A 72,089-nucleotide genomic window follows, 5' to 3' on the forward strand; every position below is an offset into this window, starting at 1 on the left:
TTGTCATCATTATACTGTTTGATGTATTATAATATCTATACTATTTATCTATCTATATAGTTATCTATCTATCATCTATCATCTATCTTAAAATGTATCTAAAAATAAATCTTAAATCTGAAATCGATACAGAATCTATCTATCTATCTATTAATGTGGGTATCTATCAGTGAATCTATCATTAAACATGCTAATAATGTTATAAACATGCTAGTTGGCCATTTAGTCACTTATTAATCATGTTCTAGGAACATGCTAGGCCCACAATGCTAATCGTGTCCACACATGCTAGTCCACTTGATAGAAATGCTAGGAAACATGCTAGTACAGATGCTAAAATGTTCTATTTACATGCTAGTAACTATAAAATGCATGGTACAAGATGCTAGTAACATGCTAATCATGCCCAAACATAGTATTTATGCAAAAACATGCTAATCATGCTACGAACATTACGTTTTTTTGCTAATATTTAGAAACATGCTAGCAACATGATTCTCATGTTATCAACATGCTAGCGACATGCTAGCAACATGCTAATCATGCTAGAAACATACTTATCGACATGCTTCACTCGCTAAACATTTTCACCTGACTAGTCACATTGCTAATCATGCTAGAAACATGCTAGCGACATGCTAGTCACTGGCTAATCATGCAGAAACAGTTAGCAACATGGGAGTAATTAGCAAACATGCTAGAAACAGGCTAGTAACTTACTTTGGTAATCATGCTATGACATGCTAGTCACTTGCTAGTAATGCTGTTGTCATAGCCTAGGCTTTTTATTGGAACAGAAAAAAAAAGGGTCCTTCTCAAAATACTGTTGGAAGACTTTTTTCCACCAAGGCAGCTCAAAAAGGTTGGACACACAAGTTCAGGGCTTTTTGGCCCAAGGCCAACTTAACATCAAGTTTGTCTCACTAACTTTACATTCTATTATTATTATTATTCTTCTGAGACTAAATTTCTGACTGCTACTCCTCCTAGAGCTTTAACTCTACAGACTCCAAACTCAGCCCAGCTCTTCAGACTGATCTGACTCGAGTTGCTATATCTTTTTAGACTGATTGGACTTACGGTTTTCATAAAAATGAAGATTAAAAATCATAAAAATCCCATAGACTTACATTGAAAAGCCTCTGCTCATCTGAACATTCAGTAAACTCCAACTGTCAAAAATTCAAATCTAAACACACTGAAGCCCATTACACTCAATCAGACATGCCTTCTTTGTACTATTACTAACCCTTTCAAACTTATTCAGACACATCTATCTATCTATCTATCTATCTATCTATCTATCTATCTATCATCTGACTGTTTCTATCTATCTATCTATCTACCTATCTATCTATCTATCTATCTATCTATCTATCTATCTATCTATCTATCTATCTATCTATCTATCATCTGACTGTTTCTATCTATCTATCTATCTATCTATCTATCTATCTATCTATCTATCTATCTATCTATCTATCATCTGACTGCTTCTATCTATCTATCTATCTATCTATCTATCTATCTATCTATCTATCTATCTATCTATCTATCATCTGACTGCTTCTATCTATCTATCTATCTATCTATCTATCTATCTATCTATCTATCTATCTATCTATCTATCTATGTATCATCTATCCAACCAACCAACCAACCAACCAACCAACCAATCTATCTATCAATCTATCTATCTATCTATCTATCTATCTATCATCTGAATATTTCTATCTATCTATCTATCTATCTATCTATCTATCTATCTATCTATCTATCTATCTATCTATCGTCTGGCTATTTCTATCTATCTATCTATCTATCTATCTATCTATCTATCTATCTATCTATCTTAGCAACATGCTAATAATGTTAGAAACATGCTAGTAACTTGTTAATCATGCTAGCGACATGCTAGTCACATGCTAATCATGCTAGAAACATGCTAGTGACATGCTAGTAACTTGCTAATCATGCTAGTCACTTGCTAATCATGCTAGGAACATGCTAATCATGCTAGAAACATGCTAGCGACATGCTAGTCACTTGCTAATCATGCTAGAAACATGCTAGCGACATGCTAGTCACTCGCTAATCATGCTAAAAACATGCTAGTGACATGATAGTCACTTGCTAATCATGCTAGTGACATGTTAGTCACTTGCTAATCATGCTAGAAACATGCTAGTGACATGCTAGTAACTTGCTAATCATGCTATTGACATGCTAGTCAACTTGCTAATCATGCTAGAAACATGCTAGCGACATGCTAGTAACTCGCTAATCATGCTAAAAACATGCTAGTGACATGCTAATCTTGCTAGAAAAAAATACTAGTGACATGCTAGTAACTTGCTAATCATGCTAGTGACATGCTAGTCACTTGCTTATCATGCTAGAAACATGCTAACGACATGCTAGTCACTCGCTAATCATGCTAGAAACATGCTAGTAACTTTGCTAATCATGCTAATGACATGCTAGTCACTTGCTTTATTAAACTTCTTAAACTTTTCAAACTTTTCAAACTTCAGACTTTTCAAACTTTTCAAACTTTCTGTTCAGGCTTTCTCAAGCCAACTTAAAGTTTGTCTTGACGAACTTTTTTATCTAGTTATTATTATTCTTTTTCTGAGACTAAAATTTCTGACTCTAACTCCTCCTAGAGCTTTAACTCTACAGACTTCAAACTCAGCCCAGCTCTTCAGACTGATCTCGCCGGGTGTGCTATATCTTTTCTAACTGATCAGACTTATGGTTTTCATAAAAATGAAGATTAAAAATCATAAAAATCCCATAGACTTTTATTGACGGAATGTTCAGATGAGCCAAGCTCCAACTGTCAAATTCAAAACTAAACAAACTAAACCCCATTAGACTCAATCAAGCTTCGCTTCTATGTACTATTTCTAATCCATTTAAACTCATTCAAACTCATCTATCTAATATTTCTAATCTATCTATCTATCTATCTATCTATCTATCTATCTATCTATCTATCTATCTATCTCCAGACTGTTTCTTTCTATCTATCTATCTATCTATCTATCTATCTATCTATCTATCTATCTATCTCCAGACTGTTTCTTTCTATCTATCTATCTATCTATCTATCTATCTATCTATCTATCTATCTATCTATCTATCCTAGCAACATGCTAATAATGTTAGAAACATGCTAGTCACTCGCTAATCATACTAAAAACATGCTAGCGACTTGCTAGTAACTCGCTAATCATGCTAGAAACATGCTAGCGACATGCTAGTCCTCGCTAATCATGCTAAAAAACATGCTAGCGACATGCTAGTCACTCGCTATCATGCTAGAAACATGCTAGCGACATGCTAGTCACTCGCTAATCATGCTAGAAACATGCTAGCGAAATGCTAGTCACTCGCTAATCATGCTAGAAACATGCTAGCGACATGCTAGTCACTCGCTAATCATGCTAAAAACATGCTAGCGACATGCTAGTCACTCGCTAATCATGCTAGAAACATGCTAACGACATGCTAGTAACTCGCTAATCATGCTAGCAACATGCTAGTCACTTGCTAATCATACTAAAAACATGCTAGCGACATGCTAGTAACTCGCTAATCATGCTAGAAACATGCTAGCGACATGCTAGTAACTCGCTAATCATGCTAGAAACATGCTAGCGACATGCTAGTCCTCGCTAATCATGCTAAAAAACATGCTAGCGACATGCTAGTAACTCGCTAATCATGCTAGAAACATGCTAGCGACATGCTAGTCACTCGCTAATCATGCTAGAAACATGCTAGCGAAATGCTAGTCACTCGCTAATCATGCTAGAAACATGCTAGCGACATGCTAGTCACTCGCTAATCATGCTAGAAACATGCTAACGACATGCTAGTAACTCGCTAATCATGCTAGCAACATGCTAGTCACTTGCTAATCATGCTAGAAACATGCTAGTGACATGCTAGTCACCGGCTAATCATGCTAAAAACATGCTAGCGACATGCTAGTCATTTGCTAATCATGCTAGAAACATGCTAGCGACATGCTAGTCACTCGCTAATCATGCTAAAAACATGCTAGTGAAATGCTAGTGACATGCTAGTCACATGCTAATAATGCTAGAAACATGCTAGTGACATGCTAGTAACTTGCTAATCATGCTACTGACATGCTAGTCACTTGCTAATCATGCTAGAAACATGCTAGCAACATGCTAGTAACTTGCTTATCATGCTAGTGACATGCTAGTCACTTGCTAATCATGCTAGAAAAATGCTAACGACATGCTAGTCACTCGCTAATCATGCTAAAAACATATTAGTGACATGCTAGTCACTCGCTAATCATGCTAAAAACATGCTACAACATGCTAGTCATTTGCTAATCATGCTAGAAACATGCTAGCGACATGCTAGTCACTCGCTAATCATGCTAAAAACATGCTAGTGACATGCTAGTCACTTGCTAATCATGCTAGAAACATGCTAGCGACATGCTACTGACATGCTAGTCACTTGCTAATCATGCTAGAAACATGCTAGCGACATGCTAGTCACTCGCTAATCATGCTAAAACATGCTAGTCACTTGCTAATCATGCTAGAAACATGCTAGCGACATGCTAGTAACTTGCTAATTATGTTAGCAACATGCTAGTAACCAGCTTATCATGCTAGAAACATGCTAGTAACTTTGCTAATCATGCTAATGACATGCTATTCACTTGCTTAATTAAACTTCTTAAACTTTTCAAACTTCAAACTTCAAACTTTTCAAACTTTTTAAACTTTTTCAAACTTTCCAAACTTTTTAAACTTTCTGTTCAGGCTTCCGTGCTGGATGTTTAGGTCCGGGTCGCTAAAGACCCGAATATGTAATTTATTCTGTAATTGTTCTTAAAATATCAAGAGAGTTGTTTTGCTATTCCATCCGTGCTGGATGTTTAGGTCCGGGTCGCTAAAGACCCGAATATGTAAGAATGATTGGTAAAACATTCATGCATTTAAGGGTTAAAAAAAAAAAAAAAAAAAAAAAAAAAAAAAAACGAAATGGAAAACATAAAAATAAAAACTTTTTTCAAGTATTAATAAAAACTAGAATAGTATATTGATACTAAAATAACACTGGTTCACACCAAGGACAATAATTATAACAATAATGAAAAAAAAACCTTTCTGAATTTAAGCATTTACCTTTCTAGCATTTAAAGTTGATGAATGATAACATTGACAGCCAATCAGAATCCATGTGTGGATGCTGTTCATAATTATTTATAACTAGTTATCATATAGTTAGTCATATAGTTATTATTATAGTTAGTCATTCTTGGTGTAAACAGTAAGGATGCATTAAATTGATCAAAGGTCTATAAATTTACAAATAAAATTCAAATAAATGCTGTGCTTTGCCATCACAGGAATGAATTCCATTTTGAATAAATTAAAAACAGAAACCAGTTATTTTTAAATTGTAATAATACGCATTATTGCTGTTATTGCTGCATTTTTTTTTTTTTTATCAAATAAATGTAGCTTTGGTGAACATAAAACAGACCTCAAACTTTCTAACGGTACTGTATATATACATACACATATACTGTATTTTATACATTGTATCTCAAAATGTACCTGTCTTTTTTCCAGGTGTGCCTTTGGTGTATGAGTCATTTAACTGGCGTCATGGTGTGTTTGTGGGTGCAGCCATGAGATCTGAATCCACAGCTGCTGCTGAACATAAAGGTACAAACTTTTATTTCTCCATATGATAAGCAGTACACAATTGTGTACACTATATTTAAGCACTTAGTGATAAACTGAACAAAAAGCTTATACTGATCTTTTTTAACATTTTTATATATATTGCTCATTTTCTTTAGGTAAAGTAATCATGCATGACCCCTTTGCCATGCGTCCTTTCTTCGGCTACAACTTCGGCGACTACCTGGCCCACTGGTTGAGTATGGAGACACGTAAGGGCCCCACACAGCTCCCCAAGATCTTCCACGTTAACTGGTTCCGGAAAGATCAGAAGACGGCTCTTTCCTGTGGCCAGGGTTTGGAGAGAACGCCCGCGTCCTCGAGTGGATCTTCAAACGATGCGGCCGTACCAGTGAAAAGGAAGCTGCCACCAAAAGCATTGTGGGATGGATTCCACAAAAAACGGTGCCATAAACACAGAAGGCCTGGGTGGGAATATCGATATGGGTGCCCTCTTTGACCTGCCCAAACCCTTCTGGCAGAAGGAAACACAGGAGCTTAGGACCTACTTCACCCAACAGGTTGGAGCTGATCTACCTGCACAAGTGGAAGGAGAGCTGAGGGGGCTTGAGGAGAGAGTGAGGGACTGAACAGACGCTACATTACATTGATGTTGAGTAGAGTTGAGGTGGAGGTAACTGTTTTAATGTGACTGTTGCAATGCAGTGGACGCTGCACCTGAGAAACACAAAACCAAAAAGTTCCCTAGATGCCATCAGTGGTATCAGTACCTAGGTGCCTTATTTTATCTTACAGTAGAAGCTAAAAACTCTATTTAATGTTTACAAGCTATGTCCCAAAATTGCCTTTTTAGATTATTTTTTCTTGTTCAAACAAGACCACATTATAAATTCAATATATATGTTTATGTATATATAGTGTTTGTGAGTACACTACATAAAATATGTTGATTTTGAGCAAAGAGATCAGACATGTCGTTAAGGACAGCACCAGTACCATCATGGTTACTTAACGAAAGCTTAATTTTTATTTAAAGATACTGCCTTTTATTACTGGAATATGATTGATATGATTCAGGTTGAGCTAAGGCTGGAGGATCCGGACCAAAGAACACAGACAAGTCTCAGTCCTTGAATGTGTGCAAGTTTTTACATGAGCTGACTGAATAAATACAACTCTAAATCAAACTTTGTTATGTACGTCGCTTGATTTTCTTACAGAACATCAGTTGCAATAAACACTCATTTATAAAAAAAGATTATACTGATAATATATATATATATATATATAGCACGATAGTATATATATATATATTATATATAATTAAAAACACACTGAATTTTATTTTGTTAACCCTAAAAAACTTGACATATATAATAGTAATCTAAAAAATATATATAATAATAAAATAAAAAAAATAAAATTTAATTGTATAATTATATTTAAAATAATAATTCTAAATTAATTATTTTTCAATAGTATAATTAAATAATTATTTAATTATAACATTAAATAATTATAGAAATAATTATTTAATTATAATAAAATTATTATAAATATATAATACAATACAATGATTGAGAGATGTACAATTTTTTTTTTTCAAAAGCCTGTTGTTTATATATTTTTCATTTTAATGTGATTTAAAAAAAAAAATGTAAGTATGGATAATCAAACAAAAATAAATAAATAAAAAAAAAAAACAAAATATATTTTCTTTTTACAGTTTATAAAAATCGTCAAAGATTTCAAAGCATGTGTGCCATAACCCGAATGTGGACATTTTTTAGAGGGATTTTAGGTGGCCTTTTACATATTAAAAAAGTATTAACTATCAATCAGACGACAGAAGGCACATAGTAGATTGTGTAAAGTAGGTTCTTCAGCAAAGTTTTGATCATGTTGATATTGTGGGATGCTTAGAAATTCATGTATTAAATATGATATATGATATGTCATACAGTGAATATCAGCGCTGTGAGCATAGAAATTATGGAAAATATATCTCATACAACGGCATTAAATTAAATTATTATTATTATTTTTTTTTTGCTATTCCTGAATGTATTCTGAAACTATTAAAATCTATATTATAACAGTGACTGCATCTAAAGGTCTTCACATACTATGACGAAATCTAGTGCTTACCACAAAGAAACTCTTCTGCTTATTTTAGCTAGTGCTGCAACCCCCCCGGACATACTCCATGTTGCAATAGAAAGCTAAATTTACCTCATACTAAAACAAGAGCAAATCTCCTCCTGCACATCCAGCAATAATGGGTCCTCCACCCTGTTCTGAAATACAAAATGATACAAGATTTTTAATTTAAATGTGAGTTTTACGGTATTTCACATGATTAGACCAGTAATTGATTGTTAGCGACATACACAAATACTTAAGGTCTGAATGAGTGAAGAGATTTCCTGAGTTATACATTACTGATTCTTGCGAAGTGGGACAAAACAGGGTGCAAAAACTGAAAAAAAATAAAATAATAATAATAATAATAAAAAAATACAACTATCAAAAATAAACTAAATAAACTAATCTTATATGTAATAAGCTACTGAGCTATGGTTTGACGCAACCTCCTAACTATTTTTCCTTGGACAGTGTAACATAACAGTGTAACAGTGGACATATTAACTTTATCTTTTAAACAGCAAGATGTTTTTAACATTTCAAAACACATTCTCACATTAGCATACACTTTTACATGTGACCAACAGTTCCACAATAAATATAAAATATCATAATTAAATTTTATCAAAATATTCATCTGATGGGGGTGACACATCTGTCACTGGTGAAGAAAACCCTTTATTTTTGTAGTCATTTTAACTATCAAATAGATTGAATCAGTCAGTTACTGTATTAAAACAAACACAACAAACAGTGAGTATGTTATTGTTTATAAAGCTTTTATTCAAGATTCACATTTAAGTATTTTGATATACTGTATTATTGGAACACAAATGATCTATTTTCTCTAATCTCAGAACAGTATGTCTGCTGTGCATCTGGCATCATTGGGCCATCACCACCATCAGAAAATCTTACGGTCTTGACAAATTTGCCATTTCTTCCACAAAACATATGTTCATGAGTTCATGCAGTAGCCATTTTTTTTCTTTTAATGCTATGGTAATAGAACCATGTAAGGGTTCTTCCATAAAATTTTCAGGAGGCATTTATAGAGTCTTTAAATTATTCATTTTACCACACTCATGTACTGATCACAAAAGGTGCAGAAAGAAAGGGGAAAAAACAAAAAGGGGTGGGGGGTTAATAAATGAAATATCAACACACTACTGAGTTCTGGGCCCCAGATGTCTCTCCAGGGATCCCTTACCAGAACTAACTCAGCCATAGAAATCAAACCCTTTTAATATGAAATTGCATACAAAACAAAAAAATAGAAAAAAAAAAAAAAAAAAAAAAAAATGAACTTTATAATAACACATTCAAATAAACAAAACAATCCAAACCCATATGATACCCAAACTACATTTCCCATAATTCCTAGCAAAGGATATAAAGGACATCAGGAAATGCAGCACTCTTTTAATAACAGGCCTTTGTTCCATGCTGCAGTCATGGATCCCAGTTGAACACAATCAACTAAGTAAGATACACAATCATTCAAACAATTTAATAAAGAAAATGTTAATCCATATCTTTGTCAAGTTGTGGTTTTATTCAATCATTAGCGTGCACTCGAGTAATGAATTGTCGTGTTTGCTCTTTGATCTTTAATGCGTGCATAAAGGACAACATGCACCTCTTTAAAGGGATACTCCACAGCAAAATGAAAATTTTTATCATAAATCACTTACCCCCATGTCGTTCCAAACCCATAAAAACTTTGTTCGTCTTCGGAACACAATTTAAGATATTTTGGATGAAAACCGAAAGGCTTGAGACTGTCCCATAGACTGCCAAGTAACTAACACTATCAAGGTCCAGGAAAGTATGAAAAGCATCATCAGAATAGTCCATCTGCCATCAGTGGTTCAACCATAACATTATGAAGCGACGAGAATACTTTTTGTACATAAAGAAAACAAAAATTAACAACTATAACAAAAAATTACTCTCTCCTATTTCTCTCCAAATCAGCGTATCGCCATTTTGACAAATCTGAGCAGTACGCAGGCGTCGTACGCTCTTCTATGTCAGCCACGTTGTGCTGATGCGCTGTTTGGTTTCAAACCAAAGCGTAAATACCGCCAAGCGGCAACTTCCCGCTCTCTCTTGTGAAGCCAACAAGGAAGTGACTAAAACTGCAATTCATCGACTGGCCGCTTGAGGCTGGCTGCAAAAGGGGGTCAATCCCATAGACTCCCCATATTAAAATGCCCAACTTTACAGCAGAAAAACGTTTACAGCCTGGTTCAAAAAATGATTTTGGTCTATATAGCTAATTTTGCCCTTCATGACAACTGTGAGGGTGGTGAATTTTTTTTATAACTCATCCGTTTAAATTATATAAGCCTTAAAGTTCTGCATAATTAAGGGCGTGACCACTTGAGTGACAGGTGGATTGCCACTGCTGACTCTGCTGTTGAGCTAGGTGGGCGTGGCTTTAGCAACCAACTCTCGCCTTTTTGTCCATTTTGTTGATTATCCGGGAGAGTCGCGCGGTGACGCCCCGCCAAGATGGCGATGGCCCGACTCTGCACACTTTAGAGCTTCAAAAACGCTCTTTTACGACGTTCTACGGGTGACGTCACGGACACCCAACGTCCATGTTTTATTATAGTCTATGGTAAATACACTGTAAAAACATATCTTTGTGGCGCGGCTAGATGCGTACCTGTGTATAACTTTGTGCAATGAAGCAGCGAAAAGATTATTGTGACTGATCAAAAGGGAATTCAGTATGATTAAAGCTTGCACTGATTTGTTTGTTCCTGATTTGTCCCGCGTTGCTTTTACTGTTTCGGCATGAGGGAACTTGGAAAAAACAGCACAAGCTGATTTGTCTTTGTATGAGCTTTTCCAGTGTGCTGTCACTCCCACAGAAATAGGTAACCTTGCTTGTGGAACTTTTGTTGGTGATGAGTTGTTACTGAGGAAATGGATTGATTCCTCACAAAGGTGACTTGGTTGGGGATCCTGTCTTCCCAGGTAGTTGTTACTGTTTTAAGTTTACGACATACAGTGATCGAAATTGCACATGATCAATTAGGTCATCAGAGCGTGCGTAAGACTCTTATATATAAGACTTGATCGCTTGCTGACAATATTTATCTTGCCCGTGTCCTAAAAATGACAATCTCGATTTATATCAAAAAGACCTGCCAGCTAAACAGTAAGCAGACCGAATAACTGTTGAAACCTGAACCTCTGAAAAACAATTCAAGCTGTTTGGTGAACTTTTGAACATTCATTGGTTGATTTATGTAGGGGGTGTCCTTCCAACTTTTTTTTTTCCTCATTTTAAAGTCAGGAAGCAATTCTTCGTTTTTCTGTAAAGTGTTGAACTAGCGTATTCCGGCAGCAAATCCATTATGTATGTGTTACAAGCGCGTTCCTATTGTGAGAGCGTTTAACTAAATTTTATCTGTCTTTGGACATTCCAAAAATCATGCCAAAAGTGAACAAGTTTCCAAACCGAAACTTCTCATTTTTTTTCAGCAGGTTCTGAACAGCTGCACATTAGCATAATCAATCTATTGCGTTTACTCACACACAAAGTCAGGTGGCATTGGAGAGATTTCATCAGTCGCTAAAATCACTTCTTCGAGTGTATTGTGTTTTGTAGGGCAGATAGAGATTGGGAAGAGGGTTTACCCTGGATGAAGTTCCCACTCACAAGTAGTTAGTACAGGAAGAGTACGGGCGGTAAATTTGCGGAGCCTCTGAAAAATTTGGGATCGCATGTTTTGGGGTTTAAGAATCGACTCATTCACCAAGAACGAGAACGTCGCAAAGTTAACCTTGAAAAAACACCAACAAAATATGAAGCAATGTATGACCCTTACAGTTCGAAACGTCGACGTCTTTGAATCAGAGATCAAGTTCCTGGTGACTCCGGCCCAAATAGTATATTTTCAAGTTGAATCGCCAATTTGATGGCCCATTTGTTGTGCAATGTAAGCCGAGTGATGAAAATTATAAAGTTAGAACTTCATCACAGAAAAAAATCAGTTAAATGGTACCATGTAAACTTATTAAAACCATACTATGAAAATGAGATAATCTGTAATGAATCAGACATCTGTGCTTCAGTCTTTCGTCAGTATGAAGAGGAGACCATTAAGGTGCGTTTAGTGGGGAGGAAGAGGAGACCATTTCACCTGATGAGTATGTGGTCTCTGGGATGCTTAAAAATATTCGAATCTGGCAGAACTAACCCTCTGGAGTCTAAGGGTATTTTGGGGCCCTGGAGAAGTTTTGTCATGCCCTGACATTTTGTGCTTTTTTTCAGTTTCTTATAAATATCTAAATGGTTAAAGTCTAATCTCACTGTAATCAGCACAAACTGGGCTATAATAATATGTGAGCAGCATATATGTACATGATTGTGTTTTTGAGAAAAAAAAAAAATGTTATGCGTGGTTAGTGAAAAACTAAAAATGTTAAAATCACTTGAATAAGGCAATAAAACACATACAAAACATTGGTTCCCGGGACTTTTGAGAACTGGAGCTTGTAGCCTAGAATTTTTTTTTTCTAAATGATGTGAAAATCATCTTGTTTACTCACTTACAGAAAACAATATATTGATTTTAATTTTCTAAGACACTTTGTTGGTAAAAGTCATATGCGAGCAGGCGTCAACTATCATGAATTCACACCTGAAGACAAAGGCCTGCATAATGAGCTGCATAATGAGCCATTCAGTCAGCTGTGTCACTGAGAGGGATGAGTTACACAGAAAGAATGTGAGGACAAAATAAATGTATATAATTTTTATGTTTGTAGTTTATTTAGAATATATTTAATTATCCCACAACATAATTTAATATTCACTTGTGAGTGCAGTTAAACAGTTTAGTAGGAACAATCAAAGCTGACTTTCAAACTGAATTTTTGCATCATTACTCCAGTCCACACAATCTTCAGAAATCCTTTAACAATTTCTACAAAAAAACGTTTATTACTATTAAAAAACATCATTATTATTATTATTATTATTATTATTATTATTAATGTTGAAAAGAGCTGAGAATATTTTTTTCAGTTTTTTTAGGGGGATAAATTGAAAGAACAGCATTGATTGATTACATTTGTTACAGTTACATTTATTGTTACATTTATATTATTTACATCAAGCTTTTTGAATGGTATAGTAGTGTATATTGTTATTGAAACTTCGCAATATTTCACTTGATTATACATTTAGTCAGGAATTATAGTTTAGAAAAAAGTCTTTGGAAAAAGTCTAACTAGTAAAATGTTTACACGTTATGTGAGAAAACTAGTACAAGTATATAAATAAATAAAAAAGAGACTTACTCATGTTTTATGATCTCTGCTGAATAAAGTAGTGCTTCATTCTTTTTTCTCGAGGAAATCCAAATCTCAAATCCTCAACCACATCCACATCTTTTGGGGTGAATTATGCCTTATTCCTCTCATCGCGAAGCAAACAGTAAAATAAAAAAAACTTGAAGAACAGTCTCGCTGCATTGTCTTCTGTTGTGCGTCATATTCAAGCCCCGCGCGCTTCAGTCAAACATTATCATCTCAAAAGCGCGTTCAGCGCGGGGGCGTCGTCGCATTAGAAGATAATGAAGGGAGACGTGAAAAACGGACATTGCGTTGTTTTCATATGGATTACTTTATCACAGAATATTTGTTTTCGGCAGCACTTGTTTAGTTTAAAGTAGACACGTCAGGCTTTCTATAGATATATCTCTCATGTCTCTTCGTTGAGTATTCACTGAGTTAGTTCATTTTAATGGCGCGTTTATAACTGAAGATCAGTGCCAGACAAAGGCTACAGACAGCACTCCTTGTTTGTTATCCTTATTTTATAAGTGCACAAAGTTTTGGTTGATATTATGTCTGTGTACAAAAAAAAAAGAACCTTTACAGATTCGATTGAGGTATTGCTCTTATCTGTCTGATCAACACTGAAAGTGTAAGTTACGTGCTTTTCGGGTTATCAGGATGAAAATACCCCAAAGCGGCGTTATCTGGCGGTAATCGACTTCAGAGGGTTAAGGTTATACAGATTCCACCAATAAGATGAGTCCAAAGCTGGTCTATGCCAAGTCAAATTGAATCTGCCCACAGAAGTGCTTTACCGTGCAGTTTGAGAAATTACGAATGCTACCTGGATTTCTCGGTTTGGGTACAAGTTGCATCTCAGGACCAACAACAGGTTGCATCTCCAGGACCAGCGACCATTTGAAGAAGAAACACCGCTGCAATCCTCCGCCGAACCAGAGTAGGGCGCCCGGCCTGGCCATGGATGTGGTAGCATGCCCGGCAGGTGAGGAAGTGTCTGGCGTTGGTTGGCTGAGAGTGCTTCGCATGGTGGTGGGGATGCTTGGTAGAGTGGGTAGTATCCGGCGTAATACATAGGGACAGTCTTGGAAGGAGTCCGTGAGGAGAGCTCATGCTTGTTGCCGATCGGTGTTGGGTCCAGTCTTCTATTACGGAATACCCAGGAGGCTGGAGGATAATCAGAAAGACAGTTTATTCAGGCACAAGCAGAGGAGCGGGTAGTGCTGGGAAAAAGTGATTGGGGGGGTGGAGACTGGCAGTGATGAATGGATCCGTAGTAGAGGTAGTCGAGACGTCAAAGGAGGGAGGTGTACCACACACACGCACGGAAAGGTAAGACCTTGTTGGCGAATGAGGACCGGATGCTGACTGAGTGCGTGTGTATGGTATTTGTACTGCAGAGGTGGTTAATTTTTGATGAGGGTCAGGTGGGAAGTGCTCCAGTACTCAGGTGGCGTCATGTGATTGAATGGAGGTGGAACCTGGAGTGTCTGTAACACTTTGATGGCTCCACTATACCCATTTTGTTGCATCAATGTCACCTCATCTTCAAAATCAGTCAGCAATTTTTCAGGGATGTGGTAACTCTTTGTTTGGCTGAGCATTTTTCTTTAAGCTATGATTTACAACTTTTATCAGTTTGGTGTAGCCTGGCGATTTTGATAACTCTAGATCCCATCAATGAATTCTGTTTTTTTTTTTTTCAAAACTTGTTGAGCTAGCTTTACATCAGAAAAGATGTTTACGATCAACGGGCTGCAAATTTGACTTACCCACGTCGGACTACAATGTCTTGTTTCTTCTGCCTCTTCCTCTCTTAACCAGTCTGATTCTAACCATTAATATAACACTGACTGCTCTTGCACTTCTGATGTGTGTGGTGATACTCATTCTTCAACAAATTAATGGTGCAACCACTGATGTGACGCTTCACAAGATTTTGACACCAGATCAGAAAAGATCGATGAGCACTTCTGTCTTACGCATACTCATACTTGTCTTTTGCCTTTCTGCAACCTTTCTCAAAATGCCTGCATAGAAGCAATGTGGTTCATTTATTGCAATTTTTGTCTCATGGCTAACACATAATCGATTACAATGGTTTTAGTTGATGTCCCTGAATTCCCCTCCACAGTTGTCTCACCAGGAACAATTCGTGGCCATACATCAGCTGGAAAGGCGATAACCCGGTTGACAACTGCGGTACTTCTCTATAACCAAACATAAGGTCCCAGTCGGTTCCCAGACGGAACTGATGCTGAAGAGATTTCCATCTCGTCTCTTGTCAAACTGCCTCTTGTGCTTGACGTGCCTCTCTCTCTTGATGATCTCATAAACCCGTTAAAACAAGCTCTTTTCATCATTAAAAAACATTTCACAGAAAGCTTAAAAGTATTCATTTATAAAACCAATACAAAAGAAAGGCCAGAAAGTGATAGAGGCCACAATAAGCCCAGATAGTGATAAAGGCCACGATAGGCCAGAAGTATTGATAGAGGCCAAGATAGGCCCGCTTTGAGAGATAGGAAGGCATGATCGGCCACAGGAGGAAGCGCCCTGATAGGCCTTGATGGAATATGCTCCAATATAGGCCTTAGTGAGGACAAAGGCCTGATAGGCCTCAATGAGGGGCAGGCCCCGATAGGCCTTGGTGAGGGAAAAGAGGCCTGATGGGCACTAAGTGAGGAAAAGGCCCCTATAGGCCTCATTGGGAATAGCCCAGATAGGCCACAAAGAAAGAATACAAAGGCAGTGGAGAATGAGCCCCAGATGGGCCACAGATGGAGATGCCCAGATGGGCCACATAGTGAGAGAAGCCTGAGAGGCCGTGGGGCCGATGCCTTAGTAGGCACAGGAAAGGCCCGATGGGCCATGAGAGAAAAGGCTACCCAAGTAATGTGGAAGCCTCAATCGCCATGTAAAGTGATGAAGGCCGATGGGCTGCAATTACATTGATAGCCGGTATGTTTCTATAAACTATGTGATGTGAAAGCCCGTGTGTTAATGACCCGCGATGGAGGCCATTGTATGTGAAAGCCATGATAGACTGGACATGAGGAGCATGTGAGAGTAACAACCACCACCAATAGTTTTCTAAGAGTATCATACTGTTCCTTGAATATTATTCACGTGGGAAATAGTTTAGAGTCTGATTATGTACATAGCAGCTTGATGGGGAGGAGACTGCGGAGGACTGCGCGAGAAGTCTCCAGGCCAGGGCCAGCAGACTGAAGGACAGCTTCATCCATCAGGCTGTCAGGAGGCTGGGCTTCGCTCCCGAACTTGCCCCCGTCCCTCTTCTCTGCCTCAGGCACCACTGGACAGCAGTGGTCTGCTCACTACCTCATTCACTCATTCACCATGGAACTGACATCATTCCACCACCTCATCATCACTTTGTGCAGCAGTGGTCTGCTCACTACCTCATTCACTCATTCACCATGGAACTGACATCATTCTACCACCTCATCAGTCAGTTTAATAAAATATGCTGCTCTTGAGCCCTTTGTCACTTTGTCACTTTGTCACTTTTAATCAGACTGAATAAGCTATTTTTTTATGCACTAAAAATCTTTTTATCTGCACTGTTTGTTCACTGGTTTGCACTCTATCTGCCATGTGCCTTGTACGCTGCTTTATTTAACCTTATTTTTTATTTTTTTTTTTTCTATTATGTCTTTTTTTACATTCCCCTTATTGTATAGTTTTGTATCTTATATTTTATATTTTAATCTAGATTTTTAGGCTCTACTGTTAGTGTTATCTGTATGCACCGGGGTCTGAGAGTATGCTTGCCAATTTCGATTCTCTGTATGTATGTACTGTACATGTGGAAGAATTGACAATAAAAGCAGACTGACTTGACTTGACTTGATGGCGGATTACAGGAATTCTAAGCCAGCCGGTTGTGTTAGGAGAGGCCATTAGTTTAGGTTAAATGATAGAGGTAGTATTAGGGTTCTAACAGCAACTTAAGAAAGAGCATATACACAGATACATAAACATTATTTAGGCTAGAGTCCTGCACACACTCGATAGAACTCCATCTAACTGCCAGAACCCACAGAGGAACCTATCCCCCCAAAACAGAAAATGAGCCAGATCAGCATGACCCCTTTATGGGGCCCTAAGCAGAATTTTATTTGGGGGCCCCTCGGTGTCGTTGAATGCAAATTTCACTGGAGGATCCCAGCAAAAAAGCATGTGTTTTACCCCGGAATGTGATTTTACTGTGGACCCCTCTCGAACCGCGATTGGGCTAGTTTTGGCTAATTTGAGTAGCAATTGGGCAGGTTTTGTTGCTAAACCCTGGAAAGCACTCAGAACTCCGCCAATGTTTCACATCCTCTGCCGAGAAAACTCCAACACCTGTATATATAAGCAGCCCTACCAAACAACGCAAAACATTCACCGCGATGCCAGAGCAATGCTAATCATAGTGTACATCTTGAGAGGAATGTCGAACTCGCAATCGTTCGTAGGAGACAAACTTAACTATATGCAAGCAACCCAGGGAAAGTCGAGCAATAAGTCAGGTGACAGTTTGAGCAAAAACAACAGCGGCGACAATGAAGGGCACAAGAGGGGGGTGAGTAGAGGGCTTTTATATTACTTGTGTTGAGTGCTGATTGGCTAGATCTAATTGTAATATGTGACAGGGCATTAAGTCTTCCTAGTAGAACTTGCGCTGGCGGCTCCCATTTCTATCCATTTTTGTAGCATATGAATGATTGAACCCTTTCTCTGTGGACACAGAAGACAATAAATGTCAGAGATGCTTGGATTTATAATAGTTGAGAAAATTAACTGAAAAGGAGAATTGTGTAATATTCTAGTATTATCCCTCATAACATTTACAATTATTTTTTAACCTAATAGTAGTTACAATTGCTGGACATGTTTGTCCCATATCTCAAGACAGTGACATGCACGAATTTTTAAACGGGCAAAAAATGTTGGGTGGCCATGAAGAAGAAGGGAGTTTCTTATTGGGACAGATACAAGCACACGCTCTATTCTTTCTGCCATAAATAACTTTAGTGAATCACACTCAAAAAGATGAATCATTCAGAGAAGGAAACCAGCTAGAGCAAAACGGGTAAGAGATTTTTTTTTGTTTACAGAATCTGAACCCACTGAGCAGTCACGGGGAATAAGACTTGCTAATACTGTGAAAAGTTTTTTCACAACATCTTTGAGCAACCCCTGGCTGAGTATTGGTCTTTTTGCCCTAGCAGTACACTATTATTAGGCAGATTATTAGGAAAGGCGATTTGCATAGATTCATTAAAAAAACCTTACACTCACTTCTTCTGTTGGTGAAGATGGATCACAAATGATTCGTGTGAACATAGACAAATTTAGATAGATAGGGGGCGCATTCCCTTCAAAAACAAACGTAATCCACTGAATCTTCAATGGCTCAGATGTCGGGGGTAAATGATGACTGCTATGTTTATTGTTACATCCAAACAAACAGAAAACACCTCAGTCACTTGGAGCCATTCTTGTCTACCCCTGCTCCGGCGTCGAAACAATGGCGGGCTGATGACAGCTGTCCAGTCTGTGCTGAAACACTACTGTCAATCAAACTATCATGGGAGGGCCTGTTTTTGTGACATCGTTACAGACAAGCATCTGAGATCGGATTGATTTGAGAAAGGGTAAAGATTTTAGTAGATAAAAAAAAAAACACTGGGTGGATTTTTATCATTATAGGGTTGCTGTATACACACACTGCCAACCCACATTTCAGTTAATACAACTTGTAAAAGTGCATGTAGCATCCGATGATCCTTTAAAAAAAGTAGTGGCAATACATTATATAAATATCTGGTGCAATAGATTACCAAATAAATAAAACAAATAAATATTGCAAAAAACTGTGTGAAATTTATTCACTATTGTCCAAAAAAAAAAAAACATTAAAATAAATTCTGTGCATTAGTGTTTTGGGCAACAAACATATAGATATTAGAATCTGCTGTCTATGATGACATCAATAATAATAAAAGGAAGAGAAGCCATTGGAAGAGAGCTGAGCTGGATGATTACAACACGAATCATCAATGAACTGACTTTAGCTGGAAAAAATTACTCTGTCATGGTCTTCTTGCGTTACTGACAAACTGTTTTCCTGTTTGACACTGGTAAAGCTGCATTGACACAAATCTGTATTATATAAAGCACTATATAAAATAAAGAGTAATAATAAAGTAAGAGAAAAAATAACTCACTACTCTTGATACTGAAGACGCTGTTTATTGCATGCAATGTGTTTTTTCTTTCTTTATTAGGGAAGATTTTCTTATGTTTTGAAGCTCTATTGCTCTATAAGCTCTATAGGCTCTAAAGATCACTGAACTTTTAATATCTTTGAAATCTTCATGTAGCCTTAGACATTCTAATGTAAATTAAAACTATTTCTTCTGTAACTTTTGAGAGAGCTCTGTTGAATTTGCATATGTGCTTACTCATGTCAGAAACATGCATAGGCCTACGTTATGTATGTTGTAACAGCTAAAGCTAATTCTGTTTTTAATAGAGTTTCTAAAGGCTTAATTTAGACAATTTTGTTCCCCACCATACAAAAAAAAAAAAAAAAGTGACCAGCAATGTTGAATAGGGGTTGAATAATTATGACATAGCTGTGAAAAAAATCCTAAAAATATTACATTATATATTGAAATTATCCCTTTTAATATGCTACACTTTTATAAAAATCCTGGATCTTCAGTTAAAGCTTGTACTTGTGAACTACTGCAGTCTCTGAGGGGTTGAATAATTTTAATTGCAAACTGTATATCTATATCTATGTATATCTATAGGTTTTGACTACTATGGCAAAATGTATCACACTCACTCACAAAGAGACTCTTTTGGTTGTTTTTTTTTTTCTGTAGTTAATGTGCTGCAAAACCCCCAGACATTAGCTATGATGAGCAACTGAACGAAAGGCCTAAATTATTCATACTAAAAAAGAAGCGCAAAAAAAAAAAAAAAAAAAACTGAAGCTAGCAAACTCCTGCCACACAGTTCAACAATCATGGGTCACCTGTCCTGAGATACAATCAAATAATAGTGAATTTGAATTTAAATGTGAGTGTTGTGGTATTTCACATAGTGGCATATATCTGACATATACAAATACAAATTAGGTCTGAATCTGTGAAGAGATTTCCCGAGTTATACATGCAAGAGATGGTCACAAGATACATTTATGTATTAGTATGTTTATTTTATTGAAACAAAAATCATAAAATGCCATCCTTCCGCTAGTAAAACATTCTTTGACAATGAACAGAATTGCCTTTTGGCACAAAACACTCAAAATAGATATGTGCATCAAAATGATCTCATCCTAGTAGGTCTATGCTGCTATGATGGCATACTGTAAATACATAATCAAGAGTAATAATGCTAAGAGAAAAAAAATACTGCTCTTTATCCGAAGACACTCTTGTTGTTTTTGGATGTACTGTATTTTGATTATTTTTTTTGTGTATTACTGACTATTAGCTTGTTTGATGACTGCACTAATTAGCTAAAAAATGTAAAACTTTGACTATATAAAATTGGAATTAATTTTTTTGTCAGTTTTTATTTATTGTGTAAAAAACTAGCTATATGATTTTTAAATGAGGTGATAACAATTCCTTAAATTACATAAAAAACAGTTGGTTATGTCTTTGAGCACAATATACAGTATGGAAAATTAAGCTCTTGAGGAAAAAAAGGAACATGTATATTTCATGTTGTACAGTGGTTTTGTGTATTTTTGAAAACTGTTATGGAAAATTAAGCTCTTGAGGAAAAAAAGGTTTTTTGGACCTTATTTTATTTTTTATTTTATTTATTTTATTTTATTTTATTTTTTATTATTTATTTTTTTATTTTATTTGATTATTGTTATTAAACATAATAGGACCCCTTTATGATATTTATTTATAAGACTATATTTATATCTAATACCATACAAGTAACCAGCATATAGATTATCAATATATTTAAGAGCACTATGAGAGCATTTCATATTATAGTCAAATTATATTCCTTGTAGCTGCTGGAGTCTAGAGTATTATTTCATTATTTAGACAGTGTTACACCCATTCGTCAGAGATGTGTATGAAGGGATTTGGTGAAAATTTGATGACTGTCCATGGCTGAAACAAGTGTCTCACAGGTCTCTGCACAATAGCAAGATTTTAAAAGTTTAAATGAAGTTTATCCATTTGCTGAACACTGTTGATTTGTCGCTTTCTCTATGTCACTTGAATCTCAGCATACTCTGTCACCTTTGCCATTTTTTCTGTCTTCATTTTTCATATTCAATCTCACAATATAGAAAATCAAAAATTTCTTTCTTCTCACCATTCTTGCTGATCACCTCTTTTCTTGCTTACACCATTCCTTGCTGATCACAATATCATTTTTTAACATAGATAGCCATCAGCATGCCTTATGTTTTTTAATCCTTAGCCTGAGAAAAGAGGTGAAGCATTGTTTGAGGAGATCCTACTGTAAAAATCGCATTCCTTCTGCTGTAAAAGAAGCATTGTTTGAGGAGATCCTACAATAAAATTTGCAATTTTTTTTTTTAAACTTTTTTACAAATCAACTTTTTTTACAAATTACAACAACGTTTTCAGTGTGACTCTATCTCTATCTTTATTTGTTTGTAAATCTATTTGTTCATATACACAGATCCATTCATTAGCCTTTTTTTTTTTTTTAGTGATTAAGTCACTGAACATTCACTGGTCAAACTGATTGGTTTAAAAGCACTGATTCATTCCAGAATTAAACAGCTACGTTTTGAGACGCAGCCATGCAATGGTTAATTCTGCTGTGGCTCTGTTTGGAACAAATTTTGTTGTTGTGGACAAAAACAGCTGGGCATTTAAAATTTAAGTTACTCAATGTTAACATCTTGTTTAACCGTTTATTGAACTATGCACCTGATCTTTTCCTGTGACTGGGCCTGTCCTTGAAAGCCTTTGTTCTGTTTGCAAAAAAAAAGTGAATATAAACATAAAATTCATAAATACAACACTGCACACATGAACTACATTTCTGTTTAGGACCTCGGTGAACAGTCACATGTTATTATATTTTACCTCGTACAGTAAAAAAAACTGAACATAAACAGAACAAAAGCCAAAAGTCCTCCTATACAGCCATATATCACCAGATGAGAGAATCCACTCTGACCTAAAATACAAAAAGATTACTGAAAAGTTGTATTTCAAACAGTATTCATGAATCCATAATATATCTGAACATAAAAATCCAAAAAAAAGTGCTTTTATTTACTATCATCTGTGAGCTGGACATCTTCTGATGACTGATTTCCATGTTTATTTTGTGCAGTGCAGTAGTATTATACTTTCTGAGTTCTGGTTAAATTAATCTTCTTCCCCCAAGCTATAGGCGTCTCCTCTCCACATTTGTACCAGGTGTAGTTCAAGTCATTTGCTGGACTGGCTTTGCTTTTGCAGGTCAAAGTCACATTAGTGCCAACAGATGGAGAAATGCTGATGTGAGTTTCTTTTGGGCACTTAGGGAACTTTAAAAAAAAAACACAAAGCACATACAGGGTTAACAATTGATACCTTTTTTGAATTTTTATCACATCATGGATGACAAGAAAACACAAAAGTACTCAAAATATCTTACACAGGACTCGTAGCATGATGTTGCCTTCCACAGTTGAGTCATTAGGCGTATTTCTTGGATATGTAGCAGTGCAGGTGATGTTCTTTCTGTGATCTTTGTATGAAGCTTTGAAGGTCATGTATGAAAACACTGACTGGGTTTTATCAGGTTTGTCCTGTAACTGTGTTGTAATGCGAGCAGATTCAGGGATGTTAGACCAGGATATTGTAGGAGGTTGTGTGGGGCAGGGGGCTTCTGCAGAGCAGCTCAGATTGACTGTATTTTCCTGCATCACATACTGTAGCTCACTGAGTTTAAGTTCAGGAGGTTGTGGGTGAGTCTACAAGTTAAATGATGACAGACAGCATTAAGGAAAAACTCACAATGCAAATAGTCATGTTAGAAGGTCAGGTTTTCACACTTGGGGTGAGGGTTTTTGCACATTTGCACTTGTAGATTGACTGTTTCACAAGGTAAAAATCACTGCTACCAATATTTGAAATATTTGATCTTTTATCTATATTATTACTATGTGTCGACATGCATAAGAAATGCAACCCATCAAAACTGAAGATATAGTTTTATTATGTTACAGTATTAAAAAAAAAATGCAGTTTGTTGACATGCATAGTATAAAACTGATTTAGTATCATTATATTTTGTAATTAACTCATATTTTCATTTCTTTTTAAAGACTGAAAAAAATCCAATCGTTGTACTTTGGTGTGTAAATAGTCTGTTCAGTTGAGGATGACAATTACCTCTGACAATGTTCTTCACATTCTTGCTTGAATCAGATGAATTAGCTGTATTGGGGTTAAATGTTGGTCTGAACACATCTGCCACTATTTCCAGTCTGAAGTAATAGCGTCTGAATGATTCATCGTGATGTATAAGAAGACAGTATGGTACAGTTCCTCTCATTGAGGATCTCTAGTAATCTTTATGTCATCTTTATCCTCTAATGTATTTTAAACTTTATTCAAAGCTATAATGTGCAAGGTGGTGAATCTGCACCCGATCACATACAATAGAGCCTGTCACGTTTGTCCTCACAAAATTGGACTGTCTGTGGCATCAATAGAGGAGACAAGATCCTATCAGCTGGAACATAAAAGGCACATTGCCAGAGTAATTAATCAGCTGGAACATGAAAACAAATTTAGTGCAAACTTTGAGACATAAAGAAGAAGGATTAATTCCTATTAGTACACATTATAATCAGACAACATCTTTATTCATGATGATGACAACGATCGACCAACCTGAGAGAGCTTGTCCCAAAACAAAGCTGATGACAAATAAAGGAAGTGATCTGGTTTCCTGCCATCGGGGTTCGTAGAGGGGATGACATTGGACTAAACAGTAGACACAAAAGGGTCCAAAACACCATCACAGTACACTCATCACTATACAACACACACAACATCTGTACTGTCATTACAACCCTTACTGCATTGTATATTTGCTGCCTGCTGCTAGTAACTATAAGGATGAGTTGCTACATTTTCACTGTTACACTCACGCAGATTCTGTACATAGTCATCTGATGTATTAAGTTTACTTATTTTATTTATCCACTGTAAAAAATATGCAACTTAACTCATCAGGCTGACCACATTTACTATCGCATCAGTAAAAGTGATTCATCTGTCAAACATATTTAAATTATTTTCATTCACTAAATAAAGTTCTCTTAAAAAACATGCATGAATACAGGTTATATACTAAATTATTTTCACACTGTGCCAAAAACAAAATACATTTATTATGCTCAAAACATTTAGTAAGATAAATGACTGGGCCTGAGTAACTTGATTCATCGGAAAACTCACAGGAACTCACAGTCAGCTGAGAAGCTACTGAAAAACTTTCACCCAAAAAACAACTCAAGCTCCCACTTTCTCTGAAATTACTAACCAATTACCGATTTCAATTTAAAACCTAAATACTATATAAAAAATTAACATTATAAGAGAAAATACAAAAATCAAAAATTAAAAACTTTAAAACAAACAACAACAATAACAAAAAAATAAACAAAATCAATGCTTAATCTTAACGAATCATTTGCTAATATATTCACATATCTAGAAAGATGAAATAATGTGCTTGTTAATGTATTATGTATTAACATTACCTAATAATTAACATTTAATGTAAATTAAAATGCTTACCAATTTCATTAAACTTCTAATTCATATGATCATGCACATCTTGAAAATCTACAAATGATTTTTACAGATGTTATACAATGATTAAAAGCTTGCGTTAATGCACAACACCTTTGCTGCCTGTTGAGGTGTGAGACGGTAAGGTTAGGGACAGGTTTGGGGGTATGGGTAGGTTCAAGGGTTGGGTAAGGGGTCAACAAGTGTACAGGGGTCAGTTTGATTACCATAAGGGAACACAGTTCAATCTGTTTATATTGACAAATGATAAATGAAGTATTTTCTTGAAAAAAAAAAAAAATCCCCCTTCTAATGATTTATGACTCAAGGAATATTATGTTTAACCCTCATCCGTCCCTCCCATACCTTTAACAAAAGTGTCCCTCACGGGTCAAAATGACCTGAAGACCCTCAACGCCACAATTTTCTTTCAGTACTGATTATTTTTAACCTTTTTTTTTTTTTTAAATCTAATTAATTATGTATTGATTTTTTTATATTATATTCTGTATATTTCTAAGAAGCTATGTGCAAATAAGCAAGTTTGGTACAGTATTTCAGCAAAAAAAAAAAATAAAAAATAAATACATAAGAGACAATTCCAGTCCAAAATCATCAAAAACCTTCAGATGGGCTCTGAGTGGGGTCACTGAGTCTTTCTGACGCCATCTGGTGAAAAAAAAAGGTCATAAAATTGCATTTTATGTTTACTGCCACTAGAGGGGCCTATAGAATCCTATGGAGATTCTTAACTGAGCCCTACATGTGAAACCTTAAAATTTTGGGCATATTAAGGCTTCAGATTGGTTGATAACATTCAAATATATATTGAGACATAAAAAATAGCTATATTTTGTGAAAAAACATTACAAATTAAAACTTAATTATAACAGAAACGTATGAATATTCATACAATTTCATAAATATGTAAAATATATGTAATATATATTTAAAAATCTAAAAACGATATAAACTGATTATGGAGGACTAAACCTGCAGATATTAAAAATAAATAAATAAATATATAGATAAATAAATAAATGTAATAAAAGGAAAATAAATAAATAAATGATGTGATAAATGTTCATTTGTAATAAAATTTTATTCTGAATTTATATTTTAAATTACCCTTTTCCTTTATGTATTGTCTGTATTTATTTTCTGTATTTATTTTTTATTCTTTTTAACTTTTATTTACTTATACTTTCATTCATTTTTATGTTATCTATTTATTTTTAAATGTATTTATTCATGCATTTTTTTATATGTATTTATTTATTCCCACATGTATTTATTTCCAGATTTATTTATTCATTCATTATTTATTCATTCAGTTACTTATCCTCGTAGTTACATCAAGCCCGGAACCATCAACATCGTCGATGAGTTTGTAGGTTGATGACGCTACTAGACAATCGGTGGAGGTTTCTAAGGCTAGTCTTCATCCAGCAATAAAACACAAAAAAAACACTCAAAAAAACATTGAAAACAAAATTATAACAAAAAAACAGTCACAAAAAAACTCCACAACATACTAATCATCATCACAATGCTTTTTGGAAACGCGACCCACTGGCATATAGCTGGCTTGGCACTGGACGCTAGATATTCCCAAGTTTAGGGACCATCTCTAAGGTTACATACGACATTGGTATATGCGTTAGATTTTTTATATTTATAAAATAAACTCAAATCATACGTAAATATTACTAAGTATACCTAACCTGATTTGTAGATGAACACTTTACAGTTGGTTTTGTGAATGTAAGCTATTCTCTTAAATGCTATTGAAATTAGAAACGTGTATACTACTGTCGTATTTAACTTTAGAGATGGTCCCTGAATTAGCAAATACCATGCGTTTAACATCAAGCCAACTTTATTCCAGTGGGTCGCGTTTCCAAAAAGCATTTTGAGTAGACTGTAGAGACCTTAGGCACAACTAGTTTACGATAAACTTATGCTCACAATGCTTTTGGGAGTGAAGATTTTCTCTGTGATTACAAAATGAACGCACGCCTAGAAACCTCGACTGAGTGTGTTCATACAACCTACACCAACTTAAACAATTTAATGGTTCCGGGCTTAATGATGTAACTATGAGGATAAGTAACTGAATAAAGTCACTATTAAATAATTCAACATTCCTAACATAATAAATGGGGAATCTGTGAAAATATATTGGATCTCTCCAGTTGATCTGGCACATCACACTCTCAAACTCCGATCTCTATTATTAGTTTAAACCATAGACTTTATAAAAACAGGTTTAAACTGACACCAAAGAGTAGAAGCCCTTCTATATACACACTACTGACACAGACCTCAACACAACTAAACAAATGAGCTCCAAAAGGTGCACCACAAGGACCGCCTCCCTCATTTCCATGTTGCACATGGAAAATTAAAATGAAATAAATGAATAAATAAATAAATAAATCTGGAAATAAATACACGTTGGAATAAATAAATACATATACAAAATAAATAAATGCATGAATAAATACATTTAAAAAGAAATCAATAAATTAAATAAATATACAAACGAATGAATTATAAGTAAATACAACTTAAAAAGAATAAAAATAAATGTAAAATAAATACAGAAAAAAATACGTCAAGGAAAAAAGTAATTTAAAATATAAATTCAGGATTAAATTTTATTACAAATGAACTATTTTTGTTTTTATCACATTTATTTATTTATTTGCCTCTTATTACATTTATTTATCTATCTATCTATCTATCTATCTATCTATATATTTATTTATTTATTTTTAATTTATGCAGGTTTAGTCCTCCATACGGATGAGGGTTAATGATAATGACAATAGCATACTAATATAAGTGTTGAGGTGATTAAAAACATGTTTTGCACCCAAATTACAATGTCTGATATGTCTTTACTAAGCATTGAGCTAAACTTAACCCTTTACACAAACGTTGTTAAAGTAGCTAAAAGTCCAGTGCCAAAAAAATATTAGTAAATGTTTATAAACATTTACAAATTATGAATAATCTCGCTTTAAATTGGGTATGGCAAAAACATGAACAAATGATGAATAAATTATTTGTAAAGATGTGAAAATATGGTGAATTCCAGTCATTTGGGACACTTTTTGCCATCAAAAAGACTGCTCATGAAGGTACGAATGATTAGTAAATGTTTATAAATATTTAGAATTGATGAATACCTTCCCCTTTAGATTGGGTACTGCAAAAACATTAACAATAAAACACAACAAACAAAGACCAAATATATGACCTTTACACAAACAAATAACAAACAAATAACCTAAACAGACTGAAGTTTAATAACATTTGTAAGCATTCAACAGTACATCAACAAATAAGCTTGGAAATATTGTTTGTAGCATTCAAACAAAAAGCATTCACAGTAAGCAAATAAGCTTGCAAATATTGTTTCATTTCTGTTAAAATCATTTGTAGGTTTTTAAAAACACATTGAAAGTTAGAATGATATTTGTAATCATAACTAATGATCAGTTAAGCAGTTATATAATGGTTTATTAACGATTTTATTAATTAGCTTTTAATCACTGTGTAAACCATCTGTGTCAAAATAATTGTGAAGATTTTTTTTTTTTAAGGCATGATCATATGAATTGAAAGTTTAATGACATTTGTAAGCATTTAAATTTACATTTAATAATGATCTGTTAATCATTTGGTAATGTTTAATAAGTTAATTAGTTAACATTAAAAAGCACATTATCTCATATTTCTAGATACGTGAATATATAAAGTAATGACTAGTTAAACATTATATAATGTTTTTTAATTATTTATTAATGAAAGTTATTATAAAGTGTTACCAAAATTTCTTACCTCAGAAAAGTAGTTTAACTTATAAGAAGTAGACGTCCCTAAATTTTTTCTCTTTGTTGCAACAGCCTTCTAACATCTGACCCATGCTTCATGTTGTTGACATTGCACTACACCCCCCAATGTGATGTCATTACAGGAAAGATATTTATAGGAACCATAGACGTCACTATAGAATCTTCCTTTTTCTGTGTTTTAAATCATTTTACAAAGAAAAGGATATGTGCATGATATTACACTGTCTGTTAATTAGATATCATCTCATAACTTGTGTTGAATTTATAAGACATTGTTAACGTTACCATTATAGCTAGCTTGCAACATCTATTACACTGTAACTTACAGACAGTCTCACATAAAAATTTATTAATTAACAAAGCTTTGATTATCACCACAGTCTGAAGTATTGAACACTCACTCTTTCTGTTCTAACTTACAACAATTCAGATCTAACAGCTTGCTCTGCATGAATTCATCCTGTCAGAGCATTTTCCTGTCTGTTTACTGTTAGCTAACAGTCTCAAGCCCCAGGAAGAAGCAGGTAACCGTATTGGCACCTTTTACAACTGATTGTAGTTTAAACATACCTATATATAAACAGTTAAAGAAACATAGCCCTCCTAATATATACAACCAGTTTAAGAAAACCTATAGCCCTCACTAAAATAGGCCTCGCGACACACTAAGTAGTGCAGTTTACTTAACGAAATGCAACAACAGAACATAAGGGGACTGCTAGTTCAGCTATTCAACCCCAAAAATGAAAATACATTCATTATACACACAAAACATATCCTGTGGCTACTACCCATTAGCCCTCATGAACCCGTATGTCAGTTTAATTAATTTCACAAAAGAAAACTGTGAGCAGTGACTGTCAGAATGTGCTGGGCGTAAGTCTTCCCTATAGTTTTCAAATCTTATTCAGTTTCACGAATTTATGAATCTATGATCTATGATGCTAAAAGTAAGAATTAGTGAGGGTTGGGCAGACTTTAATCATTCTCCTTAATGGTGTCCCTTGCCCACTCAATGTACACAAACAGGCACTATGGAAAGCCGTTTTAACATTTAATGCTTAAAACCAAAGAATGATGTGTCTCTTCTCTTCAGTTTTCTATAGCTGTTCTTTCTATCAGACAGAAGAAAAACCAAAGATGGTCTTATTACTGGCAAAAAATGCTTTGCTTGGACATCCACTGGTTTCTGCACCATTTCTTAAAGGGACAGTGCCTTATTTGCCTGCTGACAGTGATGAATCGCTGGGATATAGAACACTAATGCTAATGCATAAACATCAAAAACATGAAAACTGTCAAAAGAAAAAACAAAAAAAAAATAAAAAATTATAAAAAACAAACAAAAAGGTATAGACCTATCCTCTTCCTGCTTTTTACAAGTAAGCAGCGGTGGAAAGAAGACTGAAAAAATAATATACTTAAGTAAAAGTATCATTACATTCCAAAAAACGTGTGAGTGTTCGGTGTGATAGAGTGTGTGAAACATAGAAAAAAATAGCTCACATGACCCCCCCCCCCCAAAAAAAATAAATAAATAAATAAATAAATAAATAAACTACTTAGGTAAGCGTAAAAGAGTAGCTTATTTAAAAGTCCTCATGAGTAGGAGTACGAGCTGCAGATACTATATCCTTTAAAATAAAAGCTGTACCACTGCAAATTAAAACATTTAGAAAGCATTGCACATACTGTAATTCAATTTATAATTGTTAAGAATATTAAGAATATCTATCATCTAACAGTTTTAATTTTGGCTGCAAACTCTTTAAAATGCATTAAAAACATGGAAAAATTATTACAAAGATAAAAAGATAAAAGAGCTATTCTTAGTACAAAAAAACAAGATTTAAAATCAGGTGTAAGAGAAACCTAATATTATCAAACATAATTGATAATATATGTTTCAATTTAAATGTAAATGCACATTGTTCTAGAAGGGAAAACTCATCCTCTACCTTTTTTACACAGCTACATTACTCAAGTGTAATGCTGATCAATATAATTTGTAAGGCAGAAAGAATGCAGGGAAAACCTTTTCAAAGAAGTAAACTACAAACACACACCATACACAACACACACACACACACACACAGAAATAAACGCACGTTTCTTTGCGGTGGTCTCTGTGAATAAGTTGCTTTATCAGCAGCATCTCCAGCTGAATGGAAAAAAAAAATTTGAACTTGAAAAATTTTTTTTGTGCAAGACTGAAGTAAATGGGAGAGGATTTTACCGCAATATGAACATGTCACATGAGGGAGTTATGAACACTGTACACAATACCACCCCAACCTCACACCAAAATTCAGGTCCTGTAGATACACTAGCATATACAGATCATTTCAATGGCAGGAATCTGAAATTTTCCTTATATTAGAGGAAGATGCTGATAACCTGAATGAATTGATGCTTGAATGCACTTCCACAGCAGCCATGATTAACAGCAGCTGATAGATTTAAAAAAAGAAAGAAATTAAAACAACCATGTAACAACCACAAAAGGAGGGAAAATAGCAGAGTAAAACTACAGATACATCACTAAAATGTACTCAAGTAAAGTAAAAGTACACAATTTTTAAACTGCTCAAAAGAGTACAATTTCTGTTGAAAACTACTTAATATCAGTAATGTGAGTAATTGTAATTCCTTACTTCACACCCCTGCAAATAAGTAAGAGTTCTAATTTTCCTAAACAAGTATAATCAAATAGTCACTACTGTAATGAGTACTAGTATCTAATAAATAAGAGCTAGGCCTATTATCTAATGAATAACTACTATTATATTTATAAAAGGTATTAGTTCCTTAAGAATAACCACTAGTAGCAATTAATAAGTAGACCTAGATACTAGTAGATCTCAAAAAAATAGGGTACTAGTAGCATGAACATACAGTGCCTTGCGGAAGTATTCATACCCCTTCATTTTTTTCACATTTTGTTATGTTGGTGCCTTATGTTAAACTGCTTTAAATTACTTTCCCCCCACATACACCATAATGGTAATGCAAAAAACAGGTTTTTAACATCTTTGCAAATTTTAAAAAAATAAAACACTTAAAAATAATTCCATTGCATAACCATTCATACCCTTATCTGGACAGCTGAAATTTAGGTTCAGGTGAGCAGTTCATATTGCTCTGATTAGATGTTTTTCCTACACTTCAAGTGAAGTTAAACCTGTGGACAAATTTTCAATGGTGGGGTATGATTTGGAGAGAGGCACACGTTTTAAATAATAGGTCTATAACGGCGAATAATGCATACCAGAGGCCAAAAACCAAGCCCTGATGTCAAAAAATAAATGCCGTGTAGAGCTCTGAAACAGGTTTGTGTCAAAGCCATACATCTGGAATCAAGTGGCAGAAAAGCATTCTGCTTTCATTGAAGGTTCACAGAAGCATGCATGTAGTCTCTGTAACCCTTAATGGAAGAAGAGTTTGAAAATAACCAGAACTCTTCATAGAGGGGCCTTCTGGCCAAACTGAGCAATTGATGGAGAAGGGCTTTGGTTTGAGTGGTGACCAAAGAACTGATGGTTTGTCACTCTAGTTACTTCCATGAACATATGTGTAGATAGGAGAAATCTACAGAAGGACAAAAACCATTACTGCAACACTCCACCGATATGGGCTTTATGGCTCTGTGGCCAAAATCAATCCTCTATTCAGTGAAGACACATGAAATACACTTAGAATTACACAAAAAGCACCTAAAGGACCCCCAGACTATGAGACACAAGGTATTTCTCTGGTCTGATGAACCCTCAATTCCAAGCATCGTGTTTGAAGGGGAAAGCCAGGCACTGCTCATCGCCTGCAGAGTACCATCCCCAAAAGTAAAGTGTGCTGGTAGCAGCTCATGCTGTGGGGATGTTTTTCAGCAGCAGGGACTGAAGGACTCATCAGAGTAGAAAAAAACAGTCAGTGCACCAAAATATTGATGGGATAGCCCTTAATTGAAAAACTTAGTCTAGAGCATTCAGAACCTCAGACTGGGCAGAAGGTTCACCTTCTAGCAGGGCACATGGACCCTAAGCACACAGCAAGAGTGGTCTGTGATAGACAAACTCTGTTCTGAATGTCCGTTGAACGTCAATATTTCTTGAGAAACCTGAAAATGTGTGAACCCCCCCCCCCCCCCACAACACACACACACAAAGATCCTACCTGACAAGAAAGAGCTTGAGAAGTGAAAAATGAATTAGGAGAAATATGGCAGATAATTGCAAAACTGCTGATGAGCAAAGCTTGTTGAATCAAAACAATAAAGACGATGAGTCTTGTAAAGGTGCTTCAGCAAAATATTTAGCTGTTTATATATAAGTTTTATTTAATTAATATATTTATTTTTTAACCCTTTCGCACGTGAGTTAAGTAAAAATATTCAAGGCTGAGACTCCCAGGCCTTTTTCAGGCGACGTATTTAGAGTTCTAACTTTTCAGGCGACCGTTATTTAGAGTGTTACCGCATTGTTTTTCCAGTCCAGGTATGGCGACGACGTCATGCTTGTCATGTGACACACCAAAGCCAAAAATAGATCTGTATGACACACCGGATCGCTTTATTTCAATGGAGCACGTTTCCCTGGTTTTATTCCAAAATATTCACAAACATTGCTCACTATATTATGGTTATCTTGATATTCCGCCATTCTGAAATATGTGCAAAGTAACATATATTTGGCTAGTTGTCGACAACACTTTTATATCGACCAGTGTTAGGTGTAATCTAACGTACCGGGTGATGCGGCGCCGCCATGTTAGTTCGCATACCGCTGAATCCGTGAGCTGTCCACGGGTCGGTTTACAGCACGCCAAATTCATCGACCGTTTCCTCCCGAAACCGAAAACCACGTTAAAGTAGGTCTCTGCGCGCTAAAACGGGGAGAAGTAACGGTGCGGTGAGTAAAATCTTTCTATAGTGTCTCACATACACAATCTCTATATGATATCAATAAAAAACGTAGTCAGAGATAAGATTATGTAAGGGTTCCTTATTGCCTTTTCCATAGAACATCAGCGTTGTATTTTACAAACGGCAAATGTATTTTTTTGCTAGTACTTATGTGTTTTTAAATATCTGAAACCTAAAATAATCAGCTTATATGGTTGAAAAACAACTGAATATTTGCACCAAGATAATATGATCCAGCGCTCAGCGGCTGAGGCCAAGATCTGGCTGACGGCGCCAGCCAAAGCGTCGAAAGCGGATTTAAATCAGCAGTTGATGCGACGTGACGCACTGAAAGTTCTAATCACCGTCGGTGTGATTAGTACGCTTCAGGGGACCAGCCAAGACGGATCACACCGGTGTGATCGTACTCGCTATAAAAGGGTTAATAAATTTACAAAGTTTGTGACAGTTCTGTTTTGCTTTGTCAATATGGTGTATGGAGTGTAGATTGATGTGAGAAAAAAATAATTTTAAAGCAGGGTTAACAAAAGGTACCAACATAAACAAACACAGAGAAAAATATGAAGGTGGAATGAATACTTTCGCAAGGCACTGTAGATGTACATTTATGTTATATAAAGGATTAAAATGTTAATACAGCCTTGCCATACTTATCCCCTATGTCACCAAGAAAAAGTCCATACCGGTTTGAAGCGACATGAAGGTGAGTAAATAACAGGATTTTTCATTTGTGTCAACGGTTTCTTTCCTATATGCGGGTACGTCCTGCAGTACTACCTTTTATTTATTCATTTGTTTTGAATATTTTATAATTAAAATGCTGTAGTATGTGATTTGCAACGAAAAGTAAAAAGAAACAAGCAGGCATACTAAACTAAAAGTTAATTACTTTTTCTCAGTCTAACTTTTAATTTTCTCACAAAACTAAAAACAAAATTAGTCAACAAAAAAAAAAAAAAAAATTCATCAGAAAATTATAAACTAACACTCGCCGGCCCTCGCCGGCCACTTTATTAGGTACCCCTGTTTGCAGTTGCTTGGTAACAACACAAAATTGCTAATCAGCCAATCACATGGCAGCAACTCAATGCATTTAGGGCATCTAGATGTGTGAACGAGTGACTTGCGCTGAAGTTCAAACCGAGCATCAGAATGGGGAAAGAAAGAAGAAAGGAAAATGGATTTAGTGGCTTGTGAACGTTGGAAACGGTTGTTGGGTGCCAGAGTGGGCTGGTCTGAGTATATTTCAAAAAACTGCTGATCTGCTGAGGATTTTACAAGCACAACCATCCTATAGGGGTTTACAGAAAAAGGCGGAGAAAAAGCAAACATATCCAGTGAGCGGTTGTGTGGATGAAAATGCCTTGTTGATGTCAGAGGTCACAGGAGAATGGGCAGACTGGGGCTTTATGGCTCTGTGGCCAAACTCAATCCACTCTCTTCAGTGAAGACACACACATGAAATACAACCCTATTATACACAAGATTCTCTGGTCTGATTGAACCTCAATTACAAGCATCATGTTTGAAGGAAAAACAGGCACTGCTCATCGCCTGCAGGGTACCATCCCAAAAGTAAAGTGTGCTGGTAGCAGCCTCATGCTGTGGGGCTGTTTTTTCAGCGGCAGGGGACTGAGGGACTCATCAGAGTAGAAAAAAACAGTCAGTGCACCAAAATATTGAGATAGCCCTTAATGAAACTTAGTCTAGAGCATTCAGAACCTCAGACTGGGCAGAAGGTTCACCTTCTAGCAGGGCAATGGCCCTAAGCACACAGCAAGAGTGGCTTATAGACAACTCTGTGAATGTCCTTGAACGTCAAATATTTCTTGAGAAACCTGAAAATGTGTGAACCCCCCCCCCACACACACACACACAAAGATCCTACCTGAAAGAGCTTGAGAAGTGAAAAGATGAGGAGAAATATGGCAGATAATTGCAAAATGCTGATGAGCAAAGCTTGTTGAATCAAACAATAAAGACATGAGTCTGTAAAGGTGCTTCAGCAAAATATTTAGCTGTTTATATATAAGTTTTATTTAATTAATATATTTATTTTTTAACCCTTTCGCACGTGAGTTTAAAATATTCAAGCTGAGACTCCGGCGTGAGTTCTTTTTCAGGCGACCGTTATTTAGAGTGTACCGCCTTGTTGTTTCCATGGCGACGCGTCATGCTTGTCATGTGACACACCAAAGCCAAAATAGATCTGTATGACACATGGATCGCTTTTATTTCATGGAGCGTTTTCCCTGTTTTATTCAAAATATTCACAAACATGCTCACTATATTATGGTATATCTGATATTCCGATTCTGAAATATGTGCAAGTAAATATATTTGGTAGTTTAAACACTTTTATATCGACCGTGTTAGTTAATCTATTACCGGGTGATGGGCGCCGCCATGCTAGTTCGCGCTGAATCCGAGCTGTGGGATTTACAGCACGCAAATTCATCCTTTCCTCCCGAATTACACGTTAAAGTAGGTCTCTGCTAAACGGGGAGAAGGGCAGAGTAAACTTTATAGTTACACTACACAATCTCTATATGATATCAATAAAAAACGTAGTCAGATTATATTTGTAAGGGTCATTATTGCCTTTTCCCATAGACATCAGCGTGTATTTTACAAACTGCAAATGTATTTTTTTTGCTAGTACTTATGTGTTTTTAAATATCTGAAACCTAAAATAAGCATTATATGGTTGAAAACACTGAATATTTGTGATAATATGTCCAGCGCTCAGCGCGTCTGATCTGGCTCTGCGCCAGCCAAAGCGCGAAAGTGGATTTAAATTCAGCAGTTGATGACGTGACGCACTGAAAGTTCTAATCACACCAGTGTGATCGTACGCTTCAGGGACCAGCCAAGACTGATCACACCGGTGTGATCGTACGCGCTAAAGGGTTAATAAATTTACAAAGTTGTGACAGTTCTGTTTTTGCTTTGTCAATATGGTGTATGGAGTGTAGATTGATGTGAGAAAAAAATAATTTAAAGCAGGTTAACAAAAGGTACCAACATAACAAAACATGAAAAATATGAAGGTGAATGAATACTTTCGCAAGGCACTGTAGATAGTACATTTTATGTTTATAAAGGATTAAATGTTAATACAGCTTGCCATACTTATCCCTATGTCACCAAGAAAAAGTCATACGGGTTTGAAGCGACATGAAGGTGAGTAAATAACAGAATTTTCATTTTGTGTCAAACTGTTATTTTCATATTACTCCTGCAGTACTACCTTTTATTTATTCATTTGTTTTGAAATATTTTATAATTAAAATGCTGTATGTATGTGATTTGCAACAGAAAGTAAAAGAACAATTGGCATACTACTAACTAAAAGTTAATTAATTTTTCAGTCTAACTTTTAATTATTCCACAAAACTAAAAACAAATTTAGTCAAAAAAAAAAAAAAATTCATCAGAAAATTATTAAATATACACTCGCCGGCCACTTTATTAGGTACACCTGTTCAGTTGCTTGGTAACAACACAAATTGCTAATCAGCCAATCACATGGCAGCAACTCAATGCATTTAGGCATCTAGATGTGGTGAAGATGACTTGCTGAAGTTCAAACCGAGCATCAGAATGGGGAAGAAAATGGATTTAAGTGGCTTTGAACGTGGAACGGTTGTTGGTGCCAGATGGGCTGGTCTGAGTATTTCAAAAACTGCTGATCTGCTGGGATTTTCACGCACAACCATCTCTAGGGTTTACAGAAAAAGGTCAGAAAAAGATAAAATATCCAGTGAGCGGTTGTGTGGATGAAAATGCCTTGTTGATGTCAGAGGTCACAGGAGAATGGGCAGACTGGTTAGAGATGATAGAAAGGCAACAGGAACTCAAATAACCACTTGTTACAACCAAGGTATGCAGAATACTATCTTTGAATGCACAACACGTCAAACCCTGAAGCAGACTGGCTACAGCAGCAGAAGACCACACCGGGTGCTGCTCCTGTCAGCTAAGAACAGGAAACAGAAGCTACAATTCACACAGGCTCACCAAAATTGGACAATATAAGATTGGAAAAAACGTTGCCTGGTCTGATGAGTCTCGATTTCTGCTGCAACATTCAGATGGTAGGGTCAGAATTTGGCATAAAGAACATGAAAGCATGGATCCATCCTGCCTTGTCTCAACGGTTCAGACTGGTGGTGGTGATGTAATGGTGTGGGGGATATTTTCATGGCACACTTTGGACCCCTTAGTACCAACTGAGCATCGTCTAAATGCCACAGCCTACCTGAGTATTGTTGCTGACCATGTCCATCCATTACAGACAACATTTGGTAACAAATCTATACATCTCTGCTCATGTCTTTATTACATTTAACCTACATATTACTTACCTGTGTGCCACTAATTCCTCTACCAGTTACTTTAGGCAAAACCTACGCTCCCTTTCACCCTTTGTAGTGTCATCCTTTCTTCCCTCACCCATCCATTTCTCATCTCTGGATGCAAATACAGCAACTTACACTTTATGATCCACTTTAACTTCTTGTCAAGACAATATCTGTCTAGACAGGCCAATGCATAATACCCCTTCTAACCTAAAAAGTTGCCCCATGCATCATCACCTTTAATGTATTTTTGCTGAACAGTCTTTTAAGTGGCTCACCAATGTACTAGATTTCTCAAATACAAAAAATTAAGTAGGTTTGAACAAAATTTTTGTGGGAAGAAGAATTTATTGAATATGGTAGTGTAGCAGTTCTTCAATAGCAATGGTAGCATGTCTTCCTTCAAACAATTTTACCCTTGTGTGAATCCTAGCTTCTCCCAAAGTTCTTTCTGTGGGATATAATTTTATACCTAAAGACAAAAGGGCTAGAAACAACAGATACTGTTAGGACCTTCCTGTTGAAGATCCTGCAATCTACAAGACGTTCCTGAGGAATGCTGTTCCTTTGTTATTCTAATGGAATGGACCAATTGGTTCACACCTTTATAGACATAGTTACATTATTTCTTTCACAGAATGACCAACTGAACTTTAATTAATCAGGTTTCAGCAGCGTCCCCTCAAACGAGGTTTCAGCAGCGTCCATTCAACCTAACATTGCTATGCTGATGACACACAGCTCTATCATTCTTTTCAACCAGACAATCCAATAGTAGCTGCATGGATCTCAGGCTGCCTGGCAAACATCGAGGCATGGATGAAGGAACATCAACTGCTGCTAAACCTGACAAAGTTTTCCCTAACACTTCGACTCTACAGCATCATCCTGCTAGGTTCGACAAAAATTATTCTTTGGTGACCAGCTGTCCTTCAAGGACCATATTGTAAAGACAGCTTGATCATGCAGGTTTGCATTGCACAACACCAGGAGGATCAGGCCCTTCCAAACAGAGCATGCAACTTCTTGCCCAGGCCCTTGTTATTTCCAGGCTGGACTATTGCAGTTCTTCTTCTAACTGGACTTCCATCATGCACAATCAAATCTTGACAAATGTTTCAGAATGCAGCGGCACGACTACTCTTCCATGAGCCCAAAAGGGCCAAATTCACTCCTCTCTTTATCTCCCTGCACTGGCTACCGGTTGCAGCTCGCATCATGTTCAAGACACTGATGTTTGTGTACAGAACAGCCATAGACTCAGCACCTTACTACTTCCTTCTCACTCTTACGAATCTACATCCCCTCCAGAAGCCTGAGATCTGTAAGTAAGCATTGCTTTGTGGTAACATCACAGAGTGTCATTTTCGTTCACCTTTCCTGGCTGGTGAAATTATCTTTCCACAATCGCAATTATTCACAGAACATCTTCTACATGAGGTAGACAAAACTCCTTTATAAAAACTTTTACTCAAATTGTTAATAGATTAAATAAGAAAGCAAGCAAAGAGTGCTCCCTTTTATAATATAATCACTACAGCTGTTAATTAGTGGCAGCGCGATTGGCTACATTGCCCAGCGTTTACTGGACCAAGTCTAAATAATCTTGGTTATCGAACCTGCACCCGTATCACACCCTACACATAAATATTATTCCACCGTTACATTAGCGATTCACCTGCATATACCTGCCCGCATGCAGGACTCTGGCTTCCCCCTTTTGGACAACATAATAGACAATTCTGGCCCCAAAGAGTGATTGTAAATTAAGTTTACATGAAATATGTTTGAAATTTCATTCTACATTTTCTGAGATTTCATTGTAATTCTTCTCATAAAGTCACTGAATTAACCATTAACTGTTCACCTGATTGTGTTGCCATCTGCATGTGATGTTAGAGCGTTGTTGAGAGAGAACAAGAATGTATTGGAAACACACTACCGCCAACATGACTCTGCCTGAGAGGTAAGGAAAAATACATTTACCTGAGATGATTTTTTTTCATATCTCTGAAATATGATAGTATTCTTGAAAACGTCTCAGGTTACGAATGTAACCATGGTTCCCTGAGTAGGGAACGAGACACTGCGTCCTCTAGGGGTCGCTATGAGGAACACCTCGTCGTGACCCGTGTCTGAAGCATAAAAATGAAAAAACACCAACGAGTTGGCCGGCGACAGCCTCTGACGTCACTACCGGTGCGACTATAAAACAGGCACCGAGAAAACACGTCATTCACTTCTTCGTCTGAAGCTTGCATCCGAAGCATGGCAGGGAGCTAGAGGACGCAGTGTCTCGTTCCCTACTCAGGGAACCATGGTCGCATTCGTAACTTGAGACGTTCCCTTTCAAGGGAACTTCGAACTGCGTCCTCTAGGGGTTGCTATGGGGAACAGTATACCCACGCCGCCATGCTGAGGGGAGTGCAGGCCAGGATCATGGCGAACACTAAGTACCAACTCTACCATTGGTAGAGCTAAAGGCTTGGAATCAGGAAAGATTCCTTTAAAGGGATACGGCTAGGAACCTAGCATTTTATACTAAGTCTTGCCTGTCACACAGGTGCTACAGCTTGCTTCCGCAAAAGCTTGCTGAAGGAGCTGTCTCAACAGATCTCCAGTAGCAACACCCTGTTTAGATAGGTATCCGAGGATACATGGGTGGAGTGGCGCCCCCAAGATGAACAGGGCTTTTACCAGCTCAAGAAAGGGCACGAAGCAACTGCGCGAAGCCCTCACCATATAGGATTTTAGAAAGAACGCAGAGTACTAGCGTGCGAACTTACCACAGTGTGATTTCAGAAAGTGTGCAAAGACTTCACGTGCACACTTACCATATCATGGATTTTTCAAATACTGTTCTAAGGAAGGGCTCTCGTGGCACTCTGATAGAGCAGCTCATAGATGGAATGGTGCATCTCAAAAAGTATGTTTGAGAGTCATCAACTCGATCTGTGGAAATAATGGCTGGAGCGCTCTGGGAAAAACAGTGAACTCAGTCTCATATGAGAGGAGAAGCTCCTGAATCCAGAATAGCACGCTCATAGCGACCCTTCTTGGAAAAGGGGAGCGCTGCTAAACTACCACGAGAATTGCCCGAATAGCCCCTCATGTTGAAGGAAAGCAGTGCTTGAAGTGTATAAACAAATACACTGGCTGAATGGAGCCCAAGGAACCAAGGTCTAATCATCTCAAGAAAGGGAACGACGAGGCAAAGCGCGTAACCCTTACCATACAGGATTTCAGAAAGTGCCGCAGAGCCTTGCGTGCACACTTACCAATACGTGGATTTTTAGAGAAGTGCGCAAAGTGTTCACGTGCACACTGACCACCATGTGGTTTTCAGAAAGTAAACAGAGCTTAGCCGTGTGTACCTAAAGGTTCCTAAGCATCGCAGAGGCGCTGAACCGCACGGGGAGAGGCAAGCTCGAATTTTATAAACCTCTAGCGAGGGGGAGCATCACCTGAGGCAGCATATACAAGAAGACTTCTGTAACTGCCACCTTCACTTCCCGCTAGATGCGACAGCACCTAAGCGGCCAGGAGACCCCTCAGGGTGACCTGGCCGGACATCCATGAAATTCCCTGCAGTGCTTTGCCAGGCCTGATGATCAAGGAGGCTCCCGCAGAAACCTGTGATCTCAGCCGCCTAATACCGGAACATGAAGCCGGATGGCTGGTGCTGACGAGTGTTTAGTAAACACTGTAACTGAGCACTGCAAAGGAAACTCACAGAGTTTATTAGTAGGTAGACACATAACCACCAGCAATTTACACATAAGTATATACAGAAAGGGTTATTTCCCACCCTCCTGCGCTGGAGCCCCGCTCAAGGGGCGCCTCCTTTTAGTCCGGACCATCAGTTAAGGTGGTTGCTATGAACATAGAACCAGCCAAAAAATATTATAGGTCCAGCATAGGAGACTGTTATGCGTTAGAGGTTTCCACCTAACCTCGATCAGGTGGAGAGCTGGTGGTTATAGGGGAATTAGGAAGGGGAGGATAAAAGCAGAAATTAAAAATCCCTAAAGGGAACGAGTAGATACCTCAGTATCACTCTGACTCAGACGAGAACGCTGCCTCGTCTGGATCACATCCCTTAGGTTCTGCTTACCCCCTTGTGACCCACAATTCCTCTTAACCCTGCCCGCGGTGGGGGAGGGAGCGTGAGTCGCGACACTAGCCTTCTGTGCCCATCTTTGATCCTCAGATCGAGACAGGCCAGGACCCCTATGTTGTTCGGGCTCAGACCTGGACCTTCGTGGAACGAAGGATCTGAAAGCAACGGAGTGCGCCTTCGTCTCCCCGAACTTCTCGATCACCGTCTCAACGGAAATACCGAAAAGTTCAGAAGGCGAAACCTGAGCATCGAGAAGAAAGCCTTTTCTTTCTTCCCGATGTCTGCCAGTTTCATCCACAGATGTCTCTCCGCCACCACCATGGCCGCCATAGTTTTCCTGCACTTGGCAGAGGCGGCCTGCTTGGTAGCCCGGAGAGAGGCCTGTGGTGCGGCGCAGCTCAGCTACCTGATCAGGAAAAAGGCCTTCGCCTCTATCCAGGTCTCTTAGCAGATCAGTCTGATATGCTTGAAGCATTTATTTTGTAATAAAGCCACAGCCTGACCTGCTGCTGCGTATGCCTTGCCATTTAAGCAAGATGCATTGCTTGAAGGGGCTTAGATGGCAAGGAGGGAGATTAAGAGAGGATGTCTCCCCCGCAGAATAAAAGCTCTTTCTACAGGGGGCATCCTCTCATAGCCGTTTTTGTGCATTGCCTCGATGTCGGCAAAACTCTTATGCTGAAACCGATGGATGCGAGAAGAAAATGGCCTCTTTCATTTCCTTTCGATCTCTGTATGGAGATCAGGCAGAAATGGAAGGCTCACCTGAGCTGGAGGGCTATTTTCGGAAAGATAACGCTCATCGAGGCGCGATCCATAAACTCCAACAGCTCTACATACGCAGGGCAGGAGAATTGAGAAGGCTCAGCCTCAGCTTCTTCACCATCCTCAAATATCTCCTGCTTTTCCTGGGTAAAAACCCAGCAGAGCACTAACCTCAGTATCAGAAAGTGTTGAAGATATAACATCATCCTCCCGAGGCTCTCTCTCGTTCGCCGTCATTTTGAGCGCGAAAGGGAAAGTCCCTCTTTAAACCATTCAGACAGATCCACCTGAAATTCTCACGAGCTCATTCTCCTCCGTGCCTCAGCAGCGGCGGGTCCTGAACCGTGGGAAGCAGATGGCTGCCTTTTTTTTTTTTCGGAAAGAGAGACGAACGAGAGCGGAGCTTTTTCCTTGAAAAAACGCTCGCAATGCACGCAGATTGCCTCCTCAAAGACATCGCGTGCGTGCTCTTTACCCAAACAAATCACGTAAAGATCGTGTGTCATCGGGTGTCAAATAACGCTGACACGGATGCATACATTGTCTAAACGCTTGCTAGTAGTCGCCATGATAGACAAAGAAAGAGTGCTCTTACCGGTTCTTTCAGATGCACGCTTCAAAACAAAACAGTCATTGAAGACGAAGAAGAGAATGACGTGTTTTCCCGGTGCCTGTTTTATAATCGCACCGGTAGTGACATCAGAGGCTGTCGCCGGCCAACTCGTTGGTGTTTTTTCATTTGTATGCTTCAGACACGGGTCACGACGAGGTGTTCCCCATAGCGACCCCTAGAGGACGCAGTTCGAAGTTCCCTTGAAAGGGAACAATATTTTAATGTATTATTAAATTAAATATTAGTTCATTATCAAAGAAAGAAAAAATTAACAGCCATAATACTTTTGTAAATGCTTTGATACTGTGATGCTCAGATACTGTGATTTCCTTCTCACATTGCTGATTTCACCATTAACTCTTCACCTGAACAGTTTATGTTTTTGTATATGGTATCATTGTAATCCTTGGCCATCAAAACACAGGGGTAGACATCACCTTTCTGTGTTATCATGTTTGGTTCAGGAGCTATGACACAAAATATATACTTTGGTTATGACGGAGAGTAAAATGGTCGCCATGGCATTTGCAATGGCTCCATTTCTGAAAATGTTTAGGGCCGCAAACTATACAAGTGTACCAAGTTTCATGCTTTTATGAAAAAGTGAACATTATTTTCACATATCACCTAGACCAGGGGCCTCCAACCCTGCTCCTACAGAGCTACCGTCCTGCAGACTTCAGTTCCAACCCTGCTTCAACACACCTGTCTGTAATTATCAAGTATCCCTGAACACCTTGATTAGCTGGTTTAGGTGTGTTTAAATGGGATTGGAGCAGAAATCTGTAGAACGGTAGCTCTCCAGGAGCAGGGTTGGAGACCACTGACCTAGACTTTACTGAAATATACAGATGAAATGATACAGTTGTTACAGATGAGATAATTGTTTTGTCTGATTTTTTTTTCTACATTTATAGCAAAAAAGTCATTATTACATTTTTCATAACAAACATCTTTTTTTTTTTTTTTTTTCCCTTTTTTTATGAGATGTAAAAATATATATATATTTTTATTTGTTCACCTGAGCATAAATGTTCTCAGGCAGAATACTGATGGCTTTTGTTTTTTTGTGTAACACATGGACCTGTGAAAATACTACATCTGAACCTTTTTCATAGTTGTCGTCTTCTGTTGAATCTTTTTCTGTAATGTGGTCGATCTGAGTACTGAATTCAATATTACAGTCACACACACTTTGATCATCAGAGATCCTGTTGTCCTGGTTGGTCACAGTGAGAACATTAGCATAAGTGGAATTCCTGTCAATAGTTCCATCCTGTGCCTAAAAATTTAAAACAAAAATATTAGTGTATACCAGCATTTCAACTCTCTAAATAATTTAGCATGTCAATGGATTTCACAATGTTAATGTATTTGTCTTGAGGGTCTAGATCTGCTATGCATGCTACTGCTGCACAACAAGTATGGACACAGAATAGATACACTTATATCCTAGTATAAAATTCTCAGACAATAACAGTAATTTTGTAGGTATTTAAGATAGTATTTAAGATATTATTCATTGTCAATCCACTGTAGAAAAAAAAAAAAAAAAAAAAAAAACCTGCATTTTTAAAAGGAAATTCTTAGCCATTTGCTTTTAAATGACATTGTCATGTCATACTAAATACATACGGTGACATATATAACAAGCTAAACTTTAGGAAGAACTATGAAAACTAGAAAAACTCTGTTCCCTTTCTCCTCACCCTGTGCAATTCACTGGCATTCATGGAACATCAGCTTATAAATGAATCTGTAAATACTAATTTCTGTGGCCTCAATGTTTATTTCCATATGACAGTATGTTGTTTGCCATCGTATTGTTCTTTTGCACATGTGGGTCATTTCGGGACAGTGACCAGTCCACCCTGGGTCACATGACCATAAATGATAAAATTACTTCCTATGAGTGACCATTGCATGTACCCTTCATTAAGAGACTAGTGGAAGGGTGTCTTCTTCTGTATGACAGTGTGCTTTGTGCCTCGTGGGTAATTGATATTTTGCACATGAGGTTTAGGACTGTAACCAATTCACACTCAATTCTGATATTGGCTTTATTTAAAAAAAAAAAAAAGCCAAACAAAAAATTCAGATCTGAGCATTAATTTTGAATTGATCACTAAAGCCATGTTCTCACTATGCGAATTTAAACGTTGCCAGATCACAGTGCTGTTCAGACTTCATGACTTGCTGTCTGTCTTGAAGTCGTTGTGGTGTTCACACTACGTGACAGTAATGTAAATGATCCACAACTGCAGGTCACACACTACACGAGCTCCTTTTTATTTTGCTCCATTTTTTTTGCAGCCCATACCTTGCTCTCTCAGTTGGCCGTGTGAATGAAGCCATCTTAGAAATCACACTGGAAAGAGTCCAAACTATAAAACCCTTTACAGCAGTGGTTCTAAATTCTGGTTCTGGTGCGCAATCCCTTCCCCACTCAACACATTTTGTATATCTCTCTTATCTAACACACATTATTATACGCTGTACACGCAATATAAATAACCATACTTTCATTTATACATGTGTATATAATACATGCAAGTGCATTCATATAAAAAAAAATTTAATTAACATAAATTCTCATATTAATAGTGTTAACCTGATTGATAAATATTGTTTGTGATGTTTCATATAAAATGAAACATAATTTGGTTATATTAGATGTGTATTTTATCTGATACTAATAGTAACTTACTAGAAAGTTATTATTAAGAGAATCATACCAGAACTGAGAGCCACTGCACAATGATAATGATCTACTTAAAAACACTTTGTGGTTGTTCAGTCAGTGGTGTGAAATGACTGGTATCTGAGGAAACACGCTGCACTATATATATCAAGTAAAGCTGTGTGTGTGTGCACTTTGGATGGATGAAATGCAGAGCACAAATTCTGAGTATGGGTCACCATACTTGGCTGTATGTCACTTCACTTAAAGCAGAAATGAAAACTGGTGGATTATTTTTAGCTGACAAAATGACACATTTCAATTTTTAAAAGTGGCCAGCATCTTACTTATTCTTCTAAATGTGTGGGAGTTTAAGACATTAAGACATTAAGAGATTAAAGAGTTTTAACAGTGAAATAAACACACATCAGCCCACTGAACCTAAAAACCAATGGCAAGTGCACACACCAAAATTGTCTCCCCTGTGTGTCTTTGTTCTTGTCCTGTGAGAGGAAGCAAAATATTACAATGAAAACTTGACTTGACTGTGCATGATTGAAGTGCTTTGTAAAAGCTGATCTGGTTACTGTAGGAAGTCAAACAATAGACGCACCATTTCATATATCTTCACTTTGGCTGATGCTTAGACCAACACAAGCACAGTATCTTAAAATAATCTGTTTCATATTTACATCAGAGATGATTAAAAGGGTCATATTATGCTATTTTAAAAATCATTATTTTGTGTATTTGGTGTAACAGAATATGTTGACATGCTTTAATGTTCAAAAAACACACTATTTTTCAAATACTGTACATTATTGTAGGTCCTCTATGCCCCGCCTCTCTCAAACGTGTCGTTTTCTACAAAGTCCCTTCTTCTGACAAGCACAGTCTGCTCTGATTGGCCAACTGACCCAGTGCATTGTGATTGGCCGAACACCGCAAGCACTCTACATCTACTTTCAGAAGGTCAAATAAAGTGCTTTTGCTTTCACCTAGATACTCACAGCATCTCCGTGACATGGCTGCTTCAACACTAACTGTGGTTACTAAAACCATGCCTTCTTTCTTTGCGTGAACATTTGGGCAGCATTACACAAATATTTCCACATAGTGACGTAGATATGTGGGGACGTGTTTGAATGAGCCATTTTAGGGAGGCGTGGCAGAGTCTTAACTTTGATAAAGAATATATTTTTGAGACTTTAGTCTTTGCAACTTTACAGATCTTTTTCATGCACCAAGAGCTTGTAAAACTCCAAAGAGAAAGGAAAAATTTAAAATCACATCATATGACCCCTTTAAGTAACTTTAAATATAATTAATTAATTTTGCACAAATGGAGAGTAGCAATAGTTCTGGCAGGCCATATTAGTCAAGCTCACATCAACTGACACGCCTACCTATAGGATCACGACACCAATCATAAGCTATCGCTTCGCTCAGGAACTAATCAGATGGCGAATTCCATCTCCATAGGAAGTGTTCAGTCAGGATTTTCGACAGGAGTATCTCACCAGATTCAAATTGTGAACTTAAGCGAATTCGCCGCGTTGTTTGTCAGGCCGATAGACTGAAGTGATCTGAGCGAGCATGATTGATCTAGACATTTTGCCCACAATTCATCACTGAAGTTTTGCTAATACGACTGCACCAACAACTTTACACAAGATCTGCTACCCCGCTGGAAGAAGCAAGAAGGGTTACGGCATCCATGTAACAATTGGCCATTTCACCTTTATTCATCTCTGAATGTCTTCACGAAGCTAAGCAAAGCTTCTTTCATTTTATTGTCTAATGCTATGTTGGGGAACATGCTTCAGATATTCCTCATTGTCTAAGGCTAGTTGTTCAGTTATGTTTGCTAGGCATGCTATCGTATTGTCACTGGTAACATTACCAGTTTAATTTACCAGAGAGCCTTGTTTTAATCAGTCAGGCTGTCAATATGAAACAAGCTTGCTGCTTCAGGCTCATCTATTGGGGATGCTTTCATTAAACTTATCCGACTATTTCCAACACACTGTGTTTAAGTCAGTGATATGCTGTTTGTTCTAGCTAACTAGTGTAACAGTAATGTGCTTGATACGTAATCCGCAGATCATACATTTGCTTCTTAAGTTCTTTTAATGCTAAACGTTATCTGGATAAGGGCAAATGCTGTTGCCTAAATTTGAGTATTGACCATATGCCGTACTGCTTTAACTCTTTTAACTCTTTACTCTTTTAGTTGTTTTATAAAAGAGCACCCCTTCGCTACTTCTATTCTTCTGTAAGGGCATGATGCCCCACTCTATGTATTTCAGAAGGTCTTTTGCTTAAAGCTATAAGGGTATTGGGATTGCTTGCTTGTTAAGGCTTATCTAGTGTCCAGTATCACTTCATTGCTAGACCTGCCATTGCTTAACCCTTATGCGGCGTTTGGGACGTTTTCGTCCACTAGGGGGTAATGTTGAGTCTTAATTTGGCCACATCTTTCTCTGTTTTTCACAAATGGAATGATTTTTGGTGACAAATCTTATTTTGACACATATTTTAGGAAAATGCTTTGAAAATGTTCAAAAACTCAACAGTACATTGTGGGCAAATTCACTACCCTTTCATTATGTTCGGGATGAAAATGTCCACTAAATTAAACTGCTGTAAAAATGTATCAGATAAATATTTTTTTCAAACTTTTTTGCATAAATCTATTAATCAACCTCAGTCCTGATCAAAACTACCAAATGTAAAAAAAAAATCCAAGATTTTAACTCTTCAATTACCAAGTTCATAAATGATGTCACTGATTTGGGGAAAAAAACACATTGATTCTTAGCTGATTATAAAGAAGAGCACCCCTTCGCTGCCACTGTCTTCCTAAAGGGGCAAGCTGCTCTTCCTACCTTGTCATAGCAGAAGAGCTTTTTGGTTGGGGTTGGGGGTATATTTGACGATAGTGGTCCTGACAGAATTACCTATTACAAAATCCAATAGCAGAGAGCGTGAGCACTGCCACAATTCCTCCCACACCAACCAGCCATAGATGGCCATAGATGGTCCATCTTGTCCTATGTCATGTGAAATGTCTGTAACTAGATTAAATTTATTTCAAATAAATAAACTTCATTGCTTTGGACATTTAGTGTCTACATGATGAAAATGAAAGTGGTGCGGTGAGAAAAAAAAAAAGTTGTTTCCATTTGCATTAAGATTATTTTTCTTTCCCACTGGCAGATAATTTTACTTGTTTCCCCAAGGAAACAAGACTAAATATTGTTTTTTATATAGAAAATGCATCTTGCTTTAAGAATTTTTAGATATTTGTCCTTGAAATAAGGCAAACATCTGTAGGGTATCTACTTAGCCACAATGAGAAGAAAAAACATCTAGTCTCGTTACTTCTATTCTTCTACTTTAATTTCTTTTTTTTTCCATTGAAAGTTTTATGTTCTGAGTTAAGTTTTGTCTCTGAGTTCACCTCAAGTCTGTGAACGCCTCAAAACTTCAACCAGCCCACAACTCTGCATTGCAACAGGAATCTGGTCGACATCTTTTTCAAAGTGCGACTCTTCGGCCTCAGGAAACGCAGACTACGACTACAAGATCCCCAGCTCAAGGGTATAGTGACAAGGTTATATTGCAGGCAGGGATGATACTTGCAGATGAACCCAGATGGATCTCTTGATGGGACTAAGGATGATAGTAGTAATTCTTTGTTGTTCAACCACATCCCTGTGGACCTTTGGGTCGTTGCTATTCAGTCTGTGAAGACGGGCTTATACATCGCCATGAATGGAGAAGGCCATCTGTACACATCAGAATTGTTTATGCTGGAATGCAAGTTTAAAGGTCACATATTGTACACCTTTCTGGAGTTTTATTTTAGGTTTTGATGTTCTTAAGAATATATATTTGCAGTATAAGTACCAAAAACCATCTCATTATATTCTTACAGCTTTCTCAGGTGGTCTGCTAAGAACAGGTTGATTTTGGCCTAATTAATATTCATGAGCCTCTCTTCCGATTGGCCTCTTGTTTTCTGAGTGACGCATGGCCAGGGCAACCACAGGTAACTAGGGTCAGGCGATGTCACAGCGCTAGCTGGAGGCAGCAAAACAAAAGGGGAAACTGGAGGCGGCCCGTTTAAACCAGCGCAGATTCGCTACGTAATGAGCTTAAAATATCATCTTGTGAGGTTGGGTGCCAGAATGTATGTACTACAGCCTCAAATTAGAAATATGATCGCATATCTGCTGCCACAGCTGTGGTTAAACGTGATAAAATGAGCGGACTGGACAGAAACGACAGTCAAAAATGCTTGTGTTTGCAGCACACACTTGTTAGAAAAGGTTCAATAAAGTATTGTCTTTTGTTGTTATGGACAAGTCTACAGATTTCTTGCCATATGTCTCTCGACTATGTCGTGTATGAAAAAATATCTGCGTGCATGTGTGTAAAATAACAAACTGACGATTTATATATAATCATTTGTAATTTTATATACATTTTTTGATTAATTGTGGCTGGAACAATAATGTAGCTGTAAAAATAGTTGCCTGCTGAAATTGAAATGTTTATACATCATCATGACTAGACAGACACGGTGAGTTTGTCTTTATTATACACATTAGATGTAATCCACCTCATAGTAACAATCCTGTCAGATTGTCCATCCTTTGAGTGAGAGTATAATGTCGGCCATTCTGGTTTCCTGGTTAAAGTTAACCTTTTCGACATTTTTCAGTGTTGTTGATGCGCAATGCTCGCCAATGGCATGGACGTGATGTTGTCTGGGGGTTTGGCAAAAGAAGAGTGGGACGGTGGGCGGTGCTCGGGGTGGTGACTGAAGGCAGTGACTGTTTGGTTTTGACAATAACTTTTTGGTTTTCGGTTCGTGCAAAATCACAGCTACTTTATGCAGGCTGTGTGCATTTTACTGTGGACTGACTGTTTTGAAACTTATATGGTAGTTAAATAATCCCTAGACCTCAGTTATTGTAAAAAAAGCCAGGAAATTTCAGTTTTGACAACATGGGACCTTTGAGAGTCTGTGTTTGAAAACTACTATGTGATCTACTCATCCATGCTGTAAAGGCAGCAGGAGTTGGGGAGAGCATGGTTCCTTGGCTTAAATAAAGATGGCCAGGCCATGAAGGGGAACCGGGTGAAGAAAATTAAACCAGCTGCTCACTTCCTGCCTAAGCCATTAGAAGTCGCTATGTACCGAGAGCCATGATTGCATGAAAAGCACAGAGCTGGCCGTCATGAACAGAGGCAAACCTGTCAGCAAGAAAACCAAGCCCACCACATAGCCAGACCCCATCTTGGCCATGCTCAACCCCGGAGAGCCGTGCTCCTTTTGTCAGACTCTCCATGTTAGTGGATCAGATCCAGGCATCCTCTGCTCTCTCCTCCCCATTCCCTCCACCCCCTTCACTCCTCTGACTGTTCCGATCTAATTCGACGACGGACTAGCTCCGGAAGAGTGGTCAGCTGTGCACGTAGGATGATGCGACTGGATAAACCAGCTAAATTTTCACCATGGAATGCCCTAACTGATATGGAATGCCTATTGACATTCAATAAAGCTGATGTTTTTTCTGTAATCGAGACAATCCACAAGAATGAAATTGTGTACTGTAGGCGCTTGCATGTTGGTTCTTTTGCCTGCTAACAGTCACCCGTTATAAACCTTTTCTTGAACCCTGTCGCAGCAGATCTATTTTCTATATACACAGTACACTCTGAGGTAATACTATATAGATATACATATATATGGACTGGAATCCACAACTTTTTTTTTTTTTTTAATAAAGTACGCCCGGTCTCCTCCAGCTCCTCCAGTGTAGGGTCAAAAATTATCAAAGACTTCTGTTTCCCTGTCCCAAACTATCTTGAGTAACAAAAGGGCCATTTGGCATTCCTGAAGACACTGAATTGCTGATATCGATCAAGGCCTGTAGGCCAACATGTTTATACATCGGGGGTGTCTCCTAATTGTCACACCTTTTGCACAGTGGGTGAAGCTGTAGTCTGCTGATTGGTCAGTTTGAATGTCTCACATTTGGGTTTCAGTCACATGGTCAAGGAAGGGATAAAAGAAGACTGTAAATGTTGCTCTGTCTCTTCTCTCTCTCTGCTGGCTTTTCTTTGCTGGAGCTCTCTTCTCAGGGCTCTGCCCTCTGCCCTCTCTCCCCCTCTTTTTCTCCCTCTCTCCATCTTCCCCTCTCTCTTTCTCTCTCAGGTAATATTTTACATACATGTTAGGTACAATTAACTATATGTTGTACTATCCTTCATCTATTTTGTAACCAATTCAAGTGTAACCATAACAAAATATTGTTATTAAACCATTTCAATTATTAATTATTGTGCTAACTAATCTTGATTCAATATTAACTTTGAAGTGCTACCTATTGCAATACAATATAGTCACTTAATAGCAACGCGCTCCCACATATTTAGCTATTGGTAACTTGCGCTTATTTCCGTCGTTGGTATAAGTGGCATTGTGGTAACAGACAAGAAATGTACAGTTTTATACCATCGTGCTGATAACGTTTCTTTAGTCCTTCGGCAATCCTACAGCCTGAACCACTGTAGGAAAACCACCCTTACACTACAAACTTCAGATCCAGGCTACGGATGGGGCCTACGCCAAAATAATTCTATTTTTTGTGTTTTTGTAAATAAATACTTCAGTCTTATCTCTACCTCCTGAGTCTGTCTGGTAGAACTTAGAGATAACTGGACACTCCCAAAACATGTGTAAAAACGTTCCAGGTGAAGCAGTGTTACAAATATGACAGTTGTGAGTAGGTTGTAATTTCATCTGGAATCTCTTATAAGGTGTGATGTAGGCTCTATGTATGATTTTGAAGTGAATTAGTTGGTGAGCTAGGTACTTAGAAATCATGCTTAGATTGCACCATATTCTCTCCCAATCTAAGTTTATATTTAAACTCCCCAACTCCCTATTCCATATGGATTCAATTGGTAAAGCCTTAGCGCTATGCCGAATCAGTGTACTATATATTAAAGAAACAGAAGGTCTACCCAGTAATGGTGCAATCCATTGTAACATGGGATGTGCGAGGAGATGAGAATTCCATGGAACTCATACATTTTTAAGGCTGATCTTAGCTGAAAGTAAACAAAAAAGAGGACACAGGAAGGGAAAAGCGTGTTCTTAAATCTTGAATGGTTAAAAAATTAGTATCATATATATATAAATAAGTATCATATATATCATCTAATGTATTCACCCCAAGGGATGACCAAGATGGTTGATTGAAGTGGTTTGTTGCCCACATAATAAATTCCGTTATGCCATAGTGGCGTGTTCTGACAGGACTTTAGGTGGACCGCCCATCCACCGTTCTGCTTTCTTCCACACTTGAATAGAGTTTAGCATTGATGGCCCAAAAAGTTTTTTATTGTTTTGTTTGCTACAACTGGAGAATAGTAGTCTTGCAGCTTGTGTGGAAAAATCTTAGCCGATTCAATCAATCGCCATGCAGTGGTAGACTGTGGGTCCACCCATGTGCTGAGTGATCTGAAATAACATAATCAAGTCTCTATCTGGAAATGACCAGTAATAAAGCTCAACCCGTTTGGTACTGCCAGAAACCACCCAGCAGTTTGGGTCATTGCAGTGTGGTGAAGTCGTGGGCCCTAACAGTTAGAGATTTGGACCTTGCAATCCAAGGTTGTGAGTTCGAGTCTCGGGCCGGCAGGAATTGTAGGTGGGGGGAGGGAATGTACAGCACTCTCTCCACATTCAATACCACGACTGAGGTGCCCTTGAGCAAGGCACCGAACCCCCAACTGCTCCCCGGGCGCTGCAGCAGAAATGGCTGCCCACTGCTCCGGTTGTGTGTGTTCACGGTGTGTATGTGTTCACTGCTGTGTGTGTGCACATTGGATGGGTTAAAAGCAGAGCAACGAATTCCGAGTATGGGTCACCATACTTGGCTGTATGTCACGTCACTGTATTCAGACGAACGTCTTTAAAGTAATTTGAAGGGGGGCAGAGTGGTAACATAAAAAAAGAGGAAATTGAGACGGGGCAAGATGTTCATTTTGACTGTATTAATTCTACCTTGAAGAGACATTTTTAGATTCCTCCATCTATGAAATGAATTGTCTGATTTTATTTTGCTTAGCATAGTTTTTGAAGTTGTCTCTATTAATTTTATGTATATTTTTATAGATCGTAATGCCCAAATATGTAAAAGAGCTTTTGGACTGAATATAGAACGGGAATAGGAACATTTGTGTGCACATTATTTAAAGGCATAAGTGCAGATTTCATCCAATTAATTTTGTAGCCTGACAAATTCCTTAATAATTGGGTGAATGGAGGTGTCAAAGTTATCTAAGAACAAAATTATATCATCCGCATACAGAGATATAATATGATTATGATGACCAATTTCCATAGGGGACGCCGTAGATTGCCTAATGGCTTGTGCTAGAGGTTCCAGAGACAGACAAAACAAAAGTGGAGAGGAGTGACACCCCTGTCCTTGTACCACGCTGCAGAGTAAAAGGAGAGGAGATTATGTCACCTGTTAGAACACTTGCTAAAGGTGAATGGTATAGCGCCTTGATCATTGCTATAAAATTATGCCTGAAACCAAACGATTCAAACTGCCCACATACATATTCCACTCTATCCTATTCAAAGACTTTCTCTGCGTCGTGTGGAAAATGCGGCACAAGGATTCGACACAATTTCAGGTGCGTGCCTTGATCAGTTTAGGAGCCTTTTAGGTGCACCAAATTTGAAGAAAATTTATTATGCAGAGCCGTTACCCCGCTCCTCTGCGCCTTTGGTTTTGCAGTGGGAAAGCCTCACACCACTTTGTAATAATCTACCATGACACACGATGTACTGGTTAGCCTTATTTTTTTGTATGGGAGCTTTCCAACTAAATCCATCCCCACAATAGCCCAAGGCTATGTGCCACCTAATAAACATTAAGGTTTAATATAAAATTGCGGTTATAAAATATTCCTTGTGTTTTTTTTTTCATAAAATCATGAATTACCACGATAGGGGTATATTCCATTGGGTTCTTAAGAGAACATTGCTTTTTCTGACAAGCGGCACAGTGTTTGACCTAAAATGTATTATCAAAACAGTTTTGATGGACTAATAGAAATGAAAAAGGATTCACATATTAAACTCACCCATTGTTTTATGTCCACAGACATACCAGGCCAATAAAAGCGCTTACTTATGGCATCCAGGGTTTTTGAATGCCACAGTGATCACCTATTGGGCCTGCTGTGGAGCTCTTCAAAAAATTTCTTGCGCTCTTTTTTTTTGTGCTGACCATTTTGCCAAAGTACCCTCTTGTTTAATATAATACAAAGCTTCATCTAAAAAGTATAAAAAATCATTATAAACAACCAGTGAAACCACTAAATCCAGGTATACATTTTACATTACTTACTTTTCAAAAACAAAGCTTTTAGTCCTTCTGAGAAAAATGATTTTTTCTTGTCTGGAAAGACTCTGAGGTATCTTTCCAAGTCTTTTAAAAAAGTCTGTCAGTGCTTTAATTTTTAGCCTCATCCATCTTCAACATGGTGATTACATGTATAAATAAGTCTTATATTTAATTGGTGATTACATGTAATTGTGCACCACTGGTCTCTGTCATCTAGCCATTTAACCATTTACACTGATTGGACTTTATGTTATTTTATTATCTATAAATATGGTAACCATGGTATTAGATAGATAGATTTTGTTTTTCAATCTGAATGATAAAAATACATATTTATCTATGATCACTGTTACTTTTCAATTTTTATGAATTAAAGACAGTTAAATGTAGGTCAACAAAGGTCAACAAAATGATAAAAAAGGTATTAACTTAGCTTATGAATTAAAGCCTGTTATGTACATAAATAGCCCATGAATAATCACAACACTGTGTGCTGTACATGCCTTTTGCCAGTTATGTTATGTCTTCTCCATACACACATTTACGATTAAAACTTACACCAACATTACCTGCTGTCATTATTGCATTCATAAATACAAAATAGCCACATAATGATCTTTTACCACCCATCTCACCATGTTTCGAAAAACCATTTGGAACACTGTGTTCAGAATGTTTACATTTAACTAGATTTACAAAAAAGGTAACATTAATTATTACTAAAGTTGTGTTGATGTTATGTAGGCTACCAACTGAGCAAACATTAAGAAACACCACAGAACGATCACAGGCTGAAACTTTTATTATGCCAACCAACACCAAAGATACATTTTTTGACACAAGATTGTCAAAATAAATAGGTACATAAACAAAAATGTTTGCTGGATCATATGTTGGAGTGTATCCTCAGGCACATCAACAAATTAATAGCTGTAATAATTTAATTAAACATAACACATGACACAATCTACAAACTAATTGTGCCCAAATGAATAGTTAGCCTAAATATCTGTGGGATCTCATCACAAACATAACGCTTATTCTGAAACAGTTTGTGTGTCATCCGCAGAGCGTGTGTGATCCGAGAGTCAATATTTTCAGTGCCACTTTAACGTCGAAACAGGAAACTCGATGAATATTCATGTATGCTCGCCCAGCGTCACCGGAAAATATCAGACACCGAATATTTTTCAGAACACTGGCCATCGCTGTCGATGGGTCACGTGATCTCCCATCTGTATCTTTTGTTATTAAAAAATTAGAACAACGATACACATTACAAATACAGATATTATACCAATAAAATAAAGTGTTTGGTTTTATTTTCAGGGTCAATAGGTTGTATTTAGCAGGAGCATTAAAAAACAATGTAATGAACAATATAAAAATAAAACACTATATACCTTGAATTCCTATTAAAGCAAACTGTATTAAAGGTCTTTCCGTCAAGAGTATTGAGTGATTTTTCTCTGTGTGTTTTTGGTGTTTTTTATAACATTAAGGGAAAAAAAATAATTCACTGACCAAAATACGAGTTATGATAAAATTATTTGTTTGTTATACCTTCATGTACTACACGTCACAAAAGTTTGCTCTTTATAAAAAACCTGCCTTAGTTTTGCTTCTTTTCTGCAAAACAAACGCTATTGAAGGATTTTTTTTCTTACACAGATTTTTTACAAGATTCTTCAGTCGATGCTTTTGTGTTTCAGCACAAGAAAAGCTACGATAGTTGTTGGCCAAATTAAATTTTATGGGACCTATCCCTTTAATTCCCACACGGCAGCATGTAGTCTCCTGTCGTCCTTTACGCACTGGCACGCATCTTATATACAAGCATGTGTAACACTCCGAATAAAACGGCGTAGAGAAAAAGACAGACAGTTTCCTTGCTGTACAAAATTTATTTTGGCCCAAGTAGCCAAGGAGACGCAAGCCACCCAACCTCAATGAATACAAATGTAGTTTTATTATTCTTATATACTAAATAACCTTCATATTAAAACCTCAAAAGGGCAAAGCAGCAGAATACGCTGAGTGTCGGCCATATCGTTAATAGTGCATTTTGACCAATCACAAGTTACCTAAAAACGTAAGCAATCAACGAAGGGTATTCAGCAGATGGTTTCAACACCTTAAAGTTAGTTGATGTTTTTTAGTTGATGAATTTATTTCACAGCAAAACACCACAAGATTACAAAAATCCATAAGGCATCAGTGAAATCCAACAAACACTTCAATACACACCAACAAAGTCACTCACTATGAGCCAAAAACCACTCTGGCTGAGTATGAAAAAATGGCACAATGAAAGGATAATAACCTGCCCTAGGCCCTACACACACACACACACTCTCTCTCATGATTACAAACACACAGACAGTACAAGCGGCCGGGGCGACCAGTAACCAATTAGTCACATTAACCCAGGGACTCCCTGGCGAATACGACACTTTCATATACAACATAATTTAATAACCATAAGGGCACAGATAATGGTCTGCTTGTCTTCTACCCGCTACCGGGACATGGGGGTACAGCGTTTGTTTGGGAAAACAACCAGCGGACCGCCAAACTTAATTAGGGAACACCACGATGACAAACTAACCCTCCCAATCGCTTCGCACGCGTCGCAGAAAAAAGACATCCAACCCACGTCCCAGCACGGTAGCCTCGGGCAGAAGCTCAGCAGCACGCGCATACAAGAATTCCCGGCTGCCTAAAAACACACAGACCTCATAACCTTTAGTGTATCCCGCGGTATATCAAAATACAGCATAAGGTCGTCTGTGCCCTTTTTCCCTTAATTCGAGAGCAAAGGCAGAGTACTATGGGTCTAAGCAACCCACTGGCAACCTCCCCTTGTCATAAAATAATAGGGCTTTACACGCAATTGCATCAGTTTCTTTCAGGTGGAATTTACTTTCCATTTGAGACAAGTAGCACAACTGCAGTCTTTACACTAAAATGTCCTTGTGCTGTGTAGACGGTATTAGCCCAACCAACAGAACTTTAGTTCTATATCCGGGCACAGTTTTTGGGGGGGGGAATAACCGGGGTTTTTTCATTTCAGTTGCCAGACGCGTTGTGCGTCAGAAAACCACACCACCAGGCCCCCAAACCCAGTATCTCCATGGTCTTGTTTTTTTTTTTCGATTTGGACACTTTATTCAACTCAACAACTGAGGTAGTTCAGACCAGTGTGGGATTATAAACTCATGATTCTCGAGCCGAGGGAAAAAAAGAAAGAAGAATAGCCCATTAGCACTGCATAGTTTAGGAACTAGCTCAGTTCCAGTAGGCGTACCCCACATGAACTTTTACGTTTTCCCTGGGCCGATGGTTCCTGTCGTTGCATTTTCACAACCAACAAGCACTTAGAACGTGACCGTAAGACGGTGGACAAAGCAATGTTCATTTAACAGGGGTTAGGGTTTTCAGCCAAAAATGGGAATTATGTCATTAATGGGATCACCCTGCCTGTCGATCCAAACCAGTAAGACCTCCGATTCAACTTCGGAACACAGTTAAGATATTTTAGAGTAGTCCAGAGCTTTCTGTTCCGCTATTGAAAATGTAGATGCTAAGGTATAATGTCCAGGTCCAGATAAGGTGATAAAAAACATCATCAAAGTAGTCCATGTGACTCAGTGGGTCAGTTAGAATTTGTTGAAGCATCGAAAATAACATTTGGTCCAAAAAATACAAAAATGACAACATTTAGTCAGACGGTCTTCTCTTCCCAGGTCTGTGTGAGTGTAGCTTTACAACGCTGCTGACATGTTTTCTGGGCGCCCAATAACAAGATAACATGTCAGCAGCGTCGTACCAACAGCCACAGCGCGTCGCACTCACAACAGTACCGGAAGAGAAGACAATGCCTGAATAACAGTCATAATTTTTGCTAATTTTGCAAAACACGAAATTGGTCTATGAATCAAATGAAATATATCCTTGCACACTTTAGTGTCACCTTCAAAGCTCTAGGCAGTTAATGATGACTCTACACTGCTGGATTGAGCTTGCACATAGGGATTCTTGATATTGTAATAGTTGGGTAAGACCGCCACCCCACTACCCACATTTCATGGAGATCGCACCACAGGTGGCACTATTACAGTACAAAAAGGTCATCCAAAAACACCATTATTTGCAATTGAAAATGACCTCAAATTGTGAGAACGGTTTAATTTTCACACAACAATAGGATCTTTATATCAGGTGCTAGACATCTTCATTCTGAACACCTTTGCCTCTGGAGACTAAAAATGTCAATCAAAACGTTCTTTAAATATTCACAAATGTTAAAAACCTTACTTTGCCGAACTTAGTCCTAGGTTTTTTGCTCAATCTCACAATTAAACCACTGCCGTAAATATCTATGAACTCACTAGATCAATAATTAATCAAAAAAAAAAAAAAAAAATGTTAAATTTTGTACCTAGATTGAGTGGGGGAAAGCTTACTGGCGGTCATGTTAGAACAGTGAGTTGTGAGGCCACATGAATCTCATAAAAAAAAAGCGAGCTAGATATAAAACATTAAATGAAAACTCCGAAACTTTCCGAAACTTTGTGAAAACATGTAACAGATTACTTTTAACAATTATCCAAAGTTTCATGGAGATTGGACCATAGCTGGCGCTATAACAGTTAAAAAGGCTTCAAAAACACAAGATTTATATGGTAAATTGCTTGAAAATGCTCATATATTCATACAAACAATAAAACTTCATATCATATGATAGATCTCCTCATTCTGAACAACTTTGCCTCTGTGACCAATGCTGTCAATCAAAAGTTCAATTAGGTGAGGTTTTTTCAAAAAAAAAAAAAAAAAAAAAAAAAAGTAGTAATTTAAAAAAAAAAAAAAAAAAAAAAAAAAAAAAAAAAAAACAGCAGTTAGTCGGGTTTTACACTCAACATCAATCAAGTCAGCGCAGTAATATCTCCCGACTCTATAGGTCAATTAATTGCATTTTTTTTGTTTGACCATTGGCAATTGCGCCGCTATCAAATGGTCATTTTATAATATATTCTTTACATTGTGTACCCAAACGCCTAAAATCCTAAAAAAAAAGCCCACAATGTCTCTCAGAACTGTCTAAAATGATGCATAATTTAATTCTAAAAAAGCATGCAATATTAAGAGAGATTGGGCAAGGAAAAAAAAAACAATACAATAGATAATAAAGGTTAAACCCAGTGTTGGATGAGACATTGCATGAAATTGCAGTTGTAATCACAGGACTGGCAGTGGAAGACCACTAATGGGCTAATTCAACGAACTATAAACAGTAGATGTTCAGAGCTTTGATGGATTCGTGCTTAGATATTTAAAAATCACTGTTATAACATTGAAATCACACTTGCGTCTAAAGTTACCATTGGCTTCATACCGGGAACAATCAGTTTTACAATTATGCAAGATTATGATTAGCACAGTTGAAATCTGAAAATGGCATATAAACTCTTAAAAAGAGAAGACCTGCAATAGTATTGTCATCTATAATTTATTTCAAATTACTATATCTGCAAACACAATGTGTGTGTGTCTTATCTCTGTGTATGTGTAAGCATGCTTACGGAGTATTAATATAATAGTTTAAACAGTATATAACAGTTTAAAAGGCCTCAATAAACACAAAATTTATATAGTACAATGGCACCAATTTGCCAAAAAAACAAAAAAGCAAAAAAAAAAAAAGGTCATATATTCACACAAACAATATATCTTAAATATAAATATGATAGGATTCGTCATTGTACCTCACGGAAGCAACTTTACCTATAGCGACAGATCGTTTTTTTTTGTTATACTGTCAATCAAACTTTTAAGTAAAGTTGTGAGCTCTATTTTCAAAACATACTTTTGTGAACTAGTCATCGGTAGATTTAATCACAAAATCAAGCCAAATCAATGCAGTACTATTTTCTAGACTCTCTAGGTCAATAATTATTTTAAAAAACAAACAAACAAACAAAAAAACTGATAAAACTATAATACCCTGTATATATATTAGGTTCTTTCCATTGTGTACCCAAAAGTCACTAACCATCCTGAAAAGAAAGACCACACATTCTCACGGTTGTAAAATGATTCAGTAATTTCATTCTCAACAAGCATGCAAAATCTAAGCGAGCTTGGGCAAAAAATAACACTGTACCCATACCTAACAGTTGTCAGAAACACAGTGGTTGTAAGAGAGACTTGCACCACTCTTCCTCAAACCACCACTCCGATTTCGACACAGCCGAAGACCACTACATGGGCCCGATCTTATTAAATCAACACCTACCCAACAGTACTCTTCAGGGTTGGTACTTAGTGATTGTTATAATGTTATAAACATGCCGCATTTAATACATTTTAAATCTCAATTTAGTCAAAGTTACCATCGACTGCTCACAGTCCACCTTCACCCAGAAACCTACATATTCCTCTCAGTCTTTACAATTTTTTGCCAGATTATGGCAAGTGGTGAAACCTGAAAATAACATTTTAATTCTTAAAAACAGAAGACTTACAATAAGTTTTGTCACCTATCACTTATTTCAGATATCTATATCTGCAACAAAATATGTATGCATGTATGTCTGTGTATGTGTCTGTGTGTGTGTGCTTGTGTGTGTGTGTGTGTATGTTTATAGAGTATTAATATACTAGATTAATTATTTAATTTCAGTGTCTGTGTGTATGTGTGTTGTGTCTCTCTGTGAGCCTATTCTCCATTTTGGATATGCTTGAACCCCAGTAAAGATGAATAAAGATGCCTTGTTTGTAATGGGTTTTATAGGTTTTGTCTTGTCTAGTGATGTCTAGATTGCGAACAAACAAGTAACACGTCGATCTATTTAACTTGGATCTTCTTGAACCAGTTCACCAAATCGAACTGAATCATTTGAAATGGTTCGATCTCTTAGATGCACGCGACTAATCACAAACAAATTACTTAAGTTATTCAGTTTATAAATGTACTGACACTCCCTCTGACCTTAAATTAAACCAATATCCCAAGTTATTCAGTTACTCCTAACAGTAAGTACGGTAGCTGAACTGCTAAAGAGAACCAATGATGGGATGTGCCGCGAGCAAAGTAGTTGGGCGTCTCTTCCTGCTGGGGAGTCATTGAGTTGCGTAAAAAGAACATACTTTGTGAATAAGTACTTAATTTCAATAGAGTGTTTATGGTTGAAATATATGAAGTTTCAATAACATATTACACATTATACCATTCAAAAGCTTGATGTAAATAATATAAATGCACCAATCAATGTAACTGTAACAAATGTAACAAACACTGCTGTTTTAACATTTATCCCCCCTAAAAACTGAAAAATAAATATTTCAGCTCTTTCAACATTAATAATAATAAATAACCTACTAATGATAATAATAACACTAAATGTTTTTTGTAGAAAATAGAGTGTTAAAAGGATTTGAAGGATTGTGTGACTGGAGTAATGATGCCAAAAAATTCAGTTGAAAGTATTATTTGCATCTGCATTGTTAATATTCGTGCTGTTTTACTTCCTTTCCCAAGTGACTATTAAATTGTTGGTGGGATAATGTTCACAGTATATAGTCTTACATGCAAAGCTCAAACGGGTAAAATGTTATCCTATGTATGTTGGTCCTCAAAAAAAAAACGGAGATCTTTCTGTAACTCGGATCCCCCTCAGTGACAAGGCGTGCGTGTAAATGCACCTTGGGCGCTAAACAGAACGGTCCCATATGTGCATAATCAGATTACTCGCGCTAACCTGCAAGAGTTAACTGGTTGTCTTGCTCAGGTGTGAGATTCTAGCGCAGTACGTTGACGCCCTATTTGTAATTTTTTTTTGTAACAAACATGTTTTAATTATGGATAGCGAACAGCGGGCTCCAGTAAGCACGTTTGTCTCCAAAGTTGGATTTACAGAAACCTTGTTACATTTTAAAGACGATTTAAATGTCTATCTAATATAAGACAGGAAAATTTGTTCTAAGAGATTGCCGAGGAGCAAATCACAACATGAACAGACTAAATAGAGATGTAATGTGTGCTTCATTTATTTAGATTTCACTTTGTTAACACTGCTTTAGATTAATGTAAGATAATGTAAATAAATTAATCTACCTAGAGTAAGTACACATAATTATCCTATTTCATTTGACACTAATGTTATTAATAAATTGAGGGACCAATTGTGTGGGATAAAGATGAGTATCAAGACATCAGCAACTACCTGAACATGTAAATGTAATAATCACAGATAAACACAGAGGAGACTGACTCTTTGTCCTGGATGGTTAAAGGGACAGTTGAGTACACACGGGTGTTTATCTTCTGCAGAGAGACTGAGCAAGGAATCCTGCCATCAAAAGGCTCTCCGTGAGTCACACTCAGTCCTCAATAAAACATCTTTTAAATCTTAAAGTTGTAGTTCTTTTTTAATTATTGTAATTTAAGTTACAGCACTTGTCTGATTCTTGATCGATGTACATTGATGCAGATCTTTGTGGTGGAGCAGGTGGACCGTGTGCATTTGTGAAAACGGGAAAACCGAACCAAAGTTCTACAAGTAGCTAATTTTGTTACTTCTAATACAGAATGTAATGACATTGTGGTGTTAAAATGACTGCTTTTGTTTGCGCTTTGTTATCTTTGCAGGAATCTGAATGTCTGCAGACTGCTGTGTGCACTGAGGATGGAGAAGACCACAGCAGCAACCTGGAAATGGTCGAGTGTCATGGGTGAGACGCTCCATCACTGGATCTGTCCCGTGTTTTCTCATCAGTACCATATCTGGCTGTGGTCTCTTCATTCTCAGTGAGCCCAGATCCGTGAGTACATCTCAGAGAAAGACCAAAAGACACTAAGGCTTTGATTTTGGTCAGTTTGTTCCGCTGGGTTTCTGTTCATACAACAGTCATTCAATGAAACCCGAGATTCAGAAGCTTCAAAAGCATCATCAATAATGTCATGAAGAATCTAAAAGTCAGGCTCCATTACTGATATACTGTAGGGGGAACACAAACCAGCAGGAGAACTTCAACCAAAATTTCCTTTTGTGTTCAGGAAACCCGCACACACACACACACACACACACACACACACACCCACACACGAAGGACTGGACATAATGGAGGCAAGTAAAATAATGACTGAATTTATATGTATATGTTAAGATGTTTAGGTTTTACTAACCCTTTAAAGCCCCCAAATAGAAACTATATGAAATATATGCATGAATTAATATATAATGTATGTACCTTGAAGAAAAAAACTTTAAGAAATAAGCAGCTTTATTGAGCGTTTGTTGCCCAAGACAAAAAAAACCTACAAAAATCACATTAACATGTATTCATTTGGCAGACACTTTTATCTAAAGTGACTTACAGTACTCTTTTACAGGGACCCCAATCCCTCTGGAGCCACCTGGAGTAAAGACAGCGGTTGTGACAGCTGCGGAGATTGATCCAGCACCCTTCTGCTGACCAGTCCAGTTCACTACACCACAGAAGTAAATACGCGTACAACTTTATCAAACCAAATAGCATGCAGAATTGTAAAAATATGGGTATTACTTATTAAATTGCGAGCGTCAGCAATAAAAGAATGGCTGACAACATGAGATAAAAGCGTTTACTCTGTGTAAATGTTTTAACAGTTAGTGGTGCTCAAGAGAGCAGCACACGGATTGTTTGGAGCAGACACAGCAGCAGTCAGATTGTCCTGCATTTGTTCTCCTGCTCTTTTCCAGGATGTGTGGTTCAGGGACCTCATCCTGGTCTTTCCTCAGATCCTCTCTGTGCACAATCAGGCAAGGACAAGCTCGATGTCTCTGTGTCTACCATCCATGATCGGATTCAGTCTGACTGCAAGCGGTGAGGGACCCTGATGGACCGGATGTGGGTTCAACCGTCTGTAAAAAAAACTTTCAAAAACAGAACAATGTTTGACAGTAAAGCTTTGTTCCCTGTTTTGTTGTACTTGTATTTTATTTTTGTGGATGGTTATTTTATTTATTCTTTTTACTCATTTATTCATGTCTCCTGTGGTTTTTGTCAGTACAATAAAATATAGCCTAATTGTTGTCATTAACAACATGCATTCATTCATTACTTAATTGAAAATGTAGATGTATTCATCTTGGCAACATTTGTCTAGTGTGAAGTCATGCATAGCTTGGCTATGAAAAAAACATTACAATTTGTTTGTTTAATAAACAAATTTATAATAATATAATTATTACGTCAACCATTTATTCTTATATTGTTCATAAGGGTGTGGGGTTGGGTAGAAATGCTTTCTGAGGTAATCTGAATTTCTACGCTAGTAAAACTTAAATTTTCAAGTGTAAATTCAGCAGTCTTCTCCAAAGGCGAGATCTTCAAGCAGCTGATCGACGTTCTCCTGTGTAGATAGTTACTAAATATTGCAAAACGCATGAGGGAAGAACCGTACTAGGTAGGGTTGTGGAGTTACTGATACTATGAGGTGTTAAGGGATGGAAACTGTGGGTCATTTCCGTAGAGATTTAAAATATAAAAACCGTAAATCAACACATAGAGAATGTATAGTTATCAGTACAATCACAAAAAGGAGTAGTTAATTCTTCACCAAGACCAAACTTACAATCGAACACAAATGTATTGGTTTAATACTACAGATCACAATAAAAGGTGCTATTTCTTCAACAAGACCACAAAATTAGAATTTCATCAACATCAAATATGATTATAGATATAGAATTAAACCTGTGGCAGTCAGCTCATCATATCGTTGAATTTGTTGCGCGTCGTCGCTATTATTTTTAACCGTGTCGCATACGTTCATCAGTTCACATGATAATCCGTAAACTTCCACTGGTGGATCGCCCATTGTGTTTACATCATTAACTCAACTCGAGATTATGGCTGCTAGTGCGTACTCTTGGTTAGTGCTCGTTAAGTCAAGTATACTCTTGAAATTAATTAACCCTTAACTCATTGGTAGTAGATCCATTTCGGGACACAACATTAAGCATTTTTTATAATATTCTTATTTTTACATTGAAGTGCCTAAAAATGGAATTAGTTTAATAACACCTTGAAATGTATCTGTTGTGCCATAATAAAGTTTGTTATGATGATTATTCTGTGCAATTCTAATCGTTTGCTCCTCGTTCCAAAATAGTTTTTTAAATGAAAACCACTTAATGTAATGTTTTTTACATACGTATGGAATATAAACATTCTTTATTTTTTTTTTTAGCCAAGTATACATTTAGTGGATGAAATGCACACTATATAGTTGAGAGAACAAAAAAAAGAGCAAGATTGTCAAAATTTAGCCACATGAATTTTGAATGGCGTTTTAGTCCTATAGGCTACTGCATTTGTGTTGGTGCACTATTGATTCAGATGAAATCATTTTTCACTCAAAAGGTGTGTTGTTCAGTTGTGAAATCCGCAGTGCTTGCATTACTTTAAAAATGTTTTTACTTATATTCTACAAACTTATAACAATTAAAACATTTTACATTTTTGGTAGAAATGGCTAAAATCAACATTGGTTATTGATTTGCATATTTTCATTTCAAGATAAAAGTAAGGTGCTTTGCTGATTAAGACAGCAACTGATTCTGTGTTAAAATTTTGTAACAGAAGTGGTAAGTCATTACATAAATGACATTTACCAACACACCACTGTTTAAGATATAGAAATTCATGGTTATGTTGTTAAAAAAAAACAAAAGCTGCACAGAAGTGTCTACTCTGTATAGGTGTTTATAGTCCCTCACTGATCAAAGACAAACAAGTACATATAAACCGTTACTGTGGTAAGTAATATCTCTTATGGACTAATCCCCAACACTTGATTGAAACCTATGACTCAACACCTCCTCTCCACCTGTAGCTGGTGTGTGGTGAGTGCACTGCGCCGTTGTCCTGCTGCTTTGTCGCATCATCCAGGTGGATGCTGCCACTGGTGGTGGTTGAGGAAAGACCCCCCACCTCCAGATGATTGTTAAGCGCTTTGGATTGTACAGAACAATACACAATAATAAAAATTAAACTTTATATAAACTGCATCATTCATTCATTTTCATTCATTGATATAAAGGCTGTTATAAATTCCTATGTGGGCAACAAATGGCAAATAGAGAATGTTGGGAGAAGAAACATACCATATTGTTTATACCCATTGCGAGAATATACGTATGGCTGGGATTATACATGTTTTTTATATGGAGTAGAATATCCCACCAACATGTTATTTTTCCCCAAACCCTTCATCCATGAAACATGTTTTATTAGGTTGTGCTTGGTTTGATTACCTTTGATTAACTTGATTCCAGTGTAGTTTTAAAGGGAACAAAAATGTAGTAAAACTTTAAAACTGGCCAAATAGTAACAACATTTTATCATATAGTATAGAGTGGTATTTATTTTTTGCATTTGAGTTAACTTTATTACAGTTATAGTACACATTCTTTTGGTCATCATACAGTTTTTACAATCTACCATCCACTGCATGGGATATAAAATAATAATGTAATGTTCTGAGGATGTTGTATGTGTCTTCGTAATGCTTGTAATAGTGGCCTCATATATAACTATGAGAGAAAGGAGAATTAAAGTCTTCCCCGGTAGAATGCTTCTGCAAACTAGGAAAAAAACAACGAGCGGTTTAGTGCAAGTAGCAAAGATTTTATGATCAGTGAAAATGCATTAATATTTTTCATAGTCTTGAACATGAAACAGGAAAACACATGAATATTCATGTATGTATACTCCCAGTGACACCAAATATCTCAGATTACCGAATATTTCAGATCACCGACAAGCACCACCACTAATAAAATAAAATAAAATCTTCTAACATCCGGAACAGCACGAGTTCAGGGCGTTTCTAGCCGAACATTTTTGACTGAAAAACTTTAATTTTTTTTTTTTTTGGACCAAAATGTTTTATAGTTCTTAAGGGTTCTTGTTTGATAGATATTGTGCTGTGTGTGTAAAATAGATTAAGGTAGATTAGATAGTAAGTATATACTGTCCTTAAGGATTGTCTTGTGTTTGGCGTGCGAAATAAAATATTGTGTTTAAGATTTGTTTAAGTTTGTGTACATAAGAAAGTGGTAATTCATAAACTCATTCATCCTGAAGACTTGTACTGCCTTTGTATTCGCAAGTACAACTTCTCACGGTGATTCCCCGATGGTTTAGAGACAGTGCGGCTCCAGTGGCCGTTTCAGAATAATAGCTTACAACGGCAGAGCAGCGACAAGTTTAAAAAGCCTAGATCCATTTGGGAAGGTGCGGCTAGGTCATATTTATAGAGGCCAGATAATCCGCTTATTGATAGCGCCACTTATGCCGTATACTGATAGAGCCAAGATAGGCCCGCACCGGGGGCTATAGATAGGCATGATCGTTTGGTCAACGAAAATGAAGAGACATTTTAGCATAGTTTTTATTTTGTAAACGCACATTTATCTCATTTCTTATTCTCACCATATGCATTATACATTTAATTATAGTTCATCGTACATGACCAGCTTTGGTTGCGTCTCGTCTTGTTTTTCGTCACATGATAAAGTTCGTTACCCGATATTTAGTCATAATTTTTCATTGACGAAGCAACACTCCCAAAGAAAATGAAGAAAAAGTAAAAACACTAACGAAGTTTTCTTAAAAGTCCTAGACATATGGACACATAAAGATAATATAAATATAGTCCTAATTTTAAGTAAGCATATCAAGCGTTAAACACAAGTATCCGATTATAGCTTAAGTATCTGGCTTATAATATAACAGAGGAGATTGCCCACAGAGCCTCAAAGAGAGAGAGACTACTATAGGCAAATATTGATAGAGGTGCCACGATAGGCATACGTGATAAGCACTATAGGCCGGGTAATGATATAGGCCAAGATAGGCCCACCAGAGATAGAGGCCATGACTCGTCCACAAGAGGAAATTGCCCTGATAGGCCTCAGTGGTGAAATGCCCCGATAGGCCTCAGTAGCCCGTTCCCACTGCGGGCCAAAATCGGCATGCTAGTGCGTGCGCAGGCCAGTCGCGTTTCCACTGTACACTTCTGGGGCCAACGTCCCGGTTTGTTTGTCCCAATGAAAACCTTGGGCCAAATTTGGCCAGCTGGGGCAGAGGATTCGGTTGAAACAAAGGCGTTGTTTCTCCGTGTCTGTCAGAAATATTTATAAGCGATTCAAAAGACTGCACACATCGTCATTCAACATTACCATTAGCTAATAATACATATAAATTGCAAACATATTTAAGACATCAGACGCGTCCGCTTCTTATTACTCTTTTCATCATCGTTTATTTATTAGTAACATATTTTATCTGCTCATAGTTCTTCGTCTGACGAGTTTAGCTTCCATGTAGACTGGTGGCCATAGAGAAATATAACAATGTTTTTTGTTCAGGGAAGAGCTTTATAGTAAAATATAGAAATTATCATATCCTTCTTTACATGTGAGTATTAAGGCTACGGTGACTACAAATAGCCTAAACAGAAATAAAAAGACAGACTTGACTGAATAGCATGGCTATGTTTCATAACTGCTTTATTCTTGGTGTGTAACTTATTTTCATCCCTGAATAAATGTATTTCATTAATGAAATCCTGATCACGTATTATGATTAAAACATTGATGCTTTGGGAATTGAAAATCTTTAACCAAAAAGGCAAACAAACTATTCAGCGCGCCCAGCCCGGCCTGGTTACAGCAACTGGCTCGCACTGGCCTCCAACCAAAAAAAGTGGCTAGTGAGGACAAGGCCCCGATAGGCCTAAGTGAGAAAAAGGCCGCCGATAGGCTCAGTTAGGAAAAGGCTCTGATTATCTCAGTGATCATGTAAGGCCCGCAATAGGCTTCATTGGGACTGCCTCGCATATAGCCACCAAAGAAAGTCCACAAGGCTGGCGGAGAAAATGTGCTGCATCGGCCTACAGATGGAGATGCCGCAGATTGGCCGATAGTGAGAAGATCCAAGGAGGCCCGTAGGATGAAATGCCTCAGACTAGGCACAGAGAGGAGCCATGTAATTTAGGCCATACCCGTGGGGAAATTCCGCTGTAAGATAGGCCACAGACGTGAAGGCCACTACGAACGACATGCCACAGAAAGAAAGGCTAAGTTAAGTGCCGCAGTAAACCATAGGGCGTTGTTGGGTAGTAATATGAATAGGTATTTATATAACCACCACCAGTAATTGCATATAGATTACCTTGAGGACAGCTTGATATTTATTTGGCTGACCTTTAAGTATGGGTTTGTGGTTCAGGTCTATGATGATTCAAATGTGGAAAGATGACCACTTCCTCCAGTATCTTGATGCTGAATGTTTGAACTCCACGTTCAACAGCGTATAGTGCCGTCTGTATCGAAGCGGTGACGCAGACTACTCCGTCAGCTTCTACAAAAGGTGATTAAATGGAGCTGAACCAGCTGGAAAGAGAGAAAGCCCCCGATAGGCCATGAGCGAAAAGGCTACCCCGAGCTGATTTAAGTGAAGCCTCAATAGGGTCCATGTATAAGGGAAGGCCCCAATGGGCTGTAATTACATTGATAGCCTGATTATGTTTCTATAAACTCTATGTGATGCCCTTTGTGTAAGCCCTGTTGTAATAAAGCCATGATAGCCACGGATCAGCATGTGAAAAGTAACCACCAGTAGTTTTTTCCTAAGAGTATCATACTGTAACCTTGAATTATTCCGTGAAATAGTTTAGAGTTCTGATCATGTAACATAGCAGCTTGATGGCCTGATTACAGGAATTCTAAAAAACCCCCCATTCGAGTGTGTTAGAGATGCCATTAGTTTAGGTTAAATGATAGAGGTAGTCTTAGGGGTTCTAACCGCAACTTAAAAAGAGGGCATATACACATGATCATAAACATTTAGGGCTAGAGTCCTGCACCACACTCGATAGAACCTCTCAGTCTACCTGCCTGTAACCCACAGAGGAATCCTATCCCCCAAAAACAGAAATGATGGAGTCCAGATCAGCATGAACCCAAACGCCTTTAAAAAATGGGGGGGGGAGGGGGGGGGGGGGGGGGCCCCCCCCCCACACCCCTGTAACGTTGTGAGAACACTGACAGAGGACTTCAATATAGGCCCCTGTTAGTGTGTATTTCATTGAGAATTAAAGTGCCGCTGTGTCATGGTTTAAGTGCGCTGGGTTCTTTTTGTATTCCGTGTCCCCTCGGCGTCCTTCGCTCCATGTATTCCAAGTGTCTGGGGGTCCATGTCTAGCTCGACTGCTATGCTAGGGCTGGCTGGTCCACACACTGCTTTCTGGAAGAAATGTATAATATGCATTAA

At 37.3% G+C, this 72,089-nt stretch overlaps 1 protein-coding gene and 1 pseudogene across 1 annotated transcript; both read left to right on the forward strand.

The window, feature by feature from the left end:
- The first annotated feature begins 5,569 nt into the window (after nucleotides 1–5,569).
- Nucleotides 5,570–6,482, forward strand: LOC122136863 (phosphoenolpyruvate carboxykinase [GTP], mitochondrial-like). The gene is made up of 4 exons (XM_042721453.1): nucleotides 5,570–5,729; nucleotides 5,867–6,123; nucleotides 6,230–6,325; nucleotides 6,414–6,482. Exons 1-4 carry the CDS (start codon nucleotides 5,693–5,695, stop codon nucleotides 6,480–6,482), a joined length of 459 nt encoding a protein of 152 aa, XP_042577387.1. The 5' UTR covers nucleotides 5,570–5,692.
- A 27,993-nt stretch (nucleotides 6,483–34,475) lies between these two features.
- LOC109052217 lies at nucleotides 34,476–51,843 on the forward strand (annotated as a pseudogene).
- The last annotated feature ends 20,246 nt before the right edge of the window (nucleotides 51,844–72,089 follow it).

The sequence above is a fragment of the Cyprinus carpio genome, chromosome B3 (assembly GCF_018340385.1).
Source record: "Cyprinus carpio isolate SPL01 chromosome B3, ASM1834038v1, whole genome shotgun sequence".
Lineage (NCBI taxonomy): Eukaryota > Metazoa > Chordata > Actinopteri > Cypriniformes > Cyprinidae > Cyprinus > Cyprinus carpio.

What these genes read in the sequence shown, in the direction of transcription:
- LOC122136863 (XM_042721453.1), top strand. Translation starts at nt 5,693, where the DNA reads ATGAGATCTGAATCCACAGCTGCTGCTGAACATAAAG. An exon ending in AGCTGCTGCTGAACATAAAG is followed by an intron (nt 5,730 to 5,866) that starts GTACAAACTTTT and finishes CATTTTCTTTAG; the next exon opens with GTAAAGTAATCATGCATGAC. An exon ending in TGAGGGGGCTTGAGGAGAGA is followed by an intron (nt 6,326 to 6,413) that starts GTGAGGGACTGA and finishes GTTGCAATGCAG; the next exon opens with TGGACGCTGCACCTGAGAAA.